At 40.8% G+C, this 72,089-nt stretch overlaps 3 protein-coding genes across 5 annotated transcripts; 2 read left to right on the top strand and 1 right to left on the bottom strand.

The window, feature by feature from the left end:
- The first annotated feature begins 13,153 nt into the window (after positions 1-13,153).
- Positions 13,154-25,409, top strand: Aldob (aldolase, fructose-bisphosphate B). The gene is made up of 9 exons (XM_055605285.1): positions 13,154-13,252; positions 17,434-17,555; positions 17,800-18,011; positions 18,810-18,864; positions 20,291-20,451; positions 22,007-22,090; positions 22,943-23,117; positions 23,510-23,709; positions 24,936-25,409. Exons 2-9 carry the CDS (start codon positions 17,444-17,446, stop codon positions 25,029-25,031), a joined length of 1,095 nt encoding a protein of 364 aa, XP_055461260.1. The 5' UTR covers positions 13,154-13,252; positions 17,434-17,443; the 3' UTR covers positions 25,032-25,409.
- A 14,347-nt stretch (positions 25,410-39,756) lies between these two features.
- Positions 39,757-50,722, bottom strand: Znf189 (zinc finger protein 189). 3 transcript variants are annotated; one of them, XM_055605402.1, is made up of 3 exons: positions 50,397-50,722; positions 49,569-49,748; positions 39,757-42,040 (listed from the first exon to the last, which is right to left on the bottom strand). In XM_055605402.1, exons 2-3 carry the CDS (start codon positions 49,600-49,602, stop codon positions 40,332-40,334), a joined length of 1,743 nt encoding a protein of 580 aa, XP_055461377.1. In that variant the 5' UTR covers positions 49,603-49,748; positions 50,397-50,722; the 3' UTR covers positions 39,757-40,331. The 3 variants fall into 3 exon arrangements, with proteins under 3 accessions (XP_055461377.1, XP_055461375.1, XP_055461376.1); XM_055605400.1 differs by having other exon boundaries at positions 49,569-49,653; XM_055605401.1 differs by having other exon boundaries at positions 49,569-49,650.
- A 148-nt stretch (positions 50,723-50,870) lies between these two features.
- On the top strand, positions 50,871-59,086 carry Mrpl50 (mitochondrial ribosomal protein L50). Its single transcript, XM_055605227.1, has 2 exons — positions 50,871-51,000; positions 57,305-59,086. The coding sequence occupies exons 1-2, from the start codon at positions 50,909-50,911 to the stop codon at positions 57,690-57,692; spliced, it is 480 nt and encodes a 159-aa protein (XP_055461202.1). The 5' UTR covers positions 50,871-50,908; the 3' UTR covers positions 57,693-59,086.
- The last annotated feature ends 13,003 nt before the right edge of the window (positions 59,087-72,089 follow it).

Genomic DNA, 72,089 nt, shown 5'->3' with positions numbered 1-72,089 from the left:
TCCTCCTGCAACCTAGTAACAATTAAAGATAGGAATTAATATTTCTCTGTATTAGCACAAGTACCCATGGAGAAAACCACCCTTCTGGTCACAGGAAATCCCAAAGCTGTTTCTGAGAGTGGCTTGTTTGTTAGCAGAGCAGGTGGCCCTGGCCTGCAGCTCAATAAGTTGACTTGTTTGAAGGTGCAAAGTATGTGTGTACATTTCTCGCCCCGGCCCCGTCTTAAACACACATGCACACGCACACGCACACACACACACTCAGGCAACTTCCCCAAACCTTCCAGAATGCAGCGCACTCTCTGGAGGTTCTGGAATGGAAGTCTGAATCAGGACTCTGAATATAAACCAGCGAAGTGCCCCGCTGAGGGCTGTGTGGCCTGTCCTTCCCTCCCTGCCAGACCTGTCTAAGCCAGACTTTGGGGGAAGCACTACAGGCAGCTGTGCTCCTAGTTTCCGGTGGGGTGGTGGAGCACACATCTTGACATCTCAGAGGCAGGGTTTTTGTAGTCTGGAGGCGAGGCTGAGGCACTGGGGAAATGACTGCCATGTTTACCTTCCTACAGGGTTAGCAAGAGCTCTGCGAAAGCCATTTGTTTTCTCTGAGTGGGACACTCCAGAGCATGATGGTCTTGTAATCAGTGCCTGATTTACTTTAAGTCCTTACACTGTCTGAAGTGACAGCTTTACCCTTCCTCCCTGGAATCCAAGGGACTTAGGTTCCTTCTTGGCACGTGATTCCAATAAGAGCCCTCTGCAGGAATAGAAGGGTCAGACTGCCCCACCCCAGGACTAGGATCATTCAAAGAGGACCTTCTCCCCTCTTCCCGACACCAGGTGCTACCGGAGCCTCCAGGTTATGTCGCTTGCTCCACGTGCTTCTCGCGCTGGCTGCAGTGTGGGAAGCAAACGCTCCTGGCTCCCTGCCACGGAGACAACCTGTTCCGGCCTCGTGTTACATCCATCAGGCGGGGCAGCAGCGGCGCAGAGCAGGCCTGGAAATCTCTGTGCTGTCCACGCAGTCTGGCTGTGCTCTCCTGGTGACGTGGTGCAGTGCCGCTGCGGAGGGCAGCCTGTCTACGCCCTCCTGCCAGGGTGGCAGGGTGGTGGGGTGGCCCTTCCACTGCTCAGTCATCTTATGACTCAGGAGCACACGTGAACGGTATTAATTCATGGTCACCTCTTCTCCCCCATTCCCCTTTACACTCTCCACAGTAATAAGGTCGTTTTTTCATTCACCGCACACCTGCCTCTATCTCTTCTGTCTGGAACCATTAATTCAGATTCCTGTGTGTGGAGGAGGGCGGGCGGTCCTTATTTACAGTTCTTCAAAACCCTTCAAGGTACATCTTTGGAACTGTGGCTATGCAATTTTGAGCTGAATTCAGATCCAGCTTAATTTTTGTCCCATCTTGGGGTGGATTCTGAAAAAGGGGCACCAAATATAGTTATATTGGGTACCAGGGAAAGCTTTTAGGAGTCCCGCTTCTTTGGAGAGGGAATTTGGAGACCCAGAGAGGACAAAGGAGTCATGCTGGGTGTGGTGACCACACCTGCCATTCCCATGGCTACTTTTTCAGGCATTATGTTAAACTCTATTGAACCAAATTCTCCAACATTGTAGATTAATTTTTTTTAAACCATTCTTTTGCTAATACAATTCAAAACAAGTTAGTGATGTTCTCCCAAAGTTACACACAGAAAGCTGTGATCTGGAATTTGAAACAAATTCTACCTAATGTCATTATTCAAATTATTAAAAGAATAAAATTTGTACTTTTAATTTCATGGTTTTCTCTCCCTCCATTCCCTCCCTTGTTCCCGTGGTCCCTCTCAAATTCACAGCTTCTTTTTCTTCACTATTGTTTAATACATATGAAGAAATAGATTAATGCAACCTGTGAGCGCATTTAGTATTACTCATACATATGTTTTCACATTGGCTTACCATGAAAATTTATGGCTGAATCTTTAAAAAGGCAGAGGGATGAATTGGTAGGTAACTGAAAAAGTTACCAGAAATGGGTGGCCCTAGTCTTCATTTGTGGGTGTGAAGATAGCATTGTGGTGAGCAAATAATGAGGGCCACTTGCTCCTGGCCAGACTGAAGCTTTGGCCTTTAGGGAAGTGCATCCTGGGGTCAGGTCAGAGTGACATTCTTCATTCCTAAGAGCAGTAAGACATGGTGAAGTGATCCTAAAGTGGGAGGAGATGGAGAGGAGATTGAAACTACCCTGCTTCTTCCACCCATGTCAGTACTTTGAAGATGCCTATGTAAGATCAATCTAGAATCTATAACAGCAATATTTTTAGAAGGAGATACTTTATGGTCTAAGATGGTCTAACTGTCTTATGTTGTGCATTGGTTCTCATCCTGTAGTTTGTGATCTCACTGGAGATCACATATCATACATCCTGCATATCAGGATTGATTATAATGTAGATAGTTATATCTACATTATAATTTATAACAGTAGCAAATTATAGTTATGAAGTAGCATCAAAATAATGTTATGGTTGGGGTCACCACAACAAAAGAACTGTATTAAAGAGTCGCAGCATTAGGAAGGTTGAGAAACACTGTGCTATTGTCTTAAATTATTTCTTATATTCTAGAACAACTGTGTATTTCAAAAAATGCACAGTTTGGAGAAACATACTACAGAAAACCATAGAACAAGGGGATAGGAACTTTAGCATCTTGAATTTGCATTTCGGGCTCTGCTTACTATGAGACAAGACACCTATCCAATTGATGGATGGAGCTGAATGTTGTATTCTATGCTATGTTTAGAGAAGTTATGCTCAACAAATGGTAATGTTCTACTGTGAGCAATACTGTCTAGCTATTAGGGACAGAGTTAAAGAGGGACATTTTCTGATTCTTAAGCGTCTGTGTGTGTAAATGTGTGTGTGTGTGCGGGTATGTATATGCATGAGTGCTTGTGTGCACCACAGGAGCACCAGAGAAGCACCACAATGCCTGTTCTGGTGAGGTAGCATTAATAGCAATTTGTAGTTATGAAGGGCTTTGTTATTTTCAGAGTTCACGCTTAGATAGCATCATTTGAGCAAGGCAACAGCCCAGTAAAGTGGATAGGATATCATTAGGCTCATATTACACACTGGGGAGATGGCAGTTGGGAGACAGTGGTTCTGCTCAGTCAGAGAAAGCTGTCCCCAGAACCCAGGCTTTGTGATTCCTCATCTGGCTGCCCTGCTTCTGGCACACAGTGCCCTTCCACCATGAGGCTAACAGTTTGGTTAAGTGATAACGTCAGTGAAAGAAGTATTAGGCTGGGATTCATAAATGCATGAGTAGCCAACTGCCAGATTAGATAGTGAGGGAAGAGCTGGACTTTGAGATGATTGAGCAACAGGCAAAGAGAAAACACAGTCAAAGTGGTAAATAGCACAGCATGAAGGGGCATGGGAACACAGAACTTGGTGGCCACTGAAGACCAGTCTCCTTTTGTTACAGAGATTTAGTCCCTTAGTAACTCTGAAGTTCTTTCCTATTTGGTCTATCTCTGCCACATATTAACTGAAGGAACATGTTTCCTCAGATAAGAAAAACCTCAAATTCTCAATAAAAAATTATTGCTGGTTTCAGAGTCTTAAAACTCACCAGAGTGTCTGATTTTATGTTGCGGTCTTTGATCCACTTGGACTTTAGTTTTGTGCAGGGTGATAAGTATGGATCTATTTGCATTTTTTCTACATGTATATATCCAGTTAGACCAGTACCATTTGTTGAAGATGCTGTCTTTTTTCCATTGCATGGTTTTGGTATCTTTGTCAAAAGTCAGGTGTCCTTAAGTGTGTGCGTTTATTTCTGGGTCTTCTATTCAGTTCCATTGATCCACCAGCTGGTTTATAAGCCAGTACCATGCAGTATTTGCTACTGTTGTTCTCACCAGAAACACTAAACCACTTAGAAGAAAAAGTGGGGAAGAGCCTTGAACTCATTGGCACAGGAGACAACTTCCTGAACAGAATACCAACAGCATAGGCTCTAAGATCAACAATCAATAAATGGAACCTCATGAAGCTGAAAATCTTCTGTAAAGCAAAGGACACTGTCGTCAGAACAAAATGACAGTCTATGGATTGGGAGAGGATCTTCACCAACCCTATATATGACAGAAGGCTAATATCCAGAATATATAAAGAACTCAAGAAGTTAAACAGCAACAAATCAAGTAATCCAATTAAAAAAGGGGGTACAGAGCTAAACAGAGAATTCTCAATAGAGGAATATTGAGTGGCAGAGAAACACTTAAAGAAATGCTCAACATCCTTAGCTATCAGGGAAATGCAAATCAAAATGACCCTGAGACTTCACCTTATACCAATCAGAATGGCTAAGATCAAAAACTCAGGTGACAACACATACTGGAAAGGATGTAGAGAAAGGGGAACTCTCCTCCATTGCTGGTGAGAATGTAAATTTGTACAACCACTCTGGTAATCAATCTGGCGCTTTCTCAGCAACTAGGAATAGCGCTTCCTCAAGATCCAGCCATACCACTCCTAGGCATATATCCAAAAGATGCTCAAGTATACAACAAGGACATTTTCCCAACCATGTTTGTAGAAGCTTTATTTGTAATAGCCAGAAGATGGAAACAATCCAGATGTCCTGCAACTGAAGAATGGATACAGAAATTGTGGTACATTTACACAATGAAATACTACTCAGCAATTAAAAACAAGGAAATCATGAAAATTTTAGGTAAATTGTGGGAACTAGAAAAGATCATCCTGAGTGAAGTATCCCAGAAGCAGAAAGACACACATGGTATATATTCACTTATAAGTTGATATTAGATGTATAATATAGGATAATCATACCAAGATCTATATACCTAAAGAAGCTAAGCAAGAAGGAGGGCCCTGGGTAAGGTGATCAATGCTCATTCAGAAAGGCAAACAGGATGGACATTGGAAGAGGGAGAAAACAGGGAATAGGACGGGAGCCTATCACAGAGGGACTCTGAAAGATTCTACCCTGCAGTGTATTAAAGCAGAAACTGAGACTCATAGTCAAACTTTGGGCAGAGTACAGGGAATCTTATGAAAGAAGGGGGAGATAGAAAGACCTGGAGGGGACAGGAGCTCCACAAGGAGAGAAAAAAAAAATCTGTGCCCAGATGTCTTTTCTGAGACTGATCCTCCAACCAAGGAATATTCATGGAGATATCCTAGAACCCCTGCACAGATGTAGCCCATGGCAGCTCAGTGTCCAAGTGTGTTCCCTAGTAATGGGAACAGGGACTCTTTCTGACATGAACTCAGTGGCCTGCTCTTTGATCACCTCCCTCTGAGGACGGTACAGCCTTACTAGGCCACAGAGGAAGACAATGCATCCAGTCCTGATGAGACCTGATAGACTAGGATCAGATGGAAGGGGAGGAGGACCTCCCCATCAGTGAACTGGATGAGGGGCATGAGTGGAGAAGAGGGAGGGAGGGTGGGATTGGGAGGGGACAAGGGAGGGGGCTATAGTTGGGATACAAAGTGAATAAACTGTAAGTAATAAAAAATTAATTAATTAAAAAATACTCACCAGCACAGGTTTCAATAAGGAAATCTCTCTAATGAAGACTGGAGAAGATATATTCCAATTCCAGCCAAGATCCTACCAGTTGAACCATGCAGATGTGGCCCCTTTAGGGGAATTTCTTTGTCCATTTCAGGACCCAGTTTTAGTCTTCAGTGTCTAGGAAAGTGGGATTTCTGATTGCTAGACTAGATACTCCTTAATTCACTGGCCCCAGATAGTTCAGCTCACACAGGCATTCTGGTCTTCTTAGGATGAACAGTTCTGATTGCTTAGCAATGGAGAATGTTAAAACATTGCCATGAAGAATTGGAAGGTGAAACCCTATCATTCTGATACTGGCCCCTGAGCCTTATTATGGTGCTGTAAAGCTCTTACACCTTCCAGTTCTGAGATTTAACAAACAAACAAACAAACAAAAAAACAGCGAGCATAGGGGATGGCGAGATGGCTTAGTGATTAAAAGCATCATCTGTGTTTTGTAGAAGATTTTGTTCCCAGCACCCATCTGGTGCCTCATAACTTTCTGTAACTCCAGTTCCAGGGGATATGACACCTTCTTCTGACTTCTGTGAGCACCGCCCATTTGGTGCACACATATGCAGGCAAAACATACATACACATAAAACAAACAAACAAACAAACAAACAAACAAACAAAAAAAAACAAAACAAGCTGTTACCTCCAGTTCCAGGGACTCGGATGTTCTCTTCTGGGAAACAGGCAACACACAGTTCACAAAAATACATGCAGGCAAGCACTCATACACGTAAAATGAAAATAAATAAATCCTTTCAAATATGATGAACTGAATGATATGCGATCTTATTCCAATAAGGTGGAAGCATTAAAAAAAGAAACATAAAGGCCTTGAAAGTAAAAATGTTAAACTCTGCCAACAAATATTAATTGCTCAAAATAATAGGGTTTACTATGACATTTTCTTCCTATATATTTATTACATACTTTGATCATATCCACCCTGATAATAGTCTCTTTTTAACCCTTCTCTAAGTCCCTTCCTCTTCATTCATAGTCTGCCTTTTTTATGTATTTTATGTATTTTCCCCTCCCTAGAGTCCACATCTCAGAGAAAGTGTACAAATGTATCCTTCTAAGCCTAGCTTATTTCAGAAAGCAAGTCTTTTTCTCTAGGTGCAGGAGATCCAGCCTGGGGTTTTTCACATGCTAGCCAAGCATAACATTTGAAAGACTTACTCCTCTTATTTTATGTATCTTGTGTTTTGGTGTGTCTGCCATTTGTGCATTGGTGCCCTTAAGAGACCGGGAATGGGCATCAGGTCCAATGGAGCTGGAAATATATGTGAGCTACCCAGCTTATATATTGAGCTCCAAACTTGAATCTTCTGGAATAACAGAAAATGTTCTTACCTGCTGAGTCATATCTCCACCCCAGGCAAGTGTGGTTTTTATGGTGATCTTTATATACTTAGGTTGATGGCAACATTAGCCATAGTAACAAAAGGTCAAAACAACCCAAGGATTCAATTAGTGGTAAATGGATGGACAAAATGTGACACAATAATATGGAATAGTAATGGGATATTACTCAGCCTCGAGTGGAAAGGCATTGTGTGACAGAAGCAAAGTACCTAGATGAGGTAGCATGAAGTCTGGGTGCTATAATATGAATGAAGCTTAAAGATACTATGCTAAGTGAAACACACCAGCTATAAGGCAACTGTAGGATTCCACTTACATGAAATAGGTAGAGTAGTTCAAATTGTAAAGTAGAAAACAGAATAGTGGTTGCCAGGTTCTGGGGAGAGGGTAAAGTGGAGAGTTATTTAATGAGTAGAGTTTCAGTTTTTTGCAAGTTGAAAAATTTGTTGCCTAACAATGTATATATTCTTAATGACATTGAACTGGACACTTGAAATGATCAAGATGACAAACTTTACGCTCTTTATGGCATGTGTTTTAGAAGTACGGGGACTGTGGTTCTTGTGTAACATGACAGGAAATTCCTGTAAAACTGCAAAGGACTATTAGAAGAGCTTTCAAAACCTAGGATAATAAAGACCATATTCTACTGTCAGTTATTTCAAAGATCACAGGAATTAAAATGATAAGTCAGTTATCTAGACATTTTGAGATTTCTATGAATTAACTCATGCTTATATTAACACCTTTATTCAACAAATATGAATTAGGTACCTCATGTATTCCAGGCACAGCACTAGATGCTGGGGGCAGTGGTGAAGCATCAGTGTCCCAGCCCTTGCAGGTCTAAAAGGCAGTCTAAAACTGCTAGCATAAAGCATTAATTGACCATGTACAAACTACAGCATTGATATTTTTCTTAGATCTCTTCTTTCATGTTACTTCATGGAACCACTCATAGACACTGCCATAAGAACCCCCTTTCCACCACAATCGCCACTACCCCCATCATGACCACCATCACCACTGCTGCTACTACATTTGCGACCCCCCCCCCACCATCACAACTTATTAGCACATTTTGTACTTGGTTTCATCTGCTTTGATTTGTGGCCTCAATCCTCTCTGATGTTATGAGCTCCCTAAGATTAGACAAATGTTACTTTTCCTGTACTCTCAAATACAGTACATCCTCTACAAACTGTCCACACAGCTAACAAAAATCCAAGTACAGACTCTCAATAAACTTTGTGCACACTGTGCCAATAACAGTAGCTCACACTCCATTGCTAAAACAGTTACAGTTCTGAACCATCCTAGGTTTAAGAGCAGATAGCAAAACAATAAGGAAATATCTTAATCACATCTTTGAAAAGACGTTTTAAAAAGCCCACTCATTATTCCAGTTACCACATGTGGATGTGGCCTCTTTTTGAGAGTTCTTTACCCTGAGTATCATTAATGTTGCAGTAGTCCATGCCTACAGGTGCTAGTTTCTTTGTGACTCACACCTCACTCTGTATATGAATGCATTTGACTTATTTGTAATGTATTCAAATACATTTGAATATTCAATCACACGTATTAGGAGTGGGGCAGCATACAGATAATACAGGGTGGACTGTGGAAGGCATTGTCAGCAAGGAGCATAAATGGTATTATGTTGCCTCTTGAAATAATCTGTAATTTGACACCTCTCAAGAGTTTGGCATATAAATCAGATGTTTAATGAAAATCCTTCTCTCTGCTAGACGTCTCCCATGTCATTAAATTCCTGCTGATAATCAGTCCCTGGTGTTTTGTTGTTCAGTTGATTGGTTTTTCTTCTGTGGTAGTAGAGATTGAATCGCAGGCCTTACACATGCCAGGCAAGCTCTTCCCACCAAATCACACCCTCAGCTCTCGTAATCCTGTTCTTCTGGAAATATTGTTATACCATTTCACATATGGTGAAAATGTGCAACTGTAAGATTGGGATATTCCCCAGTGTTCCACAGCCTCCAAGTCTACTCATCTTCCTCCAGGTCATAGCTTCACTGAACATTTTACAGTTAGGAGGCTTTTATAAAGGTCAACAATTCTCCCATCCAAAGAGGAGCCAAATAACAAAAACCCTCAGAGACAAGACAAAAGATAAACAAAAACCAAACAGCCAAGCAGCACAGTCATCCTACAGACGTGTTGAGTCAGCATTTGGTTTTTTCTAAGGCTTGATGAGCGTTAGCTTTGCTCTCTTGAACTTTGAGATTCAGTCGCTCTGCAAGCCCCAGGGGTGCGCATGCTGATGCTACAGAAGCAGCATTCTGTGGTACTGCTCCGAGGCTCAGGTACTCCTGCTCCTCTGGCATGCCTGGCCAAGCAGCTGTTCACGTGAAACGATGGCCAGTCTAAGCAGGGTGCCTACCTGCCGACGTAAGTCATTCCTCTGATTAATGCAGGTTTAATGTCCAAAGTCATAAACTACTTAGAAGGGAATGGAGAATGAGCTAACTCATGCTATCTCTGAGCACCAAAAGGTGGTTGGGTCTGCTTCAGACCATGGCTGAGAGCAACTGACTTTCCATGTTCCTGTCTTGTGAGTCTGGACAAGTTTCTTGCTCTCTCTCAGTTTCTTTGTAAATAAAATAGGGACAATAAACCTTTCTTCAGAAGGTGCAGCAGCTAAAGGTCATCTATGAAAAGAGCATGGTGTGTCAGAGCCTTGAAGAAGAAATGATAGGTGTTATTACTATCATCGTACTTATAATAAAACTCACCATTTTTCTGTCTTCATCAACTCTCCCTTGATTTTCTCTCTTAGGATGCTCGTGCATGCTGGGCATGTGCTGTAGAGCTGAGCTACACTGAGCTCCATTCTCATTTAACAAGAGTCATGTATGATGAAACCTCACAGAACTCTAGTTCAGGTCATCTTGGTGTCATGAATTAAAAAACCAAGAGTTTTGATGAGTACTTGGTAGAGATGTGGGATCCAGAACATGTGCCATTGGGTGGCCAATGGAGTCAGGGGGCTGATGGGAATCATTTGATGTAGAGTTCTGAAGCACCTAGGACAGGCCTTGATCTGTCTAAATGAGCCCCAATTTTTTTCAAACACTTCATTTTCCTTGAATAATCACAGTTGATGTCTACTATTTGCTACATTTAAAAGCTGTCCAAATTAGAAATTAATTTAGAAATTTTGCCTCATTTCATTGCAACTTCTCTTTTTTGTGTGCATGTGTGTAGTTTGTGCATGTGTGTGTGCGTACGCATGTCCAGGCTCCTGTGCGGGATGCAGAGGCCTAAGGTGAACATTGGCTGTCTTCTTCCATCATTCCTCATCTTACCTTCTGAGACAGTTTTTTCTCACTGAACCTGGAATTTGTGGAAGGCCCCCAGGATGTGCTCCTTTCACTGAATTGCAGGTACATTCTGTACCTGGCTTTTTACATAAGCACCAGGGGTCTGAAGTCAGGCCCTCATGCTTATGCAGGAGCCACTTCCTTAGCACGCTGCTTCTCATTTTGGCCAACAAATTCTAGTGTTGTGCTCAGCAACCTTAAGCACTTTGCTTTGGCTTTCCATTTCATGAGTTATATCAAAGCAATGTGTTTCAAAGAACTTATATTTCCTATGTTATGATAATTCTACTGTTTATACCTCTTTCATAATTTGCCTCAGGAAGTACATAGTTTTATTTACTTTCTTTAATATTAAGTTGAGATCTAATACTCAGTGGTGGAAAACTATATAATGAACCCAACCTTTGTGCCCTAGTTGAGAGGTTCTGATGGATTTGGTCAACAACATTAAGTTCAATTCAAGTTTCTACTAACTTTGAAGACACAAGTCAAAGGGTTGATAGAGATGACCTATCTACTGCTGTTTATACCCCACATTTAACAGTTATGAGTCTCTGCATTCACTACTATCCACTTCCGGAAGAAGGTCCTCTAAGAAAAGTTGAGAGCAGCTTTATAATTTATAATTTATAAAAAATTATAAATATTTCAAGTGCAATCAGATGGCAAGACCATTCAGCAAAACAATAGCAGGCTGTCCCTAGAGACTATGATCACCCCAGTCGGAGGCTTCCAACCTGGTTAACATACCAGAATGAAATCCCTCCTGTGGATTCAAATCCAATCACAAACTGGTTGGCTACCATTCTAACATCAACAGCTCTTCGTACCAAGGGATAAGTCTTGCCTGCAGGTTAGTGAAGTGCTGGTTAATCCACTGATCTCTTTTCTCCTAAACATCCTAGACAATATCTACTGTCATTATCTATCAAGTTTTCTGGTCAGTTCAAGGTTGATGTCACTACGTCCTATGATGAAAGTAAGTGGTCTTTTCTAGTTAATGGGAGTCAGCCAAGGGCAATAATAGTAGCCTGTGTCATTTTGAGTGCCTGTGGGGCTGCCCTAACCAACAACTTTTAAGAAAGTATTCCTTGCCTGGCACTGATATTTCCATTTCACAACTCACATCTTCTGGGAGCACCATTCTCCATCCATGCAAGGTACTTCTGCTTGAATTCCCATTTTAAAAATATATTATATGCTTTTAATTAGCTTACAAATATGTGAAGATAACCATATCTTCACATATTCTTAATTTTGGTTAACCAGTCCTTATGCTTTCCTCTCCGCAATTCCCCTACACTCACTTAAACTTAAACCCTGAGCATACCCCAGGTCTCAGAGAACTTCACAGAGTGTGGGTCAGAAAGAATGTAAGAGCTGGTAGATGAAAAGGAGAACTGTGAAGTGCTGCCTTCTGGATGTGACATGGCTACTGCACTTGTCACCTCTCGGCAGCTGTGGCTACCTGAACGAGACCTCTACAAGATCAAGCAGGTCAAAAATTCCACGGGGATGGGAAAGAGGCCTGCAAGACAGCTGATGACTGCTGAGGGACAGAGTTCCTCTCCTCTGAGGACATGGCTGCTGGTATGGTGAACATGCCTCAGTGGAAGGCTATACACCCATGCACACATACACAGTGCTAGTTCAAGTTGGGGGTTACTAATACAAACAAAAAGTAAATAAAGAGAAACAGTAAACTAGGAGGGAGATAGGATAGGGATAGTAGGGTAGTTGGAGGGGGTAGTGGTAGACGGAATTGATCAACATTGATTGTATTCAGGTATAGAACTTATAAAGAATAAAAAGTGTTTTTTTTTTTAAGGTGGAAAGATTGAGGTAGTATGAGAATAGTGAACAAGAGAATGGGGACTGGTATGAAATATGTTAGGGCATGAACTTGAGTTTTTGGAGATGAGGACGTGTATGGGGAAATAATAATCCTCTTTAAGATAGAATTTGGAGAGGTGGGAGGGTAGCTTTGTGGGTAAAGACGCCTGCTGCCAAGCCTAGTAAGTGTCATTCCCCTAGGGTGGAAGGAGAGAACCTATTCCCTAAGATTGTCTTCAGGCACCCACATTCACACTATGCTGTCTTCCAAAATAAATAAATAAATGAAAAATAAATAGATAATTATTTCCATCAAAATAAACTTAACAAATAGACATTTAAGAGTGAGAATTTTTACTTTTACTGAAATATTTCTACTTAAGTGTAAGTTTTAGAACACATGAAGCAACTGGCTGCTAAAGAACCATGAAGATGATCAATGACAATATAACATTGCTGGGCTAATTTGGAATTAATAATTCCAAATTATTAATTATTGGAATTATTAATTTTTTTATGCAGACTCTATAAATGTCTTTTGTATGCAGACTCTATAAACTCAATGCTCCTGCGAGGGTGGGATCTCACTGTCCAGAGGAGGAAATGAAGGCTTGGAGAACTAAAAATAAACGAACCAATACATGAATGACCTTGAGAAGGTTGTGTATTTAGAAAGTAGCAGAGCTCAGCTAGTATCCTCAAGGAGTCTCTTCACAGGCCCAGCTATCAGTCAATAGTCCTCATTGTGTGATCCGAGGGAGTATCATGATTCACAGTGCTTCTGTTTCCTCACCTATAGAGTGTCAGGTCTGGATTGGGAGCTGCATAGACTAAGTTTCACGATCCCACGTAGCTCTCACATTCTGAGAGTATGAGGAGTGTGTGAGCTTGATTACAAAGATTGGCTGTTCACGCGCCAATCAGAGTTATTGAACAAACACCTCCCTACTGGGTCTTGATAGGAGGGGAAGGGCAAAAGTTAAAAACAATCCAGCAGACCTTGATGAGAGGGCTATAAAAACCGTGCTCTCTGAGCAGATCCACCGTATTTGGCAGCTGCCACCTCACACAGCTTCTGGTATCTCAGAAGACTCTTCTTTGTCACTGTGTAAGTAAAAGGATTTCCTCTGACTACCTGGGGTTGGACCAGCAAGCTGGGTTAATGATAGCACCGTACCTGGTGAGGGGAAAGTGTGTTTGCCTGGTGGTGTCTAAAACCTTGATGAATCTGCTGCAGTTACAATTTTTCTCTCTCTGACCGTGAATACTCATTCGTACTTTCCTGAAAGTAGCAAAAATGCTCCACATGTACAGCCAGCTATTGTTGGCCTGTGTAAGGCCCCGGAGTCTCCTGGAAGAATACTGCAAACACCTTTATTTGTAAAGTTCCAATTAGGTTAGGTTCCTGGGCATTCAGACTGTAGTTGTTCCTAACAACTACTTATTGTGACTTTTTGTTTATATATCTACTGCCTCCCGTCATTTTCTGTGTTCTTTCCCCACACCTACTAGGATCAGTGCTGGCATTTCTTCCTCCCACAAATGCATCCTTGGGGTCTTTCCCTTTTGCCATCTCCTATTGTTCAAATGAAGCGATGGAGCAGGATTAGATATTTCTGAGTGATCATCTTCAATTATGAATTCCCAAGCCTTCCAACACACTTGCTGTTTTCCCTAGCACTCTCTACTTGAACTAGACACTGTAAGAGCTATGCAACTTCAGATGGTAGGAATTCAATCCTGCTGGTTTATTTTATTATATTTATATAATTTTTCTCTACTATATTTTCTCTGAAAAGCAGGCACACTCTGAGAATGTATGGTCCTTTTTGTAAACCTCTCTTCAACTAATTGCCTAGGACTCCATAAGTCAGTCTGGTTCAGCCAGGGCTTGAACTCTGCTTCTGTGGAACACTTGGGAAACACACAGGTCCAGGCTAGAGCCTGAGGGAATAGGACAGGAAATGGGGTACAGCTGCTGAAAAACCCAACAGTCCCTTTGCTTTAGGACACAGTTTGGTGGGAAAGAGCAGCCCTAAGCCATCTCATCATGTGTGCCTTTGTAATAGCAGGGAGGAGAACAAATTCTTGCACATCTTCATGCTCCATACACATAAGTGCTGTGGACACAGCTTGGTGATCACAGACTTTCAATGAATGACAACCCCATCCCGGTGTTTGTCTTGAAAATCCACCTGTCTTGAGCATAGAGAAGCAATTGGACTCTGTGCTTCTATTTCTCCAGGAGTTAAATAGCCACATATCCACATCTTACAATGACTGACTACAGAGCCTCTTCCAAAAATTCAGAAAGAACCACACTGAAAAATTCCATCCATCCTTTTGTAGAAAGACCAGATATTTAAAGAGTTCTAAGTCAGAAGCCACTCAGGTCTTTCTTGGCCTCAGGTTCTTCATCTTTAAGGCAGAAGGTTTGGTATGAATCTCTCTGAGGCTGATTGAGCTCTGCTTCACTGTATGTACTCTCTCCTCATATATGTTAGTATATACAACCTTGCCTCTGATTTATATTTAGCTATTAACATATCCATACATATGCAATCAAATATTGCAAAAAATGTATGCAACAGGATGTGAGGTCTCCCATTCTATTCCACTCTGCAGAAGTAGCAGTCGAGTGGCTTCTGTTTGTTCAGAAAGACTAACAAATAGTATACTGGTATAATTTCTGTGTTGTTTTTTAAAGAGGTCAATAGGCATGTATTTCTCTGGAATTTTTATAATTAATGTAAAATTTGATAATTAAATGTAAATTACTTTCCATCACACTTTTAAAAATAAAATGACTTGGGACCTCAGAAATCAGAGGTTTAGATTCATTATACATCATTATCCATTCCAGGCTGGCCTTCTGTTTCCCGGTGGTGAACATTGACCTGTGACTCTGTTTTATGATTAACTGAGGGGCAAACTTTGTGCTGATGTGGTACAGACCTTTAGTCCCTTTGTAGAAGTTTAACTTCCTGTAAACAGGAGGAGTTTGACTTGACTTTTCCCTGTAGTTTTTATTGAGTCGGCATACCCAGTCTGGAGAAAGTAGCCTGGTAATAACAGAAACACGGGTGCTCTTTGAGTGATTACTTTTTTTCAAGGAATGCTAATAGCTTGTGTTTTCCCATCATTTATAAAGCATCTTCCTGTTTATCATCCAGCTTAACAAGCTTACATTGTAAGCAAGCACAGCACTCGGAGGCTGCATGTGAGTCATTTGTAATCACGTAACCAGAGGAGATATTAGTGCGATTAATTAATATTAAAATCCAACTCAGAGATCTTTTATGACTTGCACAAGTTTCAAACTAGGGAGGCAGGGCTGGTCCTTGAACCAGGCTCTATCTGATGAACAGGGGACAGATTTCCTTGTGAACGTAAGAGGTTTGTGAATTAATGGTATCCTGGTATAATAACTCGCAGTCCAAGGTCCACTCAGACTGCCATTAGGCATTAGGAATTGTCTCAGGCCAATTCCTTCCACATAACCCACTCTTCCCTTTGAATAAACAGGGGATAAAGGGGAGCAATACCCTTTCCCCTAACCTTGTACATTATTAATTATTAGTCCTACAACAAATAATTTAGATTATCATACATTCCTTCCTAATCTAATGATATGAGGGTTTTTTTTAAAGTAACTTTTCTATTGCCATGACAAAACACCATGGCCAAGGAAATTTATAAAAGAAAGCACTAATTTAAGGCTCACAGTCCGTTACCCTCTGGAGTCCATTACCATCACAGCAGGGAGCATGGCAGCAGGCAGGCAAGCATGGCACTGGATCAGTAGCTGAGAGCTTACATCTTGAGACACAACCATGAAGCAGAGAGAGAGAGACAGAGAGACAGACAGAAAGGAACAGAGACACACAGAGAGACAGAGAGACTAGAACAGAGACACACAGCGAGACAGAGACAGGAACAGAGACACAGAAAGACAGACAGAGAGAGAGAGAAAACTAACTGGGGAGGACATAGGCTTTTGAAACCTCAGAACCAGCTCCTAGTGACATATCTCCAGCAAGGCCACACCTCCTAATCTTTCCTAAATAGTTCTAACAACTAGGGTTTGAGTATTCAAATATATGAGCCTACGGAGGCCATTCTCATCTAAACCACCACAGAGAGGGACAGAATTGAACTGCTTTCTGGGATCACTGTTAGGAATACATTACATGGTAAATGTCAAGCAACTAGAAGCATTCTTGGTAACAGACAATAGTGTGTTATTATTACTGGATCAGTTTTTTCCTTTTGCTTTATTAAGGGATTTTTTTTTTTTAACTGTCAACTTATTTGTGACAATAAGTTGTCACAATACCTAATCTGAGAGAGGGATTTTGTATCTTGATTTGAAGGTTAGCACTCTGGTTGGTCTTTGCCAGTCTGAAGATCTGGAGGCCAGGTCTGAAGCTAAAGTTCCTTCTCATGAATTCGTTTAGCAGGCATTGGTTCCTTGTACTGAGGGACAAAGTACTGAGATTGGGATACAAGGAACGGGAAGAGGTGGCTAAAGAATAAAGCTTGGTGTCAAGTTAGCTTTCTTCAAGCCTGGAGTTCAGGCTACTACCAAGAAGGCTGCTTGGGTGTGTGGAGGTGTCTCTGTGTGCTTAGCAGCAAAGCCAAGAATACTTACATTATGGACCACCATTTGACTTCAGCAAAGGCCAGAACTTCAAGTCCAGAGGCTCTTGAAAAAATTTCTCAGCAGTGTAACCCACCTAATCTCATAGATGATTAAATATAAGGAAATTTAATCCTGTGTTTCACCTGCTCTAACCCAAAGTCAGAGGAAAGTTAACTTTAAGGACAACATACATTTTCTCTCTTAAGATTTTTCCCTAAAGAATAATCTAATGGGACTAGAGATAAACAGAGGAAAATGGGGGATGGCCATGGCCATTTGTAATACCGTGTAGCACCAGAAAGCCACAGGATAGAGAACCAGCCTACTATTGAAGTTCCATTTGCCAGGTTTTAGTGATTCACCAATTAGCTTCGCCTCAGGATCAGTGATCCCCAAGATTTCCTGGGAAACATTCTCACTATGAGTATTTGACATCTGACGTTCATCCTGAACATCTGACATCTTACCTTCATTCATCATGAATAACTACTTTTACTCAGGCAATGGCGACACAACATGGATCATTGGAAATGGGCAAAAAGTGTCAAAAGGGCCCATATAGCCTATCCACACATTTTGATTGTCCTGGCCACTAATCCAGTGGAGGCACTCAGTTTTGTGTACACTTGTCCTGTATTCTTTTTTAGACCTGTCACCATGGCCCATCGATTTCCAGCCCTCACTGCAGAGCAGAAGAAGGAGCTCTCTGAAATTGCCCAGCGCATTGTTGCCAATGGAAAGGGCATCCTGGCTGCAGATGAATCTGTAGGTGAGTGTAAGAAAGCCATGCTACACAACATGGCAGCCTGTATATTTCCTTGTCATCAGCCTTAGAGCAGCACATGTCTCCTTTGAAGACCAAAACCCACACAGGAACTTTGAAGATCTGGCTTTAAAAGGAAGATGAAGGGGTCCTTGCTTTTCACCCTGATGAGGAATATTGAGTATGGGGAAAGACAACAGGATACCATAGGTTTGCTTCTCCTCATGCTGCCTTTGGCCTATCTCTCTAGGCACCATGGGAAACCGCCTACAAAGGATAAAGGTGGAAAACACTGAAGAGAACCGCAGGCAGTTCCGAGAAATCCTCTTTACTGTGGACAATTCCATTAGCCAGAGCATCGGGGGAGTGATCCTTTTCCACGAGACCCTCTATCAGAAGGACAGCCAGGGACAGCTGTTCAGAAACATTCTCAAGGAGAAGGGGATTGTGGTGGGCATCAAGGTGAATACTGACTCCTACTTCACCCTGCCTTCTCCACACACTCCCAGCAGTCTGGGCACTACAAGGCCTGAACCCAACAGCACACCTTCATTTCTCAACCCTTTTCCATTCTCTTTCCCCGATGGAAACCTAGATCCTCTCCCAGACTTCTATTGCAGTGCTCACTTTTTGTTTGTTTGTTTGTTTGTTTGTTTTGTTTTCCTTCAAGGAATTTAGTCTCTCTACATCCCTATTTTCTCATTTCTTGAGATGATTAGTATCTATTTCATGCATGATATAAGGATGAAGTGAGGTTTTAAAGGAGACCCTGTCCTGTAGCTTATCAGCCAATGGTTGTTTTTATTCACACACTTGTTTGTTCTGTCTTCTTCTTGAGGCTTCAATGAAGCATGCAGTTCTCCAGCGAAAACTAGCATGCATTCAATGCACACATCTGCAAGCACCACTTAATCCTTCACACAAAATACTAAGGTAGAGTTGATCCTTACTTTAGAGAGTAGAAATGAAAACTGAAGCCTGTGGGGTACTGATACTTGCTTGCACAAAGGCCACCTATATCTCTGCTACTTTGAGCAGACATTGTACCTTAATCTCTTACCCTGTCTGAACACAGTGTCTGGAGGAGCACGAGATCAGTAAATGTAAGGACTGTTCTGAGCGGGGTACTTTCCTTCTGCCTGGAGCTGAACTATGCCCCTCAGTGATGCCTTCCTAATTCACATGCTTGCAAAAGATGAGAACAGCACCAAGAGCATTCACTCCTGTTTGACCCTTGCCAACCTGTTCATTTATCCACAGTTGGACCAAGGAGGTGCCCCCCTTGCAGGAACAAACAAAGAAACTACCATTCAAGGTAAGAACCTTGCCTATGGAGGAGACAAAGGATGCCATGTGGGCCAGAATGGAAGGCAAGTGAAGGAAGAAAAGGAAGAAAAGTTACTATTAGTGCTAACACCATGAATATACCTGCATGTTGGTTTTCTACTCCCAGTACTCCTTGGTGCTGAAGATGGAATCCAGGGGCATTCCAACATCAGTAGACAAAGGCCTGCCAACTGAGATACATACCCAAGTCCAGAGTGCCCACCTCCCTTCCTTATCTCTCCTTCCTGTCTTCCGTCCTCCCCTGCACTCACTTCAGATTGGACCTGGGACCTTAAGTATATTAAGCAATCACTTTACAACTAAACTCTAACCCTAACATTTTTTCTCTCTGTGTTATGTGTGTGTGCCTATACCATATTGTGTGTTTGGAGACACTTAAGTTGTCAGAAGACAACTTAGGATAATGAGTTCTTTCCTTCCTGCATGCAAGTTCTAGGGCTCAAACTCATGTCACTGTTGGCAGCAAGCATCTTTATTTACTGAGCCATGTGGTCAACCTTGTCTGGTTTTTGAAATAGAGTCTCTCTCTCTCTCTCTTTCTCTCTCTCTCTCTCTCTCTCTCTCTCTCATTCAGACTGGCCTGGAACTCATAGCAACCTTCCTCTGTCTCAGTCTCCAGAGTACTGGACTATGGGAATAATCTAGAACATCCAGTTTGGGTGTTGAACCCAAGGCTTGACACATGCAGGGCAAGCACCCTCCCATTGAGCTGCATCTCCAACATATCAGTCCTGCCTCTTCCTTTTAATAATAAGATTGGCCCTAGGCCAGTCTTTAGTTCTATCACAATAAGATGGGTGACAATACCTATTTTGCAGAATAGTTATATGCACTATTTTAGGCAATGTACATACATACAGTCCTTATCTCAGTATGTTGCCTAGAAAAGACACACTGCCCCGGGAAACACTATTTTTACAGAAAGTTCCAGGGGCAGAAGAGAGGAAAGGCCTCAGGTTTTGGGGTCAGTTCCGATCCTTGTTCTATAACATGCTATACAGATCTTTTGGAAAGGCATTTCCTGTCCAAGAAGTTGGTCCTGCTCTCAGGTTAGCTCTGCAGAAGTTGGTCTCAGTTGTCACTTTTCACATGCTCAAAATTATGGTCAAGATATTTAACCACTAGGGGCATTGATTTCCATGTTTATGAGGATTGTTTTCTACTACAAGTTCTCTAGGTTTTACATAGAGTATATCAAACATGTATGTCAAATCTGAGGTTATTAAACCTAGGCCTTCTGGATCCATCCTGTAATCAATACTTATTTGCTTGGGCATTCTTAGTTCTCAATGATAAGCCATTGGAAAAGTCTTTTACTTTATCAGAGGTCCCACAAATCAGGCACAGGGTGCAAAGAAGCCTTTTTTTTTTTTTTTTTTTTTTTTTTCCTGCAGGGCTTGATGGCCTCTCCGAACGCTGTGCTCAGTACAAGAAAGATGGTGCTGACTTTGGGAAGTGGCGTGCTGTGCTGAGGATTGCTGACCAGTGTCCCTCCAGCCTTGCAATTCAAGAAAATGCCAATGCTCTGGCTCGCTATGCCAGCATTTGTCAGCAGGTGAGCACCTTTCACATTATACTAAAAAATAGACCATTCCTTTCTTCAAAGCCCTACTTTTCAATTTCATTATAATCTGACATAATCTTTTTCCTTCAGTGATATATATATATGTACACACAAAGACACACACACACACATATATATACTGTATATATACATATGTGTGTGTGTGTGTGTCTGGAGAGATGGCTCAGAGGTTAAGAGCACTGACTGCTCTTCCAGAGGTCCTAAGTTCAATTCCCAGCAACCATATGATGGCTCACAACCATCTATAATGAGATCTGGTGCCCTCTTCTGGTGTGCAGGTGTACATGTAGACAGAACACTTTATAATTAATAAATTTTAAAGTCTTTTAAAAAATACATAAATACAAAAATATATATATACAAATACATAGTATATATAAATATATACATAATCAGATATATATGGACATAATTATTTTACACATACTCACATATTCATATTTTATATATTATATACATATATTTAATTTATAAGTGTATATATGCATGTATATAATATTACTTTAACTACAGTCATGTATGTAGGGAGAACTCTAATTCTACAAGCCAGTAGGAGTCCTATTAAACTATGACTTCAGGGTCAATCTATCAACTGCTGCTCTCTACCATTGTTCCAAAAGCCAAATATTAAAAATATGAAAATAAAAGAATAAAAACTTTGAATAAACTCCAGCTCTGCTTCAAAAAAAAAAAAAAAAAGAAAAAGAAATCAGGCTCTAGAGTGGCGGTTCTCAAACTTCCTAAAGCTGTGACTCTTTAATACAGTTCCTCATGTTGTGGTGACCCAACCATAAAATTATTTCATTGCCACTTCATAACTATAGATTGTTCTCTGTTATGAATCATAATGTAAATACCTGACATGCAGGGTATCTTCAGGGGTCTTGACCCACAGGTTGAGAACAACTGCTTTAGAAGCAGGAAATCTGCTTGTTTATACTTCATAATGCCCCAGAGAAGATAGTCTTAGCTCCCTAACTAGAGGGTGGTAACTTGGAACTAGTCTCAATTCAATTTGCTTCTTACAGGATGGTGAATGGATACTAGCATTTTTAGCCAACATGTGTTGAAGACTCTAGGTTAGAGATAAAATTGATTTGTAACTGTGGATATTTTGTTAAGATTACTGGAGTTGTGTGTACCTGGAAATTCCTAGGAAGAACTGTAAACTCTCCTTAAATTTGTTAATTCATACTAGAAGATATTTCTTAGTGTTAACTTGGCTGTTTTAAAAAGGATGCCATTAGTTTCTTAGATAGCTAGAATGGTCTGAAGTTAGTATTAAAGGTTTGCATTTTTAAACCCATTCCAGAAAAGCTTTTAGCTTCACTTTAATGTAAACGTGTCTAAGAACCAGGTGCTCACTAGATACCCCACCTTTCTTTTAACCACCTTCAACTAAATTACGTAGCGTTTCTCCATAAAACCTTCCTTTTCTACCAGCCACATCTGTTGGCTGCTCCCCAGAAGAGGACTACAGTGAGAATCACTTCATTTTTGTGCCTCTTCCCATTTTCTTTTTCAGAATGGGCTGGTACCTATTGTTGAGCCAGAGGTGCTTCCTGATGGAGACCATGACCTAGAGCACTGCCAGTATGTTTCTGAGAAGGTAGGTTTGGAACATAAAGTTCTTGAGTTAAATAAAAATTTTCATTTTAAGAAAAAAAATTTTACTTAACCATGTAATAGATGAATTTCAAAAATAACCTTTAGTTATTAAAACCTTTAGTTTTAATTTAGAAATAACCATTATGTAGCATGGAAAAGGGAAAGAGCTGCCTATCAACCCTTCCCATTTCAGTTTGTGATGTCTTATAAGAAACAAGATTTGGAACTTACAGTCAGTCCTTTTGCCTACTATGGTGGGTTCTAGGGCAACGCATATTGCCTCTTTTGGACCTCAGTTCTATGTGTACACTATGAAATCTTAAAGTAAAAGGTTCACATGAAAAATTATGAACTATGTTGTACACATGGGATTTCCTAAAACAGTCATAGCCGTTCTGAAAGACGGTGATTTTCTTCATAAATCATGAGAAGGTATGCCACAGACATGCCACTTCACCTGAATTTCTCCAATCGTAAAAAGAGTTATGTGTTCTGAACTAGGATGTGGAAGAACTGTTCTTAAAATGTATGTTACTATTATCATTAAGATAATTAAGGCAGCCCAAGATGATGACATTGACCAAGGAATGGGAAGTGATGGTTGTCTAGGAAACAGAGCCATGGCAATAGTTCTTGAGATAAATGGCTAGAGGCAGACATGGTCCAATGTCGTTAGGTTCAATGACACAGTTTGCAAATACATAGCCAGAGAAGACTTGGAGATAGCAGAAGCTTTAACCAAGAAATACATGGAGATTACTTTATCCTGCACTCTTGGAATGCAGAAGTGCCAGGGTAGAGTGATTCTAAGACTTAATCCAAGTTTTATTTATTTGGTCCCCTTATTCTTCAGGTCCTAGCTGCTGTCTACAAGGCCCTCAATGATCATCATGTTTACCTGGAAGGCACCCTGCTAAAGCCAAACATGGTGACTGCTGGACACGCCTGCAGCAAGAAGTATACGCCAGAGCAAGTGGCTATGGCCACTGTCACAGCTCTCCACCGCACTGTTCCTGCAGCTGTTCCTGGTAATGCCTTCTTTCTCCTCAGACTTAAGGTTTTAGTTCTTCTCCTTTAGAAGATATGCTAAAGAAGACATTTGTAGTTGTTTGGAACTTGTTGAACCCTTGTAACAGGATGTCATTTTCTACTTCACAGGCATCCAATACTTTTATCTCCTACTATGTGATGCCAAGTATCTTCTTCAGTCTATCTGAAGGCTCACAAATGTGCATTGCCTCTGCATTTCACTGGCCTCCTAATTAAGACCCTTCTCGTCCCAGAAAGTACAAACTGACTTCTGTGACCTAGTCCCATGCAAATCCAGGAGAAGAAAGATTAAGACACTGCATTTCTTTTAGCTCATTGCTTGTTTTCCCAGGCTGGGACTAATCCAGTAAAATGACTTCTTTCATTCCAGGAATCTGCTTTTTGTCTGGAGGCATGAGTGAGGAGGATGCTACCCTCAACCTCAATGCTATCAACCGTTGCCCTCTGCCAAAGCCCTGGAAACTAAGTTTCTCATATGGAAGAGCCCTACAGGCCAGTGCACTGGCTGCCTGGGGTGGCAAGGCTGAAAATAAGAAGGCAACTCAGGAAGCTTTCATGAAGCGGGCCGTGGTAAGAAGCTGCTCTCTCTTATCTTCTTCATAGAGGTGATATGTGACAACTGACATTCTTGCTTGGAGAATGTTCCTAAGATAGTACCTACTAGGTATTAAAAATGTAATATTACAACTCAGTAGGAAGCTTGGGGTTAGAAAGGGTTTTGAATTTTCTATCCTAGACAGACAGTTAATGACAGAAGACAGAAAGGTATTCTCAAACAAGGCACTCCAGAGGAACGGAGACAACAAGATCAAGGCCTGAACTTGAGATGCACTTCATTTGGAAATATGCACAAGAAAGGACATGGTAAAACCCAACAATTCTAGAGGATAAACCAGGGGTTCTAGGAACAACTAGAAGAGTTTCAAGAAATCAACATAACACGATACAGAGAAATTAAAAGCAGAGACCTTGAGATTAGCACTGAGGAGCATACCAGTGACCCTTGTCATGAACGTTCAGACAAAGAAGAGAAAGGTGCCCATTTAAAATTTGTGTTAGGAATTTTAACAAGCAGCACTAATTGGACTCTGGCTTATTAAAAACTAAAAAGAACAGATGTGAAGTGTTGATGATTCCTAGTGGCAGTGGGAAAGAGGAGTTGGGGTTATATATATATATATATATATATATATATATATATATATATATATATTGTCAAGACGTATTGTTTATACATATAAATTTGTCAAAGAATAAATAAAAGACCTTCTACTTAAAAATAAAAGTTTTGTTGGGAAAAGGTGTTCAAGAGAAACAAGGACCAAAATAAGTTTTAGTCTACTAGTAAATATTAGGTTTTAAATAAGCTCTATGAGACAAGGACTGAGGTGAACAAAGCAGACACAGGCACTGTGCTCAGTGAGTTTGGAGTTTAAAGAACTAGAGGGGGGATAGTATGAATAAATGTAAACTAATGAGGACCACTGAAAGTAGAAGGATCTAGAGGATACAGGATTGTAAGAGATTGTTATTGGTCTTAGAAAGATGAGAAGGAGGAGAGCAATGGGCAATAACTGACATGAACCACAAACTTGACAAGAAGTGACCAGAAAACTGGGATATCAAGAGAGAAAACACAGACAGAGTTGGCACCAAGAGCAATATTCAGCAGCATTATTACAAAGAGTTAAAATCATCAAATGGAAATGTAGGTGGTTTCAAATGAGCAGTAGAGAGTATCAAGCCAGGGGCTGTAGTTCCTTAATTCACTATTTTCTCTTATGTTTGGTTTTCAGGCCAACTGCCAGGCAGCCCAAGGACAGTATGTTCACACAGGCTCTTCAGGTGCTGCTGCCACCCAGTCGCTCTTCACGGCCTCCTACACCTATTAGATCCCGTCACCCACCTGCCAGGCTCCAGCTCTCCTAGGTGTTTGGAGAGCTGAAAGGCTTCAGTCAACCCTGGAAAGTAGATAACATTTGATTGAGCTGCTGATAATGTATGTGAATCACAAATACAGGAGAATCAGCTGTTGAGCTTGAGCATGTCACAGAGTAGTTTCTGAACTCCAGTTCCCCATGTTCCAGAACACTCATTCAAGAAAAGAACAGGCTTTAAAGAAAAGTCAGTCTTCTGTGCACATAGCAACTGCTGAGGAAAGCACCTCAGAAGCTGAGGTTGGAAATGGGCATTTTAATAAACATACACACCACGGGTTTGTTATAAGGGAGGTACAATAGAAAAAGAAATAAAATGTGTATAAACATTCATCTGGTACTGTCTTCACTTTGTACTCTTGTTGGTGGGGTCTGTATTTCATTGTCTTTAACTATACTAGACATGATTGGCATTAATAGCCAGGATCCTCAGCTTTGGATGTTCACTGAAGTCAAATGGCTGGTGCCTCCCTTTAGCTAAATTACACTAGAAATTCCATCAGATTAAATAGTAATTCTTTTTGTTATTCCAGTGTGCAGCCATGCTTAACAAGAGCCTGTCTCAATTTCTAGTTTGAGAATATCTGAAAATGCTAAGACAAAACTGTTCGAGTGACCATCCTTCTCATTGAGAAGGTGTGTCTCTATATTTTCAATTGTTGATTACTGCAGAGAACTAAGTGCTGGCAGGATTTTGGTACTGTCACTTTTATGGCCCATCACTGGGTTTTCTATTTGGTAACGTTTGTCTTTCCACACCTGCCCAAAAACATAAAGGTCAGGCAGCCCTTTATGCCTTAAGGCAACCAAAAAGATGGATCTTACTGCTGATTTGTTATAATAAAGCTCTGATGGCCAGTATCTGGGGCAGGAAGAATGAGGATGGGACTTCTGGGCAGACAGAGGGATGCAGGAAACGCAAGCAGTGATGGGAAAATTGGAGAAACAGGAAAGAACAGAATGGACAGAAGAGAAGCAGGGCGTTAAGGAGCTGGCCATATGTTAGGACACAGGCCAGGAAGTCAAGTCAAATCAGAAGCTAGCAGCGTGGGGGCACACACCTTTAATCCCTGTACTTGGGAGGCTGAGGCAGGTGGATCTCTGTGAGTTCCACCCAGCCTGGTCTACAAGGCAAGTCCAGGACAGTCAGAGCTTGATACAGAGAAATCCTGTCTTGAAAAACAAAACAAAACAAAGCAAAGCAAAAGTTAGAAGCTAGCAGAAAGACTGCTCCAGCCAAAGGCCGAAAGCTTTAAACTAGATAGAAGTCTCAGTGCCTTATCTGAACCACAAGTGTGTCCGAGAAAGTCCTGCAATATATAACAATATACAATCTCTCAAAACCTATGAAGTGTACAGAATGACTTGATGCCCCTTCCAGCTTGGCACACTCCTTTCCAAGTACTCAGGTTTTGTTACACAAAACTACATTTTCCTCTCAGAGTCGAGTTTGTCCCCTAGCTGTGCAATAAACAATAGTCATATAATTTTAGTTTTGGCTGTCAATGTTCAGACATAGCTTTTAAAAGAAATTAAGAAAATTATAATCACAAGGGAATTTAAATTCTGAAACTTTGAACAATAAACAATGAATGATTTACCTGATAGGGACTAAGATACATGGAGAGTAGACAAGGGAAAAAAAGGAATTATGAATACTATATAAAAGATATGTTATGAAGCAATGCTTTAAATAACAAAGGACCTAGACACGATTAAAATGCATACCAATTATTAAAATGTAGGACATAGCAAACTAAAGTTCTTGAATAATATAAAGACAAATAGTACCACACAAAGTACATTAAGAAATAGAGGCATAAACAGATGATTTTGTGGAATAAGAGAATTCATCCAAGGGGGTTTCTTCTAAGAAGGCCTAGGAATGAAGCACAGGACAGTGAATTTTACTTATTCCATGTCATCTACATATTAATATTTGTTTCCATGTACTTGCTTTCCTAGAGGCAGCTATATTCATCTAAGTAATTCAAAGCTTACCTTAATTATAAACGTAGGTCATTTAGCAAAGGGCTTCTGTTTTACAGATAAAGTCTAGAGCACTTGTATTACTTGCCAAGGGTCACACAGGTACTTTCATGCTGAGAAGTTAGGATTTAACTCTATGATGGACACAGAGCCAGGGAAGAAGGGTATGGGAAAGTTGCTGGCAGTGTTCAGCAACTCTTCCATTGATGTCGATCGGCATTACCTATTGCATAGATTTCAGTCAATAAGCAAAAACGTATGCTCGATATCATGAAGATTTGAGACAAAGATTATAATTTCTTCAGCACTGGCCTTGAATAGATTTCTCTTTCAGTTAATCTCAGTAGAACATGTGAGCAGACCTCAGATTCTATACTTTTCCAGTCTGTGAAAACACAGTAAATTACTAATGAAGTTCTAGGTGTGCAAAGACATGCCTCACTGGAGGATATCCAGAAGGAACATTGAAAAATGACACTTTATTTATAATAGCCAGAATCTAGAAACAACCTAGATGTCCTTCAACCAAAGAATGGATACAGAAATTGTAGCACATTTACACAATGCAATACTACTCAGCTATTAAAAACAAGGAAATTATGAAATATGCAGGCAAATGGATCGAACTGGAGAAGATCATCCTGAGTGAGGTAACCCAGAAGCAAAAGGACATGCATGGTGTATACTCACTTTTAAGTGGATATTAGCCATATGATATAGGATAAACATACCAAAATCTATTGTCCTAAAGAAGCTAAACAACAAGGAGGACCCTAGGGAAGATGTTTAATTCTCATTCAGAAGGGAAAACATGATAGACACTGAAGTGGTAGAAGAGAGGTAGCAGGATGGGAGCCCACCACAGACATTCTCTAAAAGACTCCACCCAGCAGGGGATGGAAGCAGATGCAGAGACTCACAGCCAAACTTTGGGCAGAGTGCAGAGACTCTTATGGAAGAAGGGGGATATGGAAGGACCCAGAGGGGATAGCAGCCTCACAAGGAGACCAACAAAGCTAAAAATGCTGGGCCCATGAGACTGATGTATCAACCAAACACCATGCATGAAGAAGACCTAGAGGGCCTGCTCAGATGTAGCCTATAGACAGCTCAATCTCCATGTGGGTTCCCTAGTAAGGGGAGAAGAGACAGTCTCTGACATGAACTCAGTTGCCTTGATCACTTCTCCATGCTGAGGAGACCTAGCCAGCCCACAGAGGAAGAGGATCCAAGCAGCCCTGATGGGACCTGATAGACTAGGGTCAGACAGTAGGGGAGGAGGACTTCCCCTATAAGTGGACAAGGGAAGTGGGATAGAATAGGAAAAAGGAGGGAGGGTAAGACTGGGAGGACAGAGGGAGGGGCTACAACTAGGATACAAAGTGAATAAATTGTAAATAATAATGATGATGATGATGATAGAAAAAAAAGAAATAAGAAAAATGACACTGTGGTAGTATCCAGATAAAAATCCAGAGAATAAAGAAGCAGGAAGAATATTCAAACAGGTAGCTGAGGTGTTATCAAATCTGTGACAAAGTACGACAAAGAAGGATTAAATGGTAGGGGAGAAGGTGGAACTCGTATTGGTAGTCTATTTGAATCTGGACTTAAATGCCAGGAAGCTTGATGACATCAACAAAAAAATTTTTGGTAGGAGTGCTTCACATTCAACTTCTACGCATTGGAACTGTCAAATGTTTCTGCCATCATTTACACAGACTACAACTTGGAACTTGAACTTTGGATAGTAGCATAATAAGAAGGAACTTTATTCCTTCCCTGTGCCACACTGTCCCATAAGATTGTAGGTAGCACCACCTTGTGACAGACCTCTTCTGCCTAAAAATTATCTGATCCTACGTTAGAAAAAAACCTGTTAGATGCCATTAATGGTTAAGCATGAACTTACTATAATTCGGCTTTTATCTTTGGTCAAGATTAATTTACATTTCCCTAGGGAGAGGACTTATATAAGGAACTTTCCCTAGCTACTTACAGTCTATATACCTTTTTGTACTCAAGGGCTACATGTACTGAAATCTTACATTAATTTCCTGAATTCTGAGGGGCCAAGATGGCGGCACCGGGAGAACACCGTGTCTGAGAAGCGGGACAACACACTCTGTGCAGCGACCAGGAGACTGAACTCTGGGCCCTAAAACAACAGCGATCGACCGTGTTTCCCAGGTGAGGGGAGGCTCCCATGGCGTGGGAAGCGGTCGGGTCCACTCTCGGCTGCCCAGCCAGAATCCGAAAGAGAACCCAGCAACGCGGGTTTTGGGTCTCTGGGCTGGTGCCGCAAACCTGCTTATCACGATCAATTTCCCAGGCTGATTGGTGGGCACAAGGGGCCTAAGGCTACGAGTCCCAGTCGAAAAAAAAAACCCACGGGGAAGGAAAGTTGCCAGACTGGTCACGGGTCACCTAGTCTTTCCCTGGAAGGTCTCTCCGACCACGGCGGGTACCTGCCGCCATCACAACTGAGCTCCCGCCACGGGCGGATAGCAGCTGCGCGCCCAGCTCAAAATCCCTACTCCCTCTTCGGAGGAGGCAGGAGGTGCCCAACAGAATCTGCCACAGACCACATTGTCTGTACCCCAACCCGAGATCGGGGCTGAGAAAACTCAATCCTTTCGGGCACTCCCCCAAACGCCGCCATCACCCTGCCGCAGCGGAACAGAAGGATAAAGAGGCGCACAGCGGCTTCACAGTGCCGGAACTCCAGTGCTGCCGGCCGCTCCTAGCAAACAAACTACAGCTCGGGATCTGGGACTGTGGTCATTCTACACGTCCTGAGATTCTCCTGGGTCCAGCGCAATAAGGTCTAGCAGCAAGTTCTATCACCGGCGAAACGCCGCCAGCTCAGGGCTCAGGATCCCACTGAGAAGCCCCAACCCCTGCTGGCACTCCCCTGAGAGCACCTCCATAAGCTCGCCCTAGCAGAGGAGAAGGTCAGAGGGGAAGGACAGAGAGGCAGCCTGCCAAGGACACAGCACCCTCTCTCCAGCGGCCCCTAGCAGAGAAACCCAAGCACTGGATCTGAGGACACTCAACCCTACCCGGTACTCTCTTGGGATCAGCAAACATAGATTCTACTGCTAGGCTGCTTCTGGCAGAGAGAGCTGGGCCCGGGATCTGGGATTGAGTACACTCACCCTAACTCTTTCCCGCGCCACCCAGGGACCAGTCAACACAACCCCTCCTGGCAGAGGGAAAGAACAAAGAGGCAGCACACAGAAAAAGTGGACACCGAGTCCTGCGGCCACAGTGTCACAGAGCTGACTGTTACCCTACCCGTGCACTTCTGCAGCAGGACCAAAACTGAGAGTAGTGAGCAAGGGGAACCCCTGTGCATTCCAACTGGTCCTGCAAGAGAGTGAGTGAGCCTTCTAGGGAGAGATTGCCCCAGACCCAGGGCCTCTCCACAGAAGCAACCAGACGAGATCCCTGCCACCCACACTCCTAGTGTGGGCATCAGAGGGATTCTTGGGATAGCGACATTGAAGCCTCTGCCTTGCGGGTCCACCAGGGTAATCGAGGCAAACAATCCCTGGATCTCAGAACTGCATAATAGTGACTTGCAGGCCACTGCAATAGTCAGACAATCCGCGCATGCACACTGCGCCCGCTAAAAGCGCATGCGAATAGCGCCAGCGTCACATTCTTTACTTAGGCAAAACTGAAAACACAGTGCACACCCCCAAAGCAGTGAACCTCTCTCATCTTCCTGAAAAAACAGTCCAGAAAACAGAAAGAGAGGATCATAGCCCAAACTACAATCTCGAGGAATAGCCAGTGAGGATTATAAATAACCAGATGGCTAGAGGCAGACGTAAGAACACTCCCAACAAAAATCAGGACATAATGATCTCACCAGCAACCCCACAAAAAAATGGACACTTCAATTCACTAGATATACAAGAAAACGACCTCAAAACTATGTTTCTCCAGCTATTAGAGGCCCATAGAGATGAAATGAACAAAGCCCTCAGAGAAATAACCAAAGAAATCGAGACTAACCAAGAGGAAACAAATCGTGCACTCAGAGAAATGACCACGAAAATTGAGGCAAACAGAGAAGAAATGCACAAAGCTCTCAAAGAAATGTCCACACAAATGAAGGCAAATAAAGAAGAAATAAACAAAGCTCTCATAGAAATACAGGCAATGATACCCAAAGAAGTAGAGGCACAATTAGTGATACATAGAGAGGAAACGGACAAAAAAATAGAAGCTATCATTGAAAAACAAGAGTCCACATTCAAACAGATGAAGGAAATGGTGCAAGACATGAAAACAGAATTAGAATCAATAAAGAAAGCACAAATAGAGAAAAACCAGGAGCTGGAGAACATAGAGAAAAGATCAGGCACCACAAAGGTAAGCATCACCAACAGAATACAAGAGATGGAAGAAAGAATCTCAGGAGCCGAAGATACACTTGCGGAAATTGACACGTCTCTCAAAGAAAAAATAAAATCAGAAAAGTTCCAAACACAAAACATTCAAGAAATCAAGGACACCATGAAAAGACAAAACCTAAGAATAATAGGAGTAGAAGAAAAAGAAGACATCAGGCTCAAAGGTCCGGAAAATATTTTCAAGAAAATTATAGAAGAAAACTTTCCCAACTTAAAGAAGGAGATGTCCATAAACATACAAGAGGCCTACAGAACACCAAGTAGACTAGACCAGAAAAGAAATTCTTCACGTCACATCATAGTCAAAACACTGAACCTACAAAACAAAGAAAAAATTCTAAAAGCAGCAAGGGAAAAGGCCAAGTAACATATGAAGGTAGACCTATCAGAATCACACCAGATTTCTCAACAGAAACTATGAAAGCCAGAAGGGCCTGGACAGAAATCATACAGTCCTTAAGGGACCACAGATTCCAACCCAGACTACTATACCCAGCAAAACTTTCAATCAACATAGACGGAGAATTCAAGATATTCCAAGACAAAACCAAATTTAAACAATATCTACATAGTAACCCAGCTTTACAGAAGTTACTAGAAGGGAAACTCCAAACCAAAGAAAACAACTACATCGAAGGAAACAGAGGAAATAGATAACTACACAACAACAACAACAACAAAAAAAAAAACAAAAGAAGACAAGCAATGAAACTCAGTGACACCACTAACACCACATCTAAAATAAGTAACAATTGTTGGTCACTAGTTTCTATCAACATCAACGGACTCAACTCCCCAATTAAAAGACACAGACTAACAGAATGGTTGCGGAAACAGGATCCATCATTCTGTTGCATCCAAGAAACACACCTATGCAACAAAGATAAACACTACCTCAGAGTAAAGGGCTGGAAAACTGTCTTTCAAGCAAATGGTTCCAGAAAACAAGCGGGAGTAGCCATCCTAATATCTAATAAAATAGACTTTCAACCCAAGTTAATCAAAAAAGATAAGGATGGCCACTATATTCTCATCAAAGGAAAAATCCACCAAGAGGACATCACAATTTTGAATATCTATGCCCCAAATCCAAGAGCACCTACATTCGTAAATGAAACAATATTAAAGCTTAAATCACACATTGATCCTAAAACCCTAATAGTGGGAGACTTCAACACTCCACTCTCACCAAGGGACAGATCAACTAGACAGAAAACAAATAGGGAAATAAAAACACTTACAGAGACCCTAAATCAAATGGACCTAATAGACATCTACAGATCTTTTCATCCAAACTCAAAAGAGTATACCTTCTTTTCAGCACCGCATGGAACCTTCTCCAAAATAGACCATATAGTTGGTCATAAAGAAAGCCTCAACAGATACAAAAAGATTGAAATAATCCCTTGTATTCTATCTGACCACCATGGACTTAAGCTGGACCTCAACAACAACAGAAATAACAAACAGCCTACATGCACATGGAAACTGAACAACCTGTTACTCAACGACAGCTGGGTTAAGGAAGAAATAAAGAAAGAAATTAAAGACTTCCTAGAATTCAATGAAAATGAAGGCACAACATACCCAAATTTATGGGACACATTGAAAGCAATGCTCAGGGGAAAATTTATAGCACTAAGTGCCTGCAAGAAGAAATTTGTAACATCACATACAAACAACTTAATGGCCCAACTGAAAACCCTAGAAAAAAAAGAAGCAGATACACCCAAGAGGAGCAGAAGGCTGGAAATAATCAAACTCAGGGCTGAAATCAATCAATTAGAAACAAATAAAACTATTCAAAGAATCAATGAAACAAAAAGCTGGTTCTTTGAGAAAATCAACAAGATAGACAAACCCTTAGCCAAACTAACTAAAAAGCAGAGAGAATCTATCCAAATCAACAAAATCAGAGATGAAAAGGGTGACATAACTACAGACACAGAGGAAATTCAAACAATCATTAGGTCATACTACAAAAGCCTATATGCCACAAAATTTGAAAATCTAAATGAAATGGACAATTTTCTTGATAGATTCCATCTTCCAACATTAAGTCAAGATCAGGTAGAAAGACTGAACAGCCCAATATCCCCCAAGGAAATTGAAGCAGTCATTCACAGTCTCCCCTCCAAAAAAAGCCCTGGGCCAGATGGTTTCAGTGCGGAATTCTACCAGACCTTCAAAGAAGTGCTCACACCAATTCTCCTCAAACTATTCCACAAAATAGAAACAGAAGGTACATTACCAAACTCATTCTATGAAGCAACAGTCACCCTGATACCTAAACCACACAAAGACCCAACAAAAAAAGAGAACTTCAGACCTATCTCTCTTATGAACATTGACACAAAAATACTCAATAAAATACTTGCAAACCGAATCCAAGAACACATCAAAGATATCATCCACCACGACCAAGTAGGCTTCATCCCAGGCATGCAAGGGTGGTTCAACATATGGAAATCCATCAATGTAATCCACCACATAAACAAACTGAAGGAGAAAAACCACATGATCATCTCCTTAGATGCTGAAAAAGCATTTGACAAAGTCCAACACCCATTCATGTTTAAAGTCTTGGAGAGATCAAGAATACAAGGCACATACCTAAACATAGTAAAGGCAATATACAGCAAGCCTATAGCCAACATCAAACTCAATGGAGAGAAACTTAAATCAATCCCACTGAAATCAGGGACAAGACAAGGCTGCCCACTCTCTCCCTACCTCTTCAACATAGTACTTGAAGTCCTAGCCAGAGCAATAAGACAACTAAAGGAGATCAATGGGATACAGATCGGAAAGGAAGAGGTCAAAGTGTCACTATTCGCAGATGATATGATAGTATATATGAGCGACCCCAAGAATTCAACCAGAGAACTCCTCCAGTTGATAAACAACTTCAGCAAAGTGGCAGGATACAAAATCAACTCAAAAAAATCAGAAGCCCTCCTGTATACCAAAGACAAAATGGCCGAGAAAGAAGTTAGGGAAACAACACCCTTCACAATAGCCACTAACCACATAAAGTACCTTGGGGTGACACTAACCAAGCAAGTGAAAGACCTGTTTGAGAAAAACTTCAAGTCTCTGAAGAAAGAAATTGAAGAAGATCTCAGAAGATGGAAAGATCTCCCGTGCTCATGGATTGGTAGGATTAACATTGTGAAAATGGCCATCCTGCCAAAAGCAATCTACAGATTCAATGCAATTCCCATCAAAATACCAACTCAATTCTTTACAGACCTTGAAAAAAAGATTCTCAGCTTCATATGGAGAAACAAAAAACCCAGAATCTCCAAAACAATCCTGTACAACAACAGATCATCCGGAGTTATCTCCATCCCCGATCTCAAGTTGTACTACAGAGCAATAGTAATAAAAACTGCCTGGTATTGGCATAAAAACAGAAAGGAAGATCAATGGAACCGCATAAAAGACCCAGAAATAAACCCACACACCCATGAATACTCGATTTTTGACAAAGAAGCCAAAACCATTCAATGGAAAAAAGACAGCATCTTCAACAAATGGTGCTGGTCCAACTGGATGTCCACATGCAGAAAAATGAAACTAGATCTATATTTATCACCCTGTACAAAACTAAAGTCCAAGTGGATCAAAGACCTCAACATAAAAGCAGATACTCTAAATCTGTTAGAAGAAAAAGTGGGGAACAACCTAGAACTCATTGGCACAGGAGACAACTTCCTAAACAGAACACCAACAGCACAGGCTCTAAGAGCAACAATCAATAAATGGGACCTCATGAAACTGAAAAGCTTCTGTAAAGCAAAGGACACTGTCATCAAAACAAATAAACAGCCTACAGATTGGGAAAGAATCTTCACTAACCCTTTATCTGACAGAGGACTAATATCGAGTATATACAAAGAACTAAAGAAGCTGAAAAGCAGCAAACCAAGTAATCCACTTAAAAAATGGGGAACAGAGCTAAACAGAGAATTCTTGACAGAGGAATATCGAATGGCAGAGAAACACTTAAAGAAATGCTCATCCTCATTAGCCATCAGGGAAATGCAAATCAAAACGACCCTGAGATATCACCTTACACCCATCAGAATGGCCAAAATGAAAAACTCAAGGGACAACACATGCTGGAGAGGTTGTGGAGAAAGGGGAACCCTCCTCCACTGCTGGTGGGAATGTAAACTGGTTCAACCACTCTGGAAATCTATCTGGCGCTTTCTAAGACAATTAGGAATAGTGCTTCCTCAAGACCCAGCTATACCACTGCTAGGTATATACCCAAAGTTTGCTCAAGTACACAAAAGGGATATTTGCTCAACCATGTTTATAGCAGCATTATTTGTAATAGCCAGAACCTGAAAACAACCCAGATGTCCATCAATGGAGGAATGGGTACAGAAATTGTGGTGTTTTTACACAATGGAATACTATTCAGCAATCAAAAAGGAGGAAATCATGAAATTTGCAGGCAAATGGTGGGATCTAGAAAAGATCATCCTGAGTGAAATATCCCAGAAGGAGAAAGACAAACACGGTATATACTCACTTATATAGACCTATAAGAGATGATAAACATAATGAAATCTATACACCTAAAAAAGATAATCAAAAGAGCGGACATGGGGTAAGATTATCAATCCTCGTTTTGAAAGACAGATGGGATGCACATTAAACATTGACAGGAGTCTACTGAGCGCATTTGAAAAACTCTAACTAGCAGTGTTTTCAAAGCAAAGACTCATGACCAAACCTTTGGCAGAGTACAGGGAATCATAAGAAAGAAGGGGAGTTAGTCTGATGAGGAAAGGATAGGAGCTCCACAAGGACCAAACATATCTGGGCACAGGGTCTTTTCTGAGTCTGACATGCAACCAAGGACCATGTATGAATGTAACCTAGAACCTCTGCTCAGATGTAGCCTGTGGTAACTCAGTAACCAATTGGTTTCCCATAGTGAGGGGAACAAGGACTATTTCTAACAGGAACTCAATGACTGGCTCTTTGGCCTCCCCACCCCTCAAGGGAGGAGCAGTTCTGTTAGGCCACAGAGGAGAGCTTTGCAGCCAGTCCTGAAGATACCTGATAAAACAGGATCGGATGAATGGGGAGGAGGTTCCCCCTATCAGTGGACTTGGCAAGGGGCACGGTAGAGATGAGGGAGGGAGGGACTGGGAGGGAATGAGGGATCGGGACACGGCTGGGATACAGAGTTAATAAAATGTAACTGATAAGAAAAAAATAAAATTAAAAAAAAATTAAAAAAAATTTCCTGAATTCTGGCTGGGATACAAAGTAAATAACTTGTGATTAATATTAAAAAAATTAAAAATTAATAATAAAAAAACAAAAAAATTTCCTGAATTCTGGGTAACATAAAGAGAACTGTTACATGATTTAAACTTAGTTCCTACTATCTCTCTGATCACCAAATAAATACATTAATAGATATTGAAATAAAATCTGACTATAAACTTAAGAGTGTAACTGAGAATATTTTGTCTCTGGGGGAAATACGATATCTTCATGCCAAACAAGCTTACACGCATAAAAGGACACAGAAGCCACTGGCTGGGGGTTGGTAGGTGGGGAGGAGACACTAACTAGGTGCTTGTAACACAGCAGGAGGTGGCATCTAAGTGAGATAGATGAATCAAGGGAAAGGGACACTTAGACAACACACTGTTGGCTGGAGAGATGGCTCAGTGGTTAAGGGCAGTCTGCTCTTCCAGAGGTCCTGCGTTCAATTCCCAGCAACGACATGGTGACTTACAACTATCTATAATGTGATCTGGTGCCCTCTTCTGGCAGGCAGGTATACATGCAGATACAGTGCTCATATACATAAAATAAATCTTAAAACACACACACACACACACACACACACACACACATACACACACAGCCTTTGTGTCAGAAAATACTTTGATCAGTTTCTAGAGGATATATTTGAAGACATAAATACTAAGATCCAGAAAAGAACTTCCTAAATGGTGAAAGAAAGAAGCTTAAATATTTGATTTTTTCCCCCTCAAAAGAATCAGGGTGTGGATGTTGGAGTTAGAGAAACAGGGGAAGGTAAGTGAGAAAAAAAAAATCTAGAACAAGTTGTAATTATAGAGAGGTAACTGAAAGACCTTCAGAGACAAGGGGAATCATTAACCATCTAAAGATACTTGTGTTGTGAGGAAAAACTGAATTTCAAACATGGGTCTACATTATGCCTTATAAAAACGAGATACTGAGACTTTTTATTAATTCATACTGTATGTGGCAATAACAATACAAGCTTTCAAAAGCTTACAGACATCCAGGGAAGGCAAGGCCAAGAGCCAAGCCAAATCTGGCCTGCAGGCACACCTGATTTAGCTTTTTAGGGCTCACAGCAAGAGGAGCAAAATGAGTCCCAGGGCCCCAAGCAGTCATTTGATGCCTTAAACATTTCAGTTAGTTGAGACTTAGCTACCATAGTTTTAACACTCCTCTTTGAAGTGAGCAGATTTTAACTTAGTGTGTAGGCTAGTTTTATGTCAGCTTGGCCTGTGAGCAAGCAGGGGAGGGCCCAACTCACTGTGGGGTTGCCACTCTCTGGGCAGGTGATCCTGGGCTGAGCAAGCTAAGGGGAACAAATACACTACATTCCGCCATGGCCTCTGCCTCATTCCTGCTTCCTGTCAGGATGGAGTGTAAGTATGAGATGAAATAAACCCTTTCCTCCTCAGGTTGTTTAGTCATGTTGCTTTATATCAGTAGTAGAAACCCTAACTACATTCAAAAGCTGGCTTTACCACCCCCTGGTTATGGAACCATGAACACACTACACACTGTGGCTGTTTCATCTATAGATCGTGTTTTTTCATTTGTCGAGAGAATAAACAAAAAAGTACATCTCAACAACAGACTCACAATCCACTATTCACAGTTCAAAAATTAAAAATGTCCTGAAAACATAAGGTTCTTTTTTCCACCTAAGTTTGCAGGAAATTATTTGGTGGCTGTCTGTCATCACCGGTGTGATAAAGATATTAATATGTGTTTGGGTCACTGCCAAGGCCTGGTGTTGAGTTATGTAATAAATGTTGTTAGCATTACATTTTCTCCATAAAATCTGAAAAGATATGCTTTTGGAAACATATGGCCTCAAGGCCTTAGGACAAAGAATTATGGACTTGTTCTTAGAGTAAGATTAGCATGTCTAAGCTTTCAGTAAAACACACTTTGCTTTAAGGCTTTTTTTTTTTTTAAATTGAGAGTTCTAGGAAGACTCATCATTAGTTGAGACGTTGACCTAGGAACCACTGGTATCAAATAAAATGGGAAGATCTAGGGCAGATACAATTCAACAAATAGGGTAGTTTTTAATATTATTTTGTGTATTTGAGGTTACGTGGCTGCCGAGTGGAAATGTGGAATTCAGAGGACAAACTGCACTTTTCTCCTTCCACCAGGAAGGCAAGTCTTGGAAGCCAAGGCCTTTATCTGCTAAGCCATCTAACATCCAGAATTACTTAAAAAAATAAACTATGTTTTGCAGTCTAAACTATATACTGACAATGTACTAACAGAATGCACAGGCAAGCATATTATCATACATATACACCTTCAACATTTATATGAATAAACACAATGTTGGAGGTGAGAAGGGAGCTTGGAAATTAATTTTAGAATAGGTGGTATATAGGGAAAAGGCAATTTGCCCAAATTAATTGGGTCTGAGTTAGGGTTCTGATGACTTAGAAAACTATACTCAGATACTGAAGAGACCAAACTTAATCTTATGCAGAAGTACTCCAGGAAAACATTATTGAGTCATAAGGAGAACAGGAGTAATTTCTTTTAAATCTATGATTCTGATTTTTAAAACACAGTAGTCTATTAGAATTTATATTACCTTAACTCAACAAATAACACGCAAAGCAAAAACCCAAATAGGTTTTAATGATTAAGATAGAGAAATCATTAGGTATATAAGTATTAACTAAAGGAGGACTTAGAATCAAGAAATAACTTAAAACTGGCATGCAAATCTACCATAAAACCTAAAGCAATACGAAAATATCTCCTCTTCCTAGCATATACTTTAGGTCTTTTTTTAAACTTCCAATTCTTGGTAATCAAAATTTGTCCAGGTTCACGGTCCTGATTATGCAGAAATAATAAGCTTATGTTGATATAGTATTACAGATTTCACAGATGAGACAGCACAAAACAAACCAGTAACTTTCAATCTTTTGGGGCCCACTTTGAGGGTCAGGAGAAGGCACTCCCAAAGATTCCTTGGTAACATGTTTATTGGTTTACTTACTTAAAAATACCTTTATAACTTTATCAACCTGGGAAGCACTGGAGCTCCCACCTTTCACAAACTAATTTTCCACACAACTTTCTTAAACAGTGAAAAACACTGTATGGTGACTTTGAAAACATCTGGGCTTTCAAGAATTACATTTGCTTAATCATTGGGGTTTGACATGAACAGCTAAATCTCAAGGAGCTGAACAGCAACTACAGGATATAACATAAGACTTTTAAAATTATTCCTAGCTTTTCAGTATCAGTTGCTCCCAGTTCCCTTACCCTAATTTCACTTTGTCCTTCAGAACATTTCCCATATGCTTTTCCCAGTCAACTTTACTGAAAGGCTAGAGGCTTAGATAAACCAACATATCTGTGTGGGTACGAAAGCAACACGTAATCACAAGTCAGTTTCCCACAATGCCCACTATTCATAGGAGCTTCAGAAACCAAGGAGAATTTGCTTTATCACTAAATTTGACCCATGTTAGGCCATACTAAAACTGCACTTCGGTAGCTAGTTTCACATTTGAGCATTAACATGTCTATAACTTTACTGCATCCACATAATGTGCAACTTTTGATGCTGAATTAAAGAAATCTGACAATTAAAGGCCTCACCACAAGCATCACATTCATAAATTTCTTGGGTTTTCACCTCTATATGGATCTTTTGATGGTTGACAAGGCTACGTTGTTGACTAAAGCTTTTGTCACATTTTTCACATCTATAAGGTTTCTCTCCTGTGTGTATTCTCTGGTGCTGAATAAGACCTGAGTTCCTGCTAAAGGCTTTCCCACATTCCTCACATTTATGGGGTTTATTACCAGTGTGAACACCTTGATGTCGAATAAGATTACAAAGTTGACTAAAACTTTTGCCACACTGTCTGCACAAGTAAGGTCTCTCACCAGTGTGGATTCTTTGATGTTCAATAAGAAATGAGCTCCGACTAAAGCTTTTCCCACAGACAGTACACAGGTAGGGTTTTTCACCAGTGTGGATCCTTTGATGTTGTACGAGATGAGCACTAACACTGAAAGTCTTTCCACAGTCATCACATCTGTAAGATTTTTCCTTAGGGCAGACTTCCTGCTGTATCACAAGACTGCAATTTGGATCAAAACTTCCCTTAGTTTCATTGTATGGAGAAGTCTTTTCCCTGATATGTATTCTCTGATGCTGAATAAGACCTGAGCTTCTACTGAAGGCTTTTCCACATTCCTCACATTTGTGGGGTTTGTCTCCTGTGTGAATTCTCTGATGACGAGTAAGGTTGCAAAGCTGACTGAAACTTTTCCCGCACTCTTTGCACTGATAAGGACGTTCACCAGTATGAATCCTCTGATGTTCAATAAGGAATGAGCTCCGACTGAAACTTTTCCCACATTCGATACAAAGAAAAGGCTTCTCACCAGTGTGTATTTTCTGGTGTTGTATAAGGTATGTACTTAATCTAAAAGCTTTTCCACATTCACCACATTTATGAGGTCTTTCTCCAGTGTGAATTCTCTGGTGTTCAACAAGCAGTGAGTTTCGACTAAAACTTTTCTTGCATTTGGTACAGTGATAGGGTTTCTCACCAGTGTGTGTTCTCTGGTGCTCAATAAGGTGTGACTTCCAGCTGAAGGCTTTTCCACAGTCACTACATTTATGGGGTTTCTCCCCTGTGTGAATTCTTTGATGTTTAACAAGGCTCCTTCTCTGGCTGAAGCTCTGCTTACACTGACTACACTGGTAAGGCCTTTCTCCAGTATGGATTCTCTGATGCCTAATGAGGGTGGAGCTCACACTGAAGGTTTTCCCACAGTAATTACACTCATATGGCCGTTCCCCAGTGTGAATTCTCTGATGTTCAATAACAAATGAGCTGCGACTAAAGCTTTTCCCACACTCATTGCACTGAAAAGGTTTCTCACCAGTATGGACCCTTTGATGCTGAATGAAATGAGCCTTGCGGACAAAACTCTTGCCACATTCTTCACATTTATGACACTTCTCTTCTGAGTTTGGTCTCTTACAAACATTAGAATGTCCTCTGAACATTTTCTGTTCCTGGTTCAGGGATTCACGTGGTATTTCCCATAAGAAGATCCCTCTTTGTTTATCTAATCTACCAACAAGTTCAAAGGCTTCTCTTCCTATAGGATCCTTATCCATTTCACTTTTGATTCTTGTGACTAATACACCCTGTGGTTCAATGTCTTCCTCAATTTCTTCTTTCACAGTTGCCTCTTCATCTTTATTTCCGTTTAAGACATCTGAAATATTTGTAAAAAAAAAAAAAAAAATCAGCCAAAGAGAAATTATTAGGAAATCTAAGACATTAATCAACCTACTACAGCTACTGTGTATTTTCTTTTACCACATGAGTTTTAAAACTAGCTCATAATATGTATTTTATCAAATAATTTTTAACAGGCAAGATCTGAGCTCATGAGATTCTGTTTAGCATTTTTAAGCTAGTTAGGACTATATGTGTGATATGTACTTGGTTTGGTACTATTGGCATTATTTAATATTAGTTATCTGATTTATTTATTGTTGTTAGTTTGTACAGCATTGGGTCTATCAAAGAAAAGATAACATGGGAAGAAACTAGTAAGTTAAGGAAATTTAGGATGAGAAAGCATTATTGAGATATGAATAGAGCAACAATTGAGAGAAAAGAACATATAGGAGGATCCTAAGAAAGATGAAAGACAAATACTCAGGGGATTCTACAATTAATTTGTTGACCAGAATTTATTGATTTGGGGCTGGAAAGATGGCTTAGAGGTTAAGAACACTGGCTGCTCTTCCACAGGTCCTGAGTTCAATCCCCAGCAACCACATGGTGGCTCACAACCATCTATAATGAGATCTGGTGCCCTCTTCTGGCATTCATGTGTATGTGCAGACAGAATACTGTACACATAATAAATAAGTAAATAAATCTTAAAAAAAAAAAAAGAATTTATTGATTTTAAGTTACAAGCCAGGATTCAAAGACATAAAACACTACCAAATAAAATGTTAAGTAAACCTGGAGAGAAAGTATCAATAAAAATTATAAAATATTAAGTAACAGCAATCACAATAAATAAAGAATTGTGGTATCTATCCATAAGAATAAAATAAATATAACTATGTTCATAATCTAAACAAATGAAAAAAATGATGTCATCTAAAATAAAAGATACCTCAATTTTTCAGCCACCTAACAAAAATGTTGTATAACTTGAAGGGAAAAAAGATATAATGCTATATGATAAGACAAAATACCAGGCTGATTTTCTATCTCTAGCTTTTTGATAACTCCACTTCATATTTGTCCCTAAACAAATTCCTTTTCCATAATCATCTTTCCCCATTTTGTAGTCTTCTAGCTTTTTAATTACTTCAAACATTACTAAGCTATTATGTACCACCCTCCCCCAATTAAAAAAAAAAAAAAACTTATTCCTCTAAGCAACTACCAGAACCTTGACTTCTTAGGTTAGTACCTCCTCTCAAATTCACTTCACTGGATTGCTTCCTTTAATAGAACAAAAAAAAAAAAAAAAAAAAAAAAGTAAAGTCTCTTCAACTTGCTGTCTCTGCCTATAAAAATTGTCTGCAACAGGGTATGTATATGTCATTCATGTCCCAAAGCAACTCACTACCTCTCCTGATCCCGCTCTCCTCTAAAAAGGTGCTCAAGCCTTTCCTCTTCTTACTTTCTATTGGCATCTTCCTACCATGACATGACAGCTTCATTTTTGAGCTGGAAATCTTTTTTTCTTGACAGAAGCCACCTGATAGAAAATCTTACATTGCAGCTTTCCATTGTTTTCCTTACTTCCTCAAATTCTTCCTATTCAATCCATTCTGTAAGCAACACTGAAGTATATTTTGTTTCTAGAACATAGAGAAAACTCCTCACCAAATCACTAAATACTTTCAAACAGGGATTCATAGATTTTATTTTATTCAGCAGCATCCAACATTCTTGATCATTCCATTTCTTAACCCTGTTTCTCATTTTGGTGGTGGTGGTATTACTATTATTATTATTAATTTTCCTCCCTCTTCTTTGGCCTTTTCTACTGAATTTACCTCATTACTTTGCCTACTTTTGACAGCTGCTTTGTCACCGTAACTCAGTTTTATATCCCAATAACATTGTTCTATAAGTATATCCACCATTTAAATGTCTCATATTATGACCATCATCATCTCTTAATGGTTCTCCATTTCTAACTGACATTATTACCTATTATTCTCAAGTCCTAGCTTTCTCTTTTTTCTTACTGTTAATCACCAAAACTATGGATCTCTTTCTAATATCTACTTCTAACTTTAACTCTCAAAATAAGGTACCCATTAGCTTTATGGATTCCAGACAGATATTCAGAAATAAAACTCTATTCATGTTATTACCTGAGGATTCACCAACCACATCACTTTAAGAGCAATTGACAGCTCTTTTTGATAATGATATTATAATGCTCAGAACTCTTCATGATATGGCCTCTATGCCTTAATCAACCTTTTGTGTGTAGCTATGATACATTACATGTATATATGACTTGCACTGTCTTTCATTTAATATTTAATCCTTGGTCTTCGAGACTTCAGCGAAAGCAGTTACCTGAAAAGGTCTTTGCAAAGTTTACTAAATAGATATAGGTATTTTATCTTTTTTAATGCCTTTAATGCCAATTTCTTTGTTAATAACCACAGTTAAGTAAAATACTTCCTTAGAAACTACAGTTACTCTGTACTTTTTGGCTGTTTATTCAAGGAAATAAGATAAAATTCTCTGTGTGTGTACTGTCTTATAATCACAAAACAGCTAGTAAATAGTATAGAAAAATGAAATATTCTGTTTAGCATAGTAGCAAAAGAAATAAAATACCTAAAAATAAACATAACTAAAAATGTGCAAGATTAGAACTATATATGGTAGTGTACTCCTATAATTCCAACACTTAGAGATTGAGGCAGGAAAAATTATAGCTTGAGGCTAACCCCTACTGATAAGATCAGGCTATCTTGGGCTACACAGAAATACTCTGATTCAAAACATAAAACAAAACAAAAAGTCAAATTTATTGTAGTGGTGCAGGTCTGCAGACCCAGACATTACAAAGGCTGAAACAAGAAGACCACTTGAGGCCCAGAGCTTGAGACCAGCCTGGGCCACATAGTGAGATGCCCTGACACCACTAAACAAAAACAAAAACAGAAAACAAAACAGCAGATCAAATTTAAAAAAAATAATAAAGTACAAGATCTAAAGAAATTATCCATTTTTTTTCTGAAAGATAAAAAAGAGTAAACAGAGCCAACCAAATGATTAATGACATTTTATTATAAAGACCACAATTCTTCTCCAACTAATCCATAACTATTAATATTCCAATCAAAATTATGTGGACTCATCATAATAAACCCTGATGAACCTAACTTCAGCTGGAAGAATGTAGACTCCTGGTTAATTCAGCATCTTCTAGAATAGGGTATTACACAATTTGTCAGACTTAAAATGGAATGCTAAACTAAATGAATCAATGACATTGTCATAAATATAATAAATATGTACTAGAATTGTAAACTGTGAACCCAGTTTCTAAAAAAACAAATGTGTAGACAGAGGAGGAAAGACTTGTTGGCCAAAGAAAAAGAAATGGCAAAAAAGTTCTATGGAGTGAATGTTGCACCCTCTGTTCAGGTCCTAAGCCCCCGTGTGTTAAGATTTGGAAGGGGGTCCTCTTTAAAAAGAAATCAGGTTTAGGTCAGATCACAGCAGGGTCCCATGATAGAATGTAGAGTCCTTGAAAGAACAAAGACAAACATCCTCCTTACTCTCCTATACCATGTCATATGAGGGCAAAGTAAGAAGGGAGCATTTTCATTCAAGAGGCTCTCCATCAAGAACTCAGTTTATCAGCACCATGAGCTTCAACGTCCCAGTCTGTAGAACTATAAAAGATAAAGAACTGTGTTTACACCATCTAGGCTACGGTCTTTTGTACAGCAGCTCAATTTGACTAAAACAGCCCAAGTCTTTACTTGTGGAGACTGACAATTTCTTTAGTACTATTCTGACCAGGAATAGTCATGTCTATATATTCTATAAGACATATGTCCCTATTTAAAAAATCACTTTACTGGCTTACACTAGCATGAATTAATATCTTTAATTAAAGAGTTAATAATATGATAGTTCAGAAGATATTGGTTGATGATAACATGAATATAAATCAACTTTAGAATGGTAGTAGTTATACTTTTCAGTAAAGAACCAGATATTATTTTCACTGTAGCTATGGTTCCTGCTAGTATAGTTCAAAAGTACATCAAAAAGTGGGTTTGTTATCTCAGCAAAAACAGGCTGTGGGACAGATTTGACCCATTGGCCATAGATGATAATTTTGCTATCTAAAAGATTATACAATGGCCAGCTTTTTTTTGGTTAACAAAATGGAAGAATGGAGAAGAACCGGAATTTGTAGGGTCTTGTAGGGCCTAGCATAGTGTTTAATAGCTGAAAGAGTATTTTAACTAACTGAGGAGAGAACAGAGTCAAAGGAAAAAAAAAAAAACTGAGTTCAATGACTCTCGGTTCTTAAAAAATCTGGTATGAGTCATTGAAATAAAAGCCACAGAACGGAGTGATTAGCTAATACCTGTACCATCAATATAACTATTAAAATGTTAAAGAAAAATCAACATGAAAAAGTGTAAAGAGCCAATATTATAAAGACTTATGTTGTGGAGTGTCAGATGAAATGGAAGAGAATAGTCCATTGGACCAGTAGAGTAACAGTGACCTCTGGTTAAGGGAGCACTCTTCAAGGGAACAGAAGTAGGATCTACTGAAGAGCATGCAAAGACTGGAAAGGGAGAAATAATAAGCAGTGAAGAGTTCTATTTAGGATCAAGCAAAGAAGAAAGCCTTTAGGCACAAGATCCCCACAGGACTCACTGCTCTACCTTTGCCAGAAGTGTGTTCCCATATATGAGGTACAGCCAGGGATAGGCTGCTCTGGTTCTGTCAACCAGGAGGCCTCCACATGAATAAGCGGGCCAACAGCTAGACACACCATGGTATATTGGGGGCAGGGGTCATCTAGAGGCTGAATTTATGAAGTTCTGGTGTGATTAAAAATTAAGATTTTGTTTTATCACTTAAAGTATCAGAAAACATCAGAATTTTCAAACATATGCTGGTACAATATCACCTTGGTGGCCAGAGCTTAGTGTAGCACTAAGGAGTTTAACACCATGAAAAAATCCAACTAAGAGAAAAGTTTTAAAACTAACTGTGTACTTACTCAGAACATGACTACTCAAGAAGCATATAATATAGGCTTGGCTTTATGGTAAGTGCTAAAAACATCCAATGAAAAAGACTGTTACTGTCCTCAATGATGATCACTGAGAATGAACATAAAGAATAATTTGCAGAATGCCGAAAGGCAGTGAAGAGAAAGTAGTAAAGAGGGGTATTTGGCTGTGCAGAGAAGACTCTTGAGATCTTGTCAGATAGAACCTACATTGTTTCCAAAAGAAGAAAACTGCAAATTTGGAACTCAACAAAGAAGACAAGAAAATCAAAAGAAGGGGGTAGGCAGGGAAGGAAACATCATCTGTTAATCGGCTTTTTAAGTACTTTATTCATGTATTAACCCAGTTATAGAAACAACAACCTAAGAATTGTTACTATTTCCATTTTTTGAAGAAAAATAAAAATGATTTCTCCTCTGTCACGTAACTATTCATGGAAAAGATGGGGATCACATATAGGAAGTAGTTTGGTGCCATAATCACTTTCTTAGATGGCACTAGTGGTGACAGCTAATGCTCTGAGTGTGGCGAAGGTCCTCCAAAGGTTTATATAGTAAGGAACAGAAGCAAAGAGAAAGAAGCAATAAAGAGTTTTAAGCAAACCATGTTTAGCGGGAAATGCCTGACATCTCAGTAGTTTGTGTGGTTGAGGCAGAAAGATAGTGAATTTGAAGCCAGCCTGGGATATGAAACAAAAACCTGCCTCAAAACAAAATAATAAAAAGGTCATAATAAGGTCCAGAAAGTGCCTACCATATCTGACAAACAACTTGTTTCAAATCTCTGTGGAACAACTGAAGGAGACTGAGGACACAAGACAAAAATCACAGAGATGGGAGAAGGTAAAGTTGTATAAAATACACATGAACTTATCAAACCTTGGCTGGGAATCACAGAAAACAGCATGTGGGAGACACTGATTCAGTTAAGTTTCTTTTTACCCCAAGCTGGGAAGACTATGGTTTAACCCCATCATAGAACAGAGGGTACTGAGGGTAAAAGCTGGGAGTGTGCCTCACTGTAGAAAGGTTGCTTGGCATAAACAGGGCCCTAGGCTTGCATGATCTCCAGCAGCAATCTCCCAATTTTATCAAGTAGCAAGAGAGAAAAAAACAGAGACTACCATCAGTTTCTGGTGAAATGATGGAAGCTGTTTTAAGGATGTGGATAAGAGGCAAAGGGGTTAAGAATTCATGTTAGTGATCTCTATTTTGTCTGTGAAATAGAAATGAAGCCCACAGAGTGACGGACTCATTACAAAGAACACACACACACACACACACACACACACACACACACACGGTGGTATGGTGGTGCATGCCTTTAATCTCAGCCCTTAGAAAGCAGAGGTGGGTGCAGCTCTGTGACCCCCGCCAGCCTTGTCTACATAGGGAGTTCTAGGCCAACCCGTGCTATACAGTGAGAATCCTGTCTCAAAGAACAAAAGATTTTAAACAAACACAAGATTTGAAATTTGCAGAGTAAGTACAGCATCGTGTCAAAGTGGCCAGAAAACATGCTAGCGACTAGAAGAGATTTTCTCAAGTTAGGAAGGAGTTGAAACCAGAGGGAAGACACGAGCCCTTCAAGGGAGAAAAAACTACATTAAGAATGAACTGGTTTAGGCAGAAAGGTGAAGGAGATGGAAATGTAAGCTTCAGATAAGCTCCACCAGGGCAAGACATAAACCTGTTTTGGCTTTTTGTTTAGTTATAGTTAATAGTAGTCAGAAAGTAGAATAGTGTGTTTTCAGACTTGCTTCTTATAACAAAATTAAGACCATGATCAATGATGTGAGTAGTTAATAAGTATGGAAAGCAGGATTGCCGAAGTCTACAAGCTCAACATCCACTGGGGCTCACCTAATGACTGGGTTAAGCATTGAAGACTAAAAGAGAAAAAAAAAAAAAAGAAAGAAAAAGAAAAAGAAAAAATTGACAGAGATGATAAAAAGAATAGATGACACAACAAAAGGACATTTTATTGGAAGGCGGAAAATAAATGCTTTGGAAACAGCACTGAGGAGCTGGAAGAATAATTAACTTTTGCCTTCCAGCCTTGAAACAAAGAAAGAGGAAGGAGGACTGGGAGAATGAGCAGCCCCCGCTGGGAGGTTTGCCAGAGAAGTGGTGTCCTTGCCAGGTTTCAGTGCAGGCCAGGAGGGGTAAGGAACACTGTGTGAAGAGAAACCCAGGCTCCAGAACGCAGAGTGAAAGGGGTGGGAGGAAAGCAGTGGGAAGATGAACCAGGAAGAGAAGCAGAGAGCAACATGGGAATGAGGTTAGGAAGCTAGGAAAGCTTGTGCTTGGCTACAAGGGAGCTAGAGGTAAGAGTCATGGAAATAATGGCTGAAGAATCAGAATCAGAGTTGTGGAACAAAACGATACTCCTGTCAGATATATTGTTCGAAGCATTCTGAGTATGAGGGTTAGCACCTTATTCGATAGTTTAGTTAGAGAAACTGCACATTCTTACCCAGTGAGGCCAGGTTTCCATAGCTGTCCATCATGACATCTTTATACAGGCTTCTCTGAGCTGGATCCAAATAATTCCACTCCTCCTGGGTAAAAACACAGCCATATCCTCAAATGTCAGCAACTGCTGAAATAGTGACTTCTGTAGTCAGTTCCAGTTGTCTCAAGGGCAATTCTACGACTGAACGTGGTAGAAGTTGTTACTTACCAAGTTATTACTAAGAGAAACAAGGTAAATAAGCGCACCAAAATGTGCCCAATTATTGGAACTGACAATTATAGCCACACACCTCAGATTGATCTGGATCTGTGCCTACCAAGGCCTGTTCTGATTTAGTTATCATACACTAATACCATTACTTTTAATTTTGTTAACAGCTTCAAGACCTCCCCAAGCTTTCCTCACCTCACTGTCCCCCTCCAATGTTCTACTCACACCAGCTTGTGACCCAATTCAACTCAATTCCATTAGGTTCGCTAAGCACTCACCTTGAGTTCAACCATCATGCCAGCTGCAGAAGACAGAGAAGATCAAAAATAGTGTCTCACCTGGGGAACTCACAAATGAGAACTAACTTGGAGCAGTCTTAATTTTTATCAATTTAGTAGCCGATTTATTAAGTTGCTATTGAAAAAAAAAATAAATAGAAAAAGGAGCCTGTGGGTCGTTTGTAAGTGAACCCTGCAGCAAGAGGTACACCGAAGGTTGGCTGGGGTCCTTAGAGCTGGAGCTATGTTCAGGAGATGGGGACTGGGGAAGAGGTGATGGTGCGGCCTAGCAGTCTCCGGAGTAGTAAAATAACGGAGATGTCTCGAAGGGGAAACTCACCTTTGGCTCCAGCGGTGGGCTTGGGGACGCCATCTCCTCGTTCAGGAATAGCAGCCACACAGCATTGGGGCTCGGATGAGGCCTAGAAGGCTGCTGGAAATAAAGTCCAGTCAATGTTCACCGGATGGGTCTGGTGAGGTCCTGCCTCGGTCTAGTAGCAGTCACGTTGCCAGGGGCATTTTAGATGTTCTGCCCGGCTGTCCCCCAAACCCAAGCCCCGTCTCCTGTTCCGCTGCGTAGTCTTTCGGATCTCACTGTAGTCTCCTCCTTGTAGTCAGTTGCTCCACTTCACAGTCAAGCAGCGCTACAACCTACCATCCCCGGACCAGAAGGCGTTACCCGGAACCTTCACAGAACCTCTCCAACTACAAGCCCCAGTATGCCTAGAGAGGTAGTCACCGCCTTTTTCCGCAAACGGCGAGAAGACTACATTTCCCGGTGTGCACAGGGACCGCTGCAGCAAGCTCGCATCTGATTGGCTGAGTCGGGAGCTCCGCGGATGCTTGTCGAAGATGGCGGCCCTGTGCGTGTGCCGGTTTGTTAGTAGAGACTGGCTGTGGAAAGTTCCCTTGGCTACACGTAGAGACTTTTGGTCTCGATCCAGGTAAATCTGAATGTTTCTCAAAGGGTTACGTTCCAGAAAAGTAACCAGGAGCTGAGGGGACGAGTTGAGAGGGTTATAATGGGACCCTGGTCCTGTGGAGCAGCTTCCCTGCTGTCGTTTCTGCGGTTGCTGGGCCGCTCCTGAAGGCAACGCGGTGCCCTTCTTGCGCCCTGTTTCCTTAGTAAACAGCGTTAACCACGTGTCGGAGGCACCCAGTGTGGTGTCTGCAAGCAAACGACTCGTTTGGACTGATCAACCTAAAACGTGAACGTGGGTGCTCAAACTCCTTCGCGGGGCTTGTCCGGTTTTTAAGCAAACTCAAATAAAGGCTCCCGCTCAACCGCGTGTGTTTTCCCCTCCTCTCGTCGTGCTGTCGTGTGTGCGTGTAGAGAGAGAGAGATTTCGTTGATGCATACAACAGATAATGTCTGAATGCCTTCCGTTTCTCCAAGTGTGTACAGAGCTCCAGCAGTAGTCTTTTTCACACTTTAGTGTTGTGACACGAGAGGGAGCTGAGGCCCACTGAAGAGAAGCGTGCGCCTGCTGGCTCTAGAATCCCCGTGTCTTAACTGCATACCTACAGTTTTCCCCACTGGATCCTGTGGGATCCATCTCTATGACCCGGATATTATTTAGGGAATGAAAGCTTAACCGCTGGGACCTCAGGGAACAACGGATGTCGTAAGTTAGAATTTTGAGTCATTATCTCATGTATTAACTAATCTCTCTCTTTGGTTAATGTCAGATATCCCAAGTTCGCTTCTTTATTCCCTCAACAAATATTTTTGACTACTATATGGTAGATATTAAATATACAATGGTTAATAGACCAAACCTTTGTCCTCAGAGTAGGGAGCAGTTGAAAATGAATTATGTTCATTTCTCGATTACCTGTTCTTTAAGGTGTAAATGGATGTATTGCTGTATATACACACAGAGAAGAGATTTCTGCAGGCCATCTCTTTACATCCTCCTCCTCCTTTCCCTCTCTTCCTCCCCTCCTCTACCTTTTCCTCCTCCTCCTCTTCCTTCTTCGTGTATGTGAAAACACCAAGATCTCTATCAGTTTTTATTGTTGATCATCATAGCTCTGTGTTAGAATTTTAAATCTGTATTGTTCTTGCTCAAGATTGCTGCAGCTATTCGTGGTTTAAGATTGTTCTTTATGGAAAAAAAAAAAAAAGATTGTTCTTTATGTCTTTGAAAAATGCCATTCACTTAAGATAGGTATTGGGCTAACTATATAGGTTATTTAAGTAGTACAGACATATTAACAATATTGATTCTTCAATCCATGAATATGGCATATTTTCTCATTTAAGTGTGTTTTCTGTTTCTCAGTGTTTTACAGTTTGCAGTATAGGGATCTTTATCCTACTTGGTTATCTTTTTCTCTAAACATTTCTCTCTTTTTTTCTGCTATTGTTAACGGACTTGCTTTCTTTATTTTCTTTTGGCATGATCTCTTATTTCTCTAAAGACACCACTGACTTTACTGGAAATTTATTTATGTACATGTATGTATGCACATATGTGTACTGATACCCTTTGAGGCCAGAAGCGGTTATCAGAGCTTCTGTGGCTGTTAATGTTAATTTTATGTCCTGCAGCTTTACTAGATTAGTTTATTCTGGCAGTTTCTTGTGTATGTTGCACAATCTTTGAAGTTTTTTCTTAGACGTTCATGTCATTTGCAAAGACATGACACAGAGGAGAAATTCTTTCTAATTGGGTTGCGTTTTATTTTTCTTTTCTCGAAGTGAATGCCTTCTAGTATGATGTTGTAGTGAAATGATTTACAGAGGTTGAGGCAGGAGTTGTGAGAGTATCTCTGCTTGTACCTGATCTTGAACAGAAAGTTGTTTTAATAGTTTTCCCCCATTTGTTATGATTTTTATGGTTTTAGTTGTGGGGTTTTCTAAGTTATATTCATCAGGTTGTGGTAGATTCTGTACCTATCTAGTGTGGAGCTTTGATCCTTGGTGAGTGTTTGGTTTATTAGCAGGCTCGTTTTGCTTCTATTAAGGTGATTATATGATTTTTACTTTCATTCTGTTAATGTGACATATCATTGATTTGTGTACATTGAACAAATTTTGCAGTTCAGTCAAGTGTTCTACTCAGTCATAATATAGTCACCTTTTTGATGTGCTCCTGAATTGGGTTTGCTTTTGTTTTATTGAGTATTATTGCATCTATATGCATCAAGCTTCTAGCTTTCTTGTGGGATCTTTGTTTGGCTTTAATATCCTGGTTTCATAAAGTGATTTGGAAAATGTTCTTCCCACTTTTGGGAAAGCTTAAGAAGGGCTGATATTAGTCTTTTTTTTTTTTTTTTTTTTAATGTATGGTAGAATTATCACATGAAGCTGTTTGGTCCCTATCTTTGGGATGTTTTTTTACTGTTTTATTTTTCTCCATTTTCTTTTATTGCTGTTGACTGACATGGGCTTTCTATTCTTCCTTGGTTCAGGGTTACATCTCTCTAGGGTCTTAATTGCTTTTAGGGTTTGCAGCTTGTATAGCTCTCTTTTGTGACTTTACAAAACATCTCTCATATCTATATATTTCTGATTTTAATTACATGAGGTTTTAAGGTTTTCTGTATTAGCCCTTTTGTTGGTTCTTCCTATGAGATTTGTAAGATTTATGTGTGCTCTTTATATAGCTTTTGTTTTGCTAACTTTGAATTTATATTTTCTTTTAGTTTCATGTGATTTAGTGTTAGGTTGCTTAAACTCTTGAGTGATGTAGTCGTTTATTATAAATTGGTCTCAGTATAGATTTTCTTTTAAGGTTTGTTACCTTAGGATTTCTATTGTGATAAAATACCATGGCCTACAACAACTGGTCTTACAGCTTGGGGTCAGGACAGGAGCTAAAAACAGGAACCTGGAGGCAGGAACTATGTAGTGGCAATGGGGCCTGCTGCTTTCTTATAGTGCCCGGGACCACCAGACTAAGTGTTGTACCACCCATGGTGTCCCGGATCCTCTTGTTACACCCAGTTCATGAGCCCCCAAAAGATCTATAGGAATCGACTCCGTTGCAAAACACATGAGGGTCTTTTTATTACAAGCTTAACCCCGGGTGGCTGCCCTTTACAAAGACATTTGGGCAAGCGACCCCCAGCTTCGTGAGATCAAACGCCAGTGGGGTAGTACAAGCCTTGGCATTACAGGATTAGGTGGGAGGAACAAAACGCAAGCAGGGTGGTCTCTAGGGAAGCTGACCTTTAAAATGATTGGTCTATTTTTAGGTGCCAAGACTGTTAACAGTTGAGCCTAGCTACCTGGGAGACATCTGACCTCTAGTTCTTAGGGGCTATGTGACTCCAGTCAGACCCTGAGGTTTATCTGGGTGGGGACTGCAGCTGGCCCATTATCTGAAAAGAATGTGGGACTTTGCCCTAGCCTCTGGGCTAGCCCTCTGCTCTAAAAGGAATGTGGTCTTGTGATTCTTCCCCAGCCCCAGGAATTAACTCTAACCTTTCACTTTCTCATCAATTATTAATCAAGAAAATGCCCTAGGCACAGGCTTGCCCATGGGTCAGTATGGTGGAGGCATTTTCTCAAGTGAGATTCCCTTTTCCCAAATGACACAAAAGTTGCCAGCACAGTTATATATTTTCACTCATATATATGTTTTCACTCATCTGATGATACTGTGTGTGTCTGTGTGTGCATATATGTGGAGGACAGAAGTCAATCCTGAGTGACTTCTTCAGTCATGCTCCACCACATAGTTTGCAATATGGCCTCTCACTGAACCTGGAGCCCAATGACTTGACTAGACTGACTAGCCAGCCAGCCCCTGAAATCTGTCTCTGGCTCCTTAGTGTTCTTATTACAGACATGTGCATACTCTGGTAGTTTTCTCTCCTAGATGAAGAGTATTGAACTCAGATCCTCAGGTTTGCTTGGTGTCTTCTGTTGCTATGAAGAGGCACCATGACCATGGCAGATCTTATAAAGGAAAACATTTAATTGGGGCTGGCTTATATTTCAGAAGTTTGGTCCATTATCATTTGCTGGAGCCCGCCAGCAGAGTCAAATGGTTCTTGAGTTGGGAGTAAGGATTAAAATTAATAAACTAATACACAACACACATGGGACTCAACCAGCCAGCCGCAGCAGCCTGACTTTATTGCAGAGAGCTTTTAAGCCAGAGTAAAAACAGCTCAGAACAATGGATTAAATTTACAAGGAGGTGAAATAAGAGGTGTGATCTTCACAAGCTGTCCCACCTGCTGTCACAAACAAAAGGAGATGGACTTGCAAATTCTTCCCTGACTTCAGTGAAGGCCTGGTAAAAGCAGTCTTTCCGCCATGATTTAAATATCAAAGCAGCTGCCAGATCAACAGCTCCTGACAATTATCATGGCAGGAAGCATGGCAGCACACAGGCAGACATGGTGCTGAGGTAGCTGAGAGTTCTACATGTCTACATGTCTACAGGCAGCAGGAAGAGTAAGAGACACTGGGCTGCCTTGAGTGTCTGAAACCTTAAAGTCCACCCCCACACACACTGATACACTTCCTCCAACAAGGCCACACCTCCTAATAGTGGCATTCCCTGGCGACCAAGCATTCAAATCTGTGAGCCTCTGGGGGCCATTCCTATTCAAACCACTACACTTGGCAAGCATTTTACCTACTGAGCCATCACTGTAGCCCTTTATCACAAGATAATCTGGACATTCCTTTTTTATTTCCTCTTTTGTTCCTATGTCTTTATTTTATTTTTAATTTTAAGTTTTTTTTTCACAATTTATTCATTATATATCCCGATTGAAGCCTCATCCCTCAACTCCTCCCAACCCCACTCTCCCTTCCTCCCCCATCTCCTAATAAACTAAAAGGGGGAGTTCTCCTCCTCTGCCATCTGCCCATAACTTACTAGTTCTCATCAGGACTGCCTAGATCCTCTTCTTCTGTGGCCTGGCAAGACCGTATCACCAGGGGCAAGTGATCAAAGAGCAGGCAATCAAGTTCATGACAGAGGCAGCCCCTGCTTCCCTTACTTGAGAACCCACATGGAGACTGAGTTGCCAATAGGCTAGATCTGAGCAGGGGGTCTAGGTCCTCTCCTAGATGTCCCTCAGTGGCAGAATGGATGCAGAAATTATGGCATATTTACACAATGGAATACTACTCAGCTATTAAAAACAAGGAAATCATGAAATTTGCAGACAAATGGATGGAACTAGAAAAGATCATCCTGAGTGAGGTATGAAACAAACAGAAAGACTGGCATGGTATACACTCACTCACAAGTGTATATTAGCCATATAATATAGGATAGCTATACTAAAATTTACAAACCTGAAGAAGCTAAATAACCAGGGGGACCCTAGGGAGGATGCTTAAAATCTCATTCAGAATGGCAAACAGGGTAGACACCAGAAGTGGTAGAAGAGAGGAAACAGGATGGGAGCCTAATATAGAGGGTCCTCTGAAAGGCTCCACCCAACAGGGGATCGAAGCAGATGCTGAGACTCACAGCCAAACTTTGGGCAGAATGCAGGGAGTCTTATGAAAGAGGTGGGGGTGGTAGGAGGACATGGAGGGGACAGGAGCCCAACAAGGAGACCAACAAAACTAAAAAATCTGAGCCTAGGGGGTACTGCAAAAACTGATGCACCAACCAGGGACCATACATGGAGAGGACCTAGATCCGCTGCTCAAATTTTATTTCCTCTTTGATCCATATATTGCTTAGCTTTCATGCATTTGTTATTGTTTTTCTCTTGTACTTTTGGTAAGAGTGTGTGTGTGTGTGTGTGTGTGTGTTCAATAAGTATTTTGTATGCTTTTTAACTTTTAAATTCATGAGGCTTCTTTTGTGATACAATGTAATCTATCCTAAAAAATGTTCACTATATGTTTGAGAAGTAAATCTGAGAGTGTTTCATGTTAGGGACAATATTAAGTTGAAAGCTCTGTGTGTCCATTTGGTATACAGTGTTATTAAAGTTCAGCATTTATTAGTGTTCTGTGTGAATAGCCTAGCCACTAATTTGTTGAAAGACAAAGAACTAGGACTCCCAGACAGAACAACTTATCTTATTTTTGTTCTTTACTTATTTTTAGAATTCGCACAAGTATGTAAAATATGTACTAAGTTTTTTTCTTTATGATTTGGTTACACATTTGCTTATACATTTCTTACTCTTTTCTGCTTTCCACTGTGCTTAGAAAGTCCTAGGTGTGCAAAATACTTGGTTTTGATTGCAAGGCAAGATTCAGTCAGGTGTTTATTAGCTTCAGCCAAAGATTCACATGTTTGCTTTTGATCATTCCAGAAAGGAGAAAGAGCCCCTGGTGCCTGAAGCAGTAGAGGAAGTGAAGAAAGAACCTGTCTTGGTGTGTCCACCCTTACGAAGCCGAGCGTACACCCCACCTGACGATCTCCAGAGTCGCTTAGAATCTCATATCAAAGAAGTTCTTGGTTCATCTCTTCCTAATAATTGGCAAGATATCTCCCTGGATGATGGTCATGTGAAGTTCAGACTCCTGGCACATTTAGCTGACGACTTGGGCCATGCAGTACCTAACTCTAGGCTCCACCAAATGTGCAGGGTCAGAGATGTTCTTGATTTCTATAATGTTCCTATTCAAGACAGATCTAAATTTGATGAACTCACTGCCAGTAATTTACCTCCCAATTTGAAAATCAGTTGGAGTTACTGAGCATTTCAATCAACGAACACACTGAGATCATTTACTCTCCTCACTAAGGTGGCTGACAAACCTTGTGATATGTTACCCATCAGAACTCCTCTCGAAACCTCCCTTTCCTATACTTTTTTTCTCCCTGTAGAACAACACATCTTTTTTTCTCATGAAGAGTCAACAAGGAAAACCTTTTCACATTTGCTAAAGCTAACTTCCCCCAATAAAATCAAGTTTTGATAGTTTATGAAAATGTTCTTATTCTGAGAAATATGATCAGGGTTGTTGAATGGAATAGAAGTGATAGTATGAATAGATATTGAAAGGGGATTTGTTAGGTTAGCTTACATTAGGGTCTAGGTAGCTCATCAATGGCCATTTCACACCGGTGAGGCCGAGAACCTGGCTGTTGTGCACTCCACAAGGCTGACTCTCTCTGCATTGCCAGGCTGGTGCAGAGGGCCTAGAGGATTCTTTGAAGATCTTACTGATCTTCAGTCTATGATGGTAGCCTGATGGTTGTAATACGAGTGAAGAAAGGCAGCAATGGCAGGAACAGGATAGGTGTACTTGTCAGTAGAGTGAAGGCAAACGGGCAGAAGCCGCACCTTCTGCACGGGTTCTGCCCACCACCATTAGGGTGCACTTGCTGAGATAATCTGATTAGGACAGTTCCTCAGTGGAGTGGCCAGAGGATAATCTGATTAAGATAGTCCCTCAGTGGAGTGGCCAGAAGATAATCTGATTAAGACAGTCCCTCAGTGGAGTGGGCAGTTGCTTGTCTTGTAGTTGACTCCAGATGAGTCAAGTTGACAAGCAAGATCAGCCATCATGCGGAGACACTAATTAATTTGGGTTTAAGATAGGAGGCCATGGCAAATTCAGATGTTTTCTCTGCCCTTCATATGGATAAAGTAGTAGTTGCTATAAAATGTTCTCATCTGATTAAGGCTCATAGATACAGGATTATTATACATACATATACAAATAATGAAATGTAGGAGAAATTGGAAAAAATATGAACATCGGGTACACACAGAAAGTTCCACTCAGAGTTTTACTCCACGAGTGAAGATGGAAGAAAGTACACTGGTTTCTGGCTTTATCTCTTGGGATTAAAGCAGATTTATTAAAGTGTGGCATCTTTCTTTTTGAATGAAATTCACTTTTATGTATCCCTTTATTATTTCCTTAAAATGTGTACTTGAACTGAAAAAAAAATACCTAGCAATTATTTTTATAAGGTTGTTGCCAGATTCTACATTTAATTGCATATTCCTAAAATGAAGCATATTTCAGTCTTTTCTGTAGTTTTGAAAATGGCCTTAGTTAGTTCCGAGGTTGACACATCTTTGTATTTGCTGTACTTAGTTTGTAGAGTTTATTCGAATAAAGTACCAGATAGATCTGAATGACAAAATTGGTGATTATGTAAACAAAATTGTGGTAGGAAGGGATTTTTGGATTTTTGTTTCTTTGGGTTTTTTTTGTTTGTTTGGATTTTTTTTTGAGACAGGGTTTCTCTGTATAGCCTTGGTGTCCTGTAACTCTGTAGACCCAGCCAGCCTTGAACTCACAGAGATCCCCCTGCCTCTGCCTCCCTGATTGCTGGGATTAAAGGCGAGCACCAGTACCACCCCACCCAGTAGGAAGGTTTTAAGCACAGGGAAAGTATTCTCTTTCCTTGGATGACTTTGTTGAAAAAGTCATAAAAATGTAATAATCAGTTATGCATATAAATTCTAAGATTCATTAGGAAAAAAAAAATAGTTGAGGCAGCTGAGAAGGCTTAGTGGGTAAGAATGCTTGACCTGTAAGCCTGAGGACCTAGGTTTAAATCCCCAGTACTCATGTAAGAGCTGAGCATGGCTGCACCTGCCTGTACCACTCCAGCACTGCATTGTGGAGACAGGTGACTACCTAGAGCTGGGTGGCCAACTAGTGAAAAAAGTGAGGTTCCCATTCCATGAGAAACATTATCTCAAGGCAATTAGGTGGTGATCAGTAGAGAAAAATATGTCCTTGTGCACACACAGGTGTGCCTATACACTCAATCCTGATGGGACAATGTCTTAAAAAAAAGTCACACCATTTAGTAGTTGGTAGATATGCATCAATAGCATTCATTATGTTATGAGCTAAAGTGTCAGTGTTTGGATCCCTGGAGTTAAGACATAACAGCTCCTTTTTCTATGAGAAGGCGATTCAGCATGGAAACATTTGGGCTTCACATGCAGAATTTGATAATTTTGCTTCCCATACAAGAATGTACTAGAAGGAGGGAGTCCAAGATGGGAGCCACCAGTACACACAGTATCTGAGGGGCAAAGGATCCGAAACTCTGAAATTGATGAGTGGAGGGGCAGCTGAGGCCAGAACATTGACATTGAGGCTTCCTGGGTGAGAGGGGACAACCTGTGAGCTGAGACCGTTTGAATCCAGGTCACTTGTGGACATCTCTAGGGACAGAGAGTGGTGAATATTCAACCCCCCTGCACTTACCCTTGCCCCAAGCATGGGCCTCCCTTCTCGGCGGAGGCTGCAGTGGTTGCCCCAAGCTCAAGCCTCCATGCTTGGTGACTGAGATAGTAGAGGTGGCTACCCTAAAATATGGTCCTCCCTGTCCAGCTGACAAACAGTGGACACCCCTGAGCTGATGGGTCTCCTACACTCTCATTTGCTCCTGTGGGCCCAAATTTGAGAGTAGAGAACAGGGAGTACACCTGTGCTTTCCGATTAGGCCTGCTAGCGAGTGAGTGCATTCAAGTGAGTGAATGCAGAGCCCCAGATCTAGGTTCCCTCTATGCTAGCAGCCAGACATCGGGTCCTTCCCACCAACACCCCCACTGTGGGCAACATCGGGGTCCTTGGGACATGTTCTCAACATAGAAACCCCTGATTTATGGGTCTACCAGTGAAGTCTGGGCAAAAATTCCTGGAGTCCAGACAGATCTGAATACCAGGAGGACAGTAGGACAGGCCTGTAGAACATTATTTAGGGCACCTGCACATGCACTTTGCACCCATAAAGAGTGCCAGAACCCGCACCCCCTCCTGCCTTACGCATCACATTCCGGGGTCTACACACTCTAGCACCCTGTCCTTCAAAGCACACTTCCACACACAAACCTGTGCTTGTACACCTGTGCCTGTGACCTTAGCTATAGCTGAAACACCAACATCCACTCTAAAACAGGTGGACCTCTCTCATCTTCCCAAAGAATACTCCAGGCACCAGAGAAAGATGGACCCAGTCTGCAGTACAGACTCCAGAAACAAACTTCACACAGTGAAGGTTACAAATAAACAGATGGCTTGAGTTCCATATAAGAGCACATCCAACAAAAATCAGGACATCATGGCTTCACCAGCAACCCCAAAAATCAATGGCTATGCTAATTCATCAGAAACACAGGAAAATTATCTCAAATCTATGCTAATCCAGATATCACAGGCACATAAAGAGGAAATGAACAAAGCTCTCAAAGAAATATAGGCAAATCAGCCAAACAAATACAGGCACAATTAGGGACATATAGAAAGGAAACAAACAAAAAAATAGATGCCATCATGAAAAGACAAGAATCCGCATTCAAACAGATGAAAGAAATGGTGCAAGACATGAAAACAGAATTAGAATCAATAAAGAAAACACAAACAGAAAACCCTGGAGCTGGAGAACTTAGAGAAAAGAACAGGAACTACAAAGGTAAGCATCATCCAAGAGATGGAGAGAGACTATCAGGTGCTGAAGGTGCAATTGCAGAAATGTATACATCTCTCAAAGAAAAAGTAAAATCAGAAAAGCTCCAAGCACAAAACATTCAAGAAATCAAGGATGCCATGAAAAGATGAAATCTAAGAATAATAGGAATAGACAAAAAAGATTCCAGGGTCCAGAAAATATTTTCAAGAAAATCATAGAAGAAAATTTTCCCAACTTAGAGAGATGTCCATAAGCATACGCGAGGCCTACAGGACACCAAATAGACTAGACCAGAAAAGAAACTCCTCACATCATATAATGGTCAAATCTATAGAACAACAACAAAAAAATATATATATATTAAAAGCAGCAAGGGAAAAAGTCCAAGTAACATATCAAGGTAGACCTATCGGAATCACACCAGACTTCTGAACAGAAACTATGAAAGCCAGAAGGGCCTGAGCAGATGTCATGCAGACTCTGAGACTACAGATGCCAACCCAGACTACTTTCACCCAGCAAAGCTTTCAGTCAACATAGATGGAGAAAACAAAATGTTCCATGACAAAACTTTAAACAGTATCTATACAGCAAACCAGCACTACAGAAGATACTAGAAGAAAAACTCCAATGAAAATGACTACACCCAAGAAAACAGGATATAGGCCGCAATCCTCTCCTGTTTCCACAGGAGGTTGGTGTCCCATGTTCGAACCTGTATACAATTTAAAAAAACTTTATGTATTTACAGCGGAGTCTATTTATTCCTGGTCTTTTGGGGTTCGCAAACTGGGCATTACACTTTCCTTTTCATAGTCTCGCCCTGGTGGCAGGGGCAGTTCCTCTTCCAACATGCTGCAGTAGATATATGGGGCAGTCACAGCTCAGCACGGAGGAATATAGGGATTCCAAGATGGCATTAGAATTAAACCCAAGGTTGCAGAGCATGTCCACAATTTTGGGATCTGGGTAGGTCTCACTTGGCACCTTAACTTCACATTTCCAGACCCATGGGTGTTTCTCAAGGTCTTCAATGGAAGGCCTCTTCTCTGGGATAATGGTGAGCATTTGGAAAAGGAGGTTTTCAAGTGGCTGAGAAATGTGACTGGAGACGTAATTAGTGCCCGTGATGATCTTCGCCTTTGTCTCTTTTATGTTTTGTCCTTTGATATAATAAAATAGCACACTGAGACTCCATATGTCTGCCTTCTTCCCATTGTAGGCCTCTCTCAGGACCAACTCAGGGGCATTAAAGGCCTTGGTCCCACATTGTTTTCCCAGTCTAGTGCCAGATCTAGTCTTGGCTGCAAGCCCAAAATCAATCACCTCCACATTGCCCTCTGCATCTAGCAGGATGTATTGGGAATTTAGGTCATGATGGACAATATCAAGGTTGTGGCTATCCTTCATGGCCACCAATATCTGCCAGAATATTTTCTGTGCCTCCTCCTCCTACAGCCCGCCATTCTCTATTACCATTTGGAATAAGTTTCTTCCCACGGCAATCTCAGTTATATAGTGCACTTCCTGGATGTATGGATGTTCTAGCATCTCCAGTATCGCCTTCTCAGTGAAGATCCACCACAAGTTCTTCTTGGTGTTCTCAACAGTTTTTATGGCTACCAAAGCACTTGTAAGCCTATGGTAGCCGAGCCTCACACAGCCAAAGGCACCCTGGCCAATGGGCAAGAACACCTGATACTGACTTTTCAAGATTTTGTTTTCAGAACTCTTGTCCATGAGGCTAGTTGGTCACTGTGCTTCTTAGCACACAGGTTAAGGAACAAAAACCCAACAGCTACAAAACTATGAATGAAACAGAGGTTCTCAACACAACAGCTACCAAACTAGACAGCTGTGAAGGAGTCCCACAGGTCACCACAAACAGCTCCCTGGTCTGCAGAGATAAAAGCACAGCACAGCACAGCACAGCCTGATATGCAGGACACTCATTCTTCCATCACAGTGGCTCATTGTGAGGTCAGAGAAGAAAGGGACCAACCACAGCAGCCTATAGGCTGTCTCCACTTTGGGCCACAGGCAGCTTTTCTCTTATGAAATTGAGACTAGCCTCTGCCTGCCTCTGCTTCAGTGGATCAAGCAGACAGCTTCTGCTTGTTCAGCAATTCCATCCTTCAAGTGCTTCAAGTGGCCTACATGGCTGGATGCTGAGCACTTCAAGCCTTTTGTGGTTTTTCAAGCACAAGGTGCATTTTGAACCAGTGTTGAAAGAATCAAACTAGCCTTATAACCTATATTTTTAATTATAAGCCCATGTCAAACTAAAGTCTTTCAGTACTCTTTCAGAGAACCTCCTGACTCTAGCCATCTACATAGATGGAGATAAGGAAATGAACAGGCAAAAACCTCCACCTGGTTGCAGAAGAAAATAACATTGACTAGTGGTGGATCCAGATGGTCCTAATTCCCCTCCCAAATAGCCCCTGACCTTTTGACTAAAGGCACGTAGCCCACTTCTCAGAGAGACTACAGGATGAGCAAATTGCTTTTCCTACCTTTGACAATGGCCTAGTCTGACCACAGGATGTACTAATCCTTTCCCCACCTTTAACAGTAGCTGAATCTGCACATATCAAAAAAAGATCAGATATCCCCCAGTCGTCTGGGACAAAGCTGACTGGACCTGGTGTCCAAAATAGACCCTATATCTGCTTCTATGCTGTCAGAACTGTAACCCCATCTACCCCTTTAAAAACCCGAGGCTTCCTGGAGTCATTGTGGACTCTAGCCTGAATGCAGAGTTAGCAACAACACACTCCCCCCCCCCCCCCCCCGCCCCCCCCCAAACCACCGCCCCCCCCCCCCCACCCCGTGCACGTTGGTGAATAAACCACTTGTTATTTGCAGTGATCCTGGCCTTGTTAATTGCAGAGTTTCCTTCACAGGTCTCCTTGGTAGTTAGACCTCCTGTTGGGTCTTTCAGTGTCCTGCAAAGATAGAGGTTAAGTCATTAGAGGGCTTTTCTAAAGCTGTGTTTACAGTCTTCTGTTCTCAAGATCGGGAGGAACAAAGGCTGAATGATCTACAGTACAAGGAGCTCTGGCTCCTCTGTACCTGAACCTGTTGGTCCTGCTTCTGGACCAGAGGCTTGCTTCCAGTGTGGATTAAAGGAGCACATTTGTAATGAGCCTGTAAGACAGTAAAGCTGTCAGGAGCAAAATTAAGAGACATTTTTGGTGACAGTGACTGGGTAACGCCCTTAAGGCATTAAGTAATGAAATTAGGTAATGTCAGCTGGTTAGCAGCTGGTGGGTGTGAAAGAGCTATAAGCCAAGCCATGCCCCCAAAAAGTGTATATAAAACTGCAGCCTGAGCCTACGCAGGCGTGGCACGATAGACTCTTAGTGAGGAAGCCGCAAGACCGCCAATAACCAGCCAATTCCCGACTGTGATTAAAGCAGCATTCAAAAATCGTTCTGGCGTTGGCTTTTATCAATACCTCGCTGCCCTTTGTGGTGTCTCGGTTAAGTCCTCTGGCATAATCTCAAGCGCTCATGATAATGTTAGATGTGAATGCCCAGAACATAGGAGGAGGCCTTGGCAGTCTTGTGGTCATGGGGTCACTTTTCTCCTGAGGAGCTGTGATGGATCCCAGGGCCCTGGTCTAGGCTCCTGTCATGCCTGTTGGCCCCAGGGAGCCCTGGAAAAGCACTGTGTTGACACCTGATAGATAGGAGATCTGGATTTTCAGCTCCCTTGTGATCCTGAGTGCTGACTGGCCCTGAAAACCATGGTCCAGGGGATATCAGGACACTTCCTAGAGCACGGTTTCAGCCTCCTGTCTGCTCTGGAAATATCTGCAATCAGTCTTACCTCATAATTCTGAGAGACCAAAGGATAAAGTCTTTAAGACCTAGAGTAGGTGTGGTAAAAAGTTAGTAATGCCCCGAGGGGAGAGCTACCTCACTGCATTCTTTTCCCACCCACTAGAGATACAGTTGCTAGGAAACTGGACCATCCCCCTAGGGAGGGATACCTGGTCATTAATAGTCTGGGAACCTTCCTATAGCCAATCAATTCAAAGTGTAGCATTTTGACCAATAGATGTTTGCCAGGCAGGAATTGTCCCCTGCCTTGGGCATGCTGGGATGGACCACAATCTATAAATCACCCAACTAACCTGGGCACGCGTGCTCAGCTCCCACCGCTTTGGTGGTGGGGTTGTGTAGGCCCAAGCTGCAGATTGTAATTTACAATAAAAAAACCCTCATGTGTTTTGCAACGGAGTCGTTTCCTGTAGATCTTTTGGGGGCTCGCGAACTGGGTATAACAGTTCCTGAGATACTGCTCTATTTTCAGGACAGGATCTCCTCTTTGAACCAGAGGTCAAGCTCTTGTCTTTGAGACAAATATAATCTAGTTCACGAGGAGTGGCGGTAACTAAGGGACCAGAGTAAACCAGCCAGTCTGTCCTGATCCATCTTCCTGATCCTGTTCGTAGTCTCTACAGACATGGCATCTTCTCCAACTGAAGCAATGGACTAGGGCTCTTTGGTGTCCTTTCATGGGCTGAGGGTGTTGGGAGCCACTAGTCTTCCAGCTTGCTTTGATATTTAGATCTCAGTGGAAAGATCAGCCTTCATTTGGAGTCAGTGAAGAATTTCCAAGTCTATTTCACCTTTTGTTTCAGATAGCAGGTGGGGCGTCCTTGTCTAGGACACAACTTTTGCTTGACTTCCTTGTAAATTACTCTGTCCTGAGGGGCTTTTGTTCTGGCTTAAAAGGAGTCAGGAATAAAGCAAGGTGTCTAGCTTTCACTAGAGCCTCTTGGAAAGATTAAAAAAAAGAAAAAAAAACAGTATATAAATAACAAAAAATTAAAAGAAAACAAGCATTGAAACACAGTAACACCACCAAGTCCACAATAAAAAGAACTAACATTCATTGGTCACTATTATCTATCAACATCAATAGACTCAACTCTCCAATAAAAAAACACAGACTAACAGAATGGGTGCGGAAACAGGATCCAACATTCTGCTGCATCCAAGAAACACACCTCTGTAGCAAAGAAAAACACTGCCGCAGAGTAAAGGGCTGGAAGAAAGTTTTTCAAGCAAACAAACCCAGAAAACAAGCAGGGGTAGCTATCCTAATACCTTATAAAATAGAATTTCAATCAAAATTAATCAAAAAAAGATGAGGAAGGGCACTTCATTCTCATCAAAGGAAAAATCCACAAGGAGGACATCACAATCCTGAACATTTATGCTCCAAATATAAGAGCACCTACATTTGTAAATGAAACATTATTAAAGCTTAAAGCACACATTGTTCCCAAACTTTAATAGTGGGAGACTTCAACACTCCACTCTCACCAAGGGACAGATCATCAAGACAAATGCTAAATAGAGAAATAATGGCACACACAGAGGTCCTAAATCAAATGGACCTAATAGATGTCTACAGAACTTTCACCCAAACTCAAAAGAGTATACCTTCTTTTCAGTACCTCATGGAACCTTTTCCAAAATTGACCATATAGTCAGGCACAAAGCAAGCCTCAACAGATACAAGAAGATGGAAATAATCACTTGTTTCCTATCAGACCATCAGGGCCTGAACTTAGACCTCAACAACAACAGAAATAACAAAAAGCCTACATACTCATGGAAACTAAACAATTCTCTACTCAATAACAGCTTCATCAGGGAAGAAATGAAAAAATATATTAGAGACTTCATAAAATTCAATGAAAATGAAGGCACAACTTACCCCATACTTCAGGGACACAATGAAAGCAGAGCTAAGGCGAAAGTTCATAGCACTAAGTGCCGCTAGAAAGAAGTTTAAGACATCTCAAATAAGCAACTTAATTGCACACCTACAAACCCTAGAAAGAAAGAAGCAGACACAGCCAAAAGGATTGACGATTAGAATCAAACTCAGAGCTGAAATAAATGAATTAGAAACAAAGAAAACAATTCAAAGAATCAATGAAACCAAGAGCTGGTTCTTTGAGAAAATCAACAAGATAGACAAACCAATAGCCAAACTAACTCAAATTCAGAGAGGAAACTAACAAAATCAGCAAAATCAGAAACCAAAAGGGGGAACATAACAACAGACATTGAGGAAATCAAAACAATCATTAGGTCTTACTACAAAAGCCTATATGCCACAAAACTTGAAAATCTAAATGAAATGGACAATTTTCTTGATAGATTCCATTTACCAAAATTAAATAAAGATCACATAAATAGATTAAATACTCCTATATCCCCCAAGCAAAAGGAGTAGTCATCAAAAGTCTCCCTTTACAAAAAAAAAACAAAACAAAAAAAAAAAAAAAAAAACAACCCGGGGCCAGACACAGGAATTCTGTGTTTCAGCACAGAATTCCACCAGACCTTCAAAGAAGAGCTAATTCTAGTTCTCATTAAACTATTCCACAAAAATAGAAACAGAAGGAACATTATCAAACTCATTCTATGAAGCCACAGTCACCTTGATACTTAAACCACAAAAAGACCCCAAAAAAGAGAATTTCAGACTTATCATTCTTATGAACATTGATGTAAAAATATTGAATAAAATACTTGCAAATCGAATCCAAGAACACATAACAGATATCATCCACCATGACCAAGTAGACTTCATCCCAGGCATGCAGGGGTGGTTCAATATACAGAAATCCATCAATGTAATCCACCATATAAACAAACTGAAGGAAAAAAAAAAAACCATATGATTATCTCCTTAGATGCTGAAAAAGCATTTGACAAAATCTAACACCCATTCATGTTTAAAGTCTCGAGGAGATCAGGGATACAAGGCACATACCTAAACACAGTAAAGACAATATACAGCAAGCCTATAGCCAACATCAAACTCAATGGAGAGAAACTTAAATCAATCCCACTGAAATCAGGGATAAGGCAAGGCTGCCCACTCTTTTCATATCTCTTCAACATAGTACTTGAAGTCCTAGCTAGAGCAATAAGACAACTAAAGGAGATCAAGGGAATACGAATTGGAAATGAAGAAGAAAAAAATATTACTATTTGCAGATGACATGACAGTATACACGAGTGACCCCAAACATTCAACCAGAGAACTCCTTCAGCTGATAAACATCTTCAGCAAACTGCCTGGATACAAAATTAACTAAAAAAAAAAAAAAAAAAATTCAACAGTTAAAAACAAGGAAATCATGAAATTTGAAGGCGAACTGTGAGAACTAGAAAAGATCATCCTGAGTGAGGTGACCCAGAAACAGAAAGACACACAGGGTATATATCACTTATAAGTGGATACTAGACATATAATATAGGATAAACATACTAAAATCAGTACACCTAAAGAAGCTAAGCAAGAAGGAGGACCCTGGGTAAGATATTCAATCCTCACTCAGAAAGGCAAATGGGATGGAATTCAGAAGAAGTAGAAAACAGGGAACAGGACAGGAACCTACCACAGAGGGCCTCTGAAAGACTCTACCCTGCAGGGTATCAAAGCAGAGGCTGAGACTCATAGTCAAACTCTGGGCAGAGTGCAGGGAATCTTATGAAAGAAGGGGGAGATAGAAAGACCTGGAAGGGACAGGAACTCCACAAGGAGAGGAAAAAAAATCTGGGCACAAGTGTCTTTTCTGAGACTGACACTTCAACCAAGGAACATTCATGAAGATAACCTAGAACCCCTGTAGAGATGTAACCCATGGCAACTCAGTGTTCAGTGGTTTTCCTAGTAATGGGGACAGGAACTGTCTCTGACATGAACTCAGTGGCTGGCTCTTTGTTCACCTCCCCCTGAAGGGTGGGGGAAGGTGCAGCCTTACAAGGCCACAGAGGAAGACAATGCAGCCAGTCCTGATGAGACCTGATAGACTAGGATCAGATGGAAGAGGAGGAGAACCTCCCCTATCAATGGACTTGGTAAGGGACATGGTAGGAGAAGAGGGAGAGAGGGTGGGATTTGGAAGAAATGAGGGAGGGAGCTACAGATGGGATACAAAATGAATAAAGTGTGATTAATACAAAAAATACACAAACACTGACAGCAACCAGCCCTGCCAAACACTACTGTAGATTGGGTTGCTTCTACATAATCTCTTGACAAGTAAAAGTGTTCCAAAAAAAAAAAAAATGGATTAGAAGAAAAGAGGTGGAAAGTCAGTATGGAAAGAAGTACTCTTGGCTACAACTGGACAAGTGACTGCAAAATTCACTATTCATATTCTTGTTAAAGTAGAAGCTACTCTTTTTGTACCCCAGAACAGTGTTGTTCAAAATTTATATATGAATGACTTATTTGGGGATTGTGTTAATATCTGAATAATTGTAAGCACCTGCATCTCTACAATACTTAGAAGTGACATGGCCCTAGGATCATGAAAAGGCAGCATTAAGAGGCAGTGAAGTAGCTGGCTGTGAAAAGGAGATCAGCTGCACATCTGTCAGTAACTCTAGAGGGCGTCCTTGGGTTACACACAGCTCAAGACACTGGTTTTTTTTTAATTATTATTATTATTATTTTTTTTTTTGTTACATTTTGTTAACTCTGTGTCCCAGCTGTATCCCGCTCCCTCATTCCCTCCCCAACACCACACTCCCTCCCTGGTCTCCTCCCTGCCCCTTTCCAAGTCCACTGATAGGGGAGGACCTCCTCCCCTTTCATCTGACCCTGTTTTATCAGGTATCTTCAGGGCTGGCTACAAAGGCCTCCTCTGAAGACACTGTTTTAAAATAGTGACCTTGCAGTTCCAAACCGAACAGGTTTCTTTACTGAGGTAGCTGAATGTATACAAAAGCTTTATAATTTAAAAAACTTCATGGAATGTAAAAGGCTCAAACCATCTAGTTTTACTTAATTGAAGCTATGAGCTCCAACACTTAATTTGCTTTCAGTATTTTAGTTTTGTAGTGTTGAACTTAGGCTTGGAAAGAAATGTTTTGCAAGTTCAGAGTCCTGAAGTAGCTTTATTGACTTTTTGTTTTTTAGTAGTGGTCAGATAAGACCAAAGAGCAGCAGTAGAGTTTTGAACAAACAAGAGCTCAGGGAGATGGCTCAGCAGGTGAAGGCATTTGTCACCAAGCCTGAAAACGTTAGGTCATTGTCCTCTGACCCTTATATGGACTCGGACTCTATGGCACATGTGCATGTGTGAGTGTGCATGAACACACATACCATACATGTATATGTATGAATGGTAATAATATTTAAAAAAAATTTAAAAACTAAAAAAAAAAAACAAACAAAAAACAAAACAAAACAAAAAACCAAAAAAAAAAACCAAACAAACCCTAAAACAAAGCAGAAAGGAAGGAGGAAAAGAAGGGTGCAGGGGTTAAGCTGTTTGCTCTATAGCCCAATGTTAAATTTAATGTCAGGAGCATTTGAGACTTTGGTCTTGGGGCAACTGAGATTGTGTTCTTTTCCTTTCCAGCCAGAAAAGCACCTTTTAGTGGAAAAGGGATATTGGTTTATTTTTAAAATTAATTTATTTTTTATTAATTACACTTTATTCATTTTGTATACCAGCTGTAACCCCCACCCTCCCTCTTCTCCTCCCATGCCCATCCCCCAGTCCACTGATAGGGAAGGTCCTCTTCCCCTTCCATCTGATCCTAGTCTATCAGGTCTCATCAGGACTGGCTGCATTGTCTTCCTCTGTGGCTTGCTAAGGCTGTACCCCACTCGGGGGGATGTGATCAAAGAGCCAGCCACTGAGTTCATGTCAGAGACAGTCTCTGTTCCCATTACTAGAGAACACACTTGGACACTGAGCTGCCCTGGGCTACATCTGTGCAGGGGTTTCAGGTTATCTCCATGCATGGTCCTTGGTTGGAGTATCAGTCTCAGGAAAGACCTCTATGCCCAGATTTTTTTTTTTTTTCTTCTAGTGGAGCTGCTGTCCCCTCTTGGTTTTTCTATCTTCCCCTTCTTTCATAAGATTCCCTGCACTCTGCCCAGAGTTTGGCTCTGAGTCTCAGCCTCTGCTTTGATACCCACTGGGGTAGAGTCTTTCAGAGGCTCTCTGTGGTAGGCTCCTGTCCTGTTTCTGGTTTTCTTCCTCTTCTGATGTCCATCCCATTTGCATTTTTGAAGGAGGATTGAGCATCTTATCCAGGGTCCTCGTTCTTGCTTAGCTTCTTTAGGTGTACAGATTTTAGTATGTTTATCCTATATTATATGTTTAATATCCACTTATAAGTGATTATATACCATGTGTGTCTTTCTGCTTCTAGGATACCTCACTCAGGATGATCTTTTCTAGTTCCCACATTTTGCCTTCAAATTTCATGATTTCCTTGTTTTTAAAAGCTGAATAGTATTCCATTGTGTAAATGTGCCACAATTCCTATATCCATTCCTCCATTGAGGGACATCTAGGTTGTTTCCAGATTTTGGCTATTATGAATAAAGCTGCTACAAACATGGTTGTGCAAATGTCCTTATTGTGTATTTGAGCATATTTTGGATATATGCCTAGGAGTGGTATAGCTGGATCTTGAGGAAGCGCTATTCCTAATTATCTGAGAAAGTGCCAGATTGATTTCCAAAGTGGTTGTACAAGTTTACATTCCTACCAGCAATGGAGGAGGGCTCTCCTTTCTCCACGTTCTCCCTAGCATGTATTGTCACTTGAGTTTTTGATCTTAGTCATTCTGATGGATGTGGAGTGACATCTCAAGGTCATTTTGGTTTGCATTTCCCTGATGACTAAGGACATTGAACATTTCTTT

The sequence above is a fragment of the Psammomys obesus genome, unplaced genomic scaffold (genome assembly GCF_907164565.1).
Source record: "Psammomys obesus unplaced genomic scaffold, mPsaObe1.curated_primary_1811, whole genome shotgun sequence".
Taxonomy (NCBI): domain Eukaryota; kingdom Metazoa; phylum Chordata; class Mammalia; order Rodentia; family Muridae; genus Psammomys; species Psammomys obesus.
This window is presented reverse-complemented; position numbering and strand designations above follow the sequence as displayed.

Bases quoted from the DNA above. Each gene is read 5' to 3' on its own strand.
- Aldob (XM_055605285.1), top strand. From the start codon at position 17,444: ATGGCCCATCGATTTCCAGCCCTCACTGCAGAGCAGAAGAAGGAGCTC. The intron at 17,556-17,799 runs GTGAGTGTAAGA...CTATCTCTCTAG, and splicing joins GGCTGCAGATGAATCTGTAG to GCACCATGGGAAACCGCCTA. The intron at 18,012-18,809 runs GTGAATACTGAC...ATTTATCCACAG, and splicing joins GGATTGTGGTGGGCATCAAG to TTGGACCAAGGAGGTGCCCC.
- Znf189 (XM_055605400.1), bottom strand. From the start codon at position 50,429: ATGGCGTCCCCAAGCCCACCGCTGGAGCCAAAG. The intron at 49,654-50,396 runs GTGAGTTTCCCC...GTTTTTACCCAG, and splicing joins GCCCACCGCTGGAGCCAAAG to GAGGAGTGGAATTATTTGGA. The intron at 42,041-49,568 runs GTAAGAATGTGC...CAAATATTTCAG, and splicing joins TGGAAACCTGGCCTCACTGG to ATGTCTTAAACGGAAATAAA.
- Mrpl50 (XM_055605227.1), top strand. From the start codon at position 50,909: ATGGCGGCCCTGTGCGTGTGCCGGTTTGTTAGTAGAGACTGGCTGTGG. The intron at 51,001-57,304 runs GTAAATCTGAAT...TGATCATTCCAG, and splicing joins GACTTTTGGTCTCGATCCAG to AAAGGAGAAAGAGCCCCTGG.